General features: G+C 42.4%; 3 protein-coding genes, 1 long non-coding RNA gene and 2 pseudogenes across 4 annotated transcripts; 4 read left to right on the top strand and 2 right to left on the bottom strand.

Moving 5' to 3' along the window:
- The first annotated feature begins 5,303 nt into the window (after positions 1-5,303).
- On the top strand, positions 5,304-7,814 carry LOC139823996 (uncharacterized). The gene is made up of 2 exons (XM_071796483.1): positions 5,304-6,054; positions 6,157-7,814. Exons 1-2 carry the CDS (start codon positions 5,699-5,701, stop codon positions 6,926-6,928), a joined length of 1,128 nt encoding a protein of 375 aa, XP_071652584.1. The 5' UTR covers positions 5,304-5,698; the 3' UTR covers positions 6,929-7,814.
- A 22,447-nt stretch (positions 7,815-30,261) lies between these two features.
- Positions 30,262-31,040, top strand: LOC139823991 (uncharacterized). The gene is given in 2 exon segments (XM_071796481.1): positions 30,262-30,627; positions 30,730-31,040. Coding segments are annotated over 2 exon segments (567 nt in total). The 5' UTR covers positions 30,262-30,340; the 3' UTR covers positions 31,010-31,040.
- On the top strand, positions 31,037-31,784 carry LOC139824020 (uncharacterized; annotated as a pseudogene).
- An 8,064-nt stretch (positions 31,785-39,848) lies between these two features.
- LOC139823993 (uncharacterized) lies at positions 39,849-41,553 on the bottom strand. Its single transcript, XR_011734962.1, has 3 exons — positions 41,327-41,553; positions 40,694-40,829; positions 39,849-40,545 (listed from the first exon to the last, which is right to left on the bottom strand). It is a non-coding gene; the product is annotated as an uncharacterized lncRNA (long non-coding RNA).
- Positions 41,554-46,956: 5,403 nt separating this feature from the next.
- On the top strand, positions 46,957-47,896 carry LOC139824018 (uncharacterized; annotated as a pseudogene).
- Positions 47,897-48,593: 697 nt separating this feature from the next.
- On the bottom strand, positions 48,594-49,304 carry LOC139824017 (uncharacterized). Its single transcript, XM_071796509.1, has 2 exons — positions 49,237-49,304; positions 48,594-49,167 (listed from the first exon to the last, which is right to left on the bottom strand). The coding sequence occupies exons 1-2, from the start codon at positions 49,302-49,304 to the stop codon at positions 48,594-48,596; spliced, it is 642 nt and encodes a 213-aa protein (XP_071652610.1).
- Positions 49,305-72,089: the final 22,785 nt, after the last annotated feature.

Raw genomic sequence — 72,089 nt, 5'->3', positions numbered from 1 at the left:
AACTAAGTTTCCGGGTTTTTTTTATCAATAAAAAATGAAAAATTTCAAGAGAAATACAAAAAATGGCTTATTCAAAGTATCGTCCCTCGCTAACTATACATTTTCGCCATCTCTCTGGCAATACATGAATACCGCGACGATAAAACGACGCGTCTTTGGACCGAAACCATTTATCCAACCAATTTTGCACTTCTTCGAAATTGGTCAAGTGTAGCCCAGCCAAGCCATGCGCCATCGACCGGAACAAGTGATAATCGGAAGGCGCCAGGTCTGGCGAATACGGCGGGTGCGGTAGCAGATCCCATTTCAACGTTTTGATGGTGTCCTGGACGATGGAACTGCGATGGCACGGAGCGTTGTCGTGCTGCAATATCACTCGTTCGTGTCTCGTGTACCATTCTGGCCGTTTTTCGAGCAATGCATGGTTTAAATTGGTCAGTTGTTGTCGGTAGCGATGCGCATTGACAGTTTCGCCCGGTTTCAGCAGCTCATAGTACACGATTCCTTTCTGGTCCCACCAAACGCAGAGCATTGTCTTCTTTCCAAAACGATTTGGTCATGCCGTCGATGTTGATTTTTCACCAGGTGAAAGCCACGATTTTTTGCGTTTGGGATTCTCTAAATATATCCATTTCTCATCGCCAGTAACAATTCGATGAAGAAAACTCTTTCTTTCATGCCGCAAAAGCAAAATTTCGGAAGTGGCTCTTCGATTTTCCATCTGTCTCTCAGTCAACTCATGCGGCACCCATTTTCCTTCCTTTTGAATTTTTCCCATGGCATGTAAACGTTTGGAAATACCTTGGTGAGTCATGTTTAATGCCTCCGCAAGTTGATTTTGTGTTTGCGTATCATCTTCATCCAATAACGCTTGCAGATCGGCGTCCTCAATTGTTTTTGGTCTTCCGGAGCGCTCCTTGTCCTCAGTGTCGAAATCGCCACTTCTGAAGCGTTTAAACCAATCTTCACAGGTAGTTTTCGATGGTGCATGTTCGCCGTAGGCCTCCTCAAGCAAACGACGTGCTTCAGCTGCATTTTTTTTCAAGTTAAAACAGAAAAGCAAAGCTTCCCGCAAATGCTGTTTATTTGGCACAAAATTCGACATCTCCATTGTTAGAAAAAATATTTTTGCGTTGCGATATGTATTGGTATAACGACTGGTTATTGTTAACAGATGTCCAAGCTATAACTTCAGACAACTTCAAACATTTAAATTGAGTACATGTGTTATTGGTGCCATCTATGTGTGAAACCCGGAAACTTAGTTGCGCACCTAGTATATATATAAATGTTTTATTTCTTTTTCCTACATACTTTGTGGTATAATATAGATGTTTTAGCTGTTCAAGAGCTGTTTTTTTTAGTTGTTTAAAAGAAGTTTGATAGCGGTTCAATAGCGGTTATACAGATCGCAGTTATATTGATAGCTGTTTTAGTTGTTTGATAGCTGTTCAATAGCGGTTATACAGATCGCAGTTATACTGATAGCTGTTTTTAGTTGTTTGATAGCTGTTCAAGAGCTATTTGATAGCTGTTTTTTAGCTGTTTCATAGCGGTTCAATAGCTGTTTTAGTTGTTTGATAGCTGTTCAAGAGCTGTTTGATAGCTGTTTTTAGCTGTTTTTAGCTGTTTCATAGCGGTTCAATAGCTGTTTGATAGCTGTTTGATAGCTGTTTTTAGCTGTTTGATAGCTGTTCAATAGCTGTTTTTAGCTGTTTTTAGCTGTTTCATAGCGGTTCAAGAGCTGTTTGATAGCTGTTTTTAGCTGTTTTTAGCTGTTTCATGGCGGTTCAATAGCTGTTTGATAGCTGTTTCATAGCGGTTCAAGAGCTGTTTGATAGCTGTTTTTAGCTGTTTCATGGCGGTTCAATAGCTGTTTGATAGCTGTTTGATAGCTGTTTTTAGCTGTTTAATAGCTGTTCAATAGCAGTATTACAGATTAAACCATTGAAAGTTAATGGTGCGATATCGTTTTCGAGAATATGTCTCGCGGTGACTTCATTGCACACGTGCAAAACTGCACATCGCAGATTTTTCGGAAGGTGCAATTGTATGGATGCTGAGATCATGGTGAAATTAGATATGATAAACAAACGATGTGACAATAGTGAGATGTAGAAGGATGAATTTGATGGTACGCTCAGTAGTCGAGGACTAGAAGTAAGAGCAGTCGGTTGGCGTGCTTGATCGTGCGGCTTATACAGACAATTGGTTCGTCCTGGCCATCTTAATGCTACTGTATATCAAGGCCCACCGAATTTAACGTGATATGAGCGAGTATGCAGAACTTTGCAAACCAGTGTTCTATCCTGAAGGGAAACCGATCGTGAAAATCAACGATCCGTTCGTGAGGAATGGGGATCCGCAGACCGTCGATGTAACGAGATATCTGATCCGTCGGGAAATCGGAATCGCCGATCTCTGATCGCATCGGAAGTTTCTCAAATTATATGAATGTCGTGAAATACTAATGTGGCGGGATTTTGATGATCATGAAATGTTTAAAAGAGACATCGTATGAAGCGAAGAGAGAGGCCGCATATATGCGTTTGTAGATTTTTCCTGGAAAGCATCCGTCGCGAAATCGGAATCGCCAATCGCCAATCGAACTGGATGTTTCTCTATTACCAAATATATTGGGAAAGAATAGAGGACGGTCGAGAAGACGGTGGAGAATATAACGTCTAATTGATTTAGACGTGTTAGTGCAACACCGCGGTTTCATCATTAAAGTAAAAATGGATTTCGAAGAATTACAGTTTGAAGGACATGAAATGGAAGTTGAAGCAAACGTTGAAGAAATGGAAGTGAATGACGAGGAAGAAATGGAAGTTGATGATGAAGCATTATTGTCGGACGATTCGTGTTATGATAGTGAAATGTCTGATGAGGATATTTCGGACGAAATTTTCAGAGTGTTGAATCAAGCAGAAGTGAATATGTTACACCCTCTGACAAAGATGTGTTGCATATACTTTTATTTTACTCCAGGACATATGAAGTTTTGTGCGTCATGCATTGTCAGAATACACGGATTGTTCTCGATGTTATACGCTGTTCGCAGACATGCCACATGTCCGTATATCCTCATAGATGGTCTCTTTTGTTCATCTTGTGGAGACCCATTATATCTGATTTCACCGTGTAATCTGTGTCCTATGTGTGTTTTTGTGTAAATTTTAACTGTGTAAATAGCCTGCAGTATTTTAGTGTATACATATTATTGTGTAAATTAAGAGACAATGGCCTGAATTCTGAAGGTGATTGACTCAAGAGTTAGGGATTTCTGGTTCAAATCCTGCGGTGGTAAGCAAATTTTCTATGTATAATATAAATTTATTTAAACGCGATCGTGAGCGCGAACGGGGGGGGGGACGGGGGCGCGAGACACCGCGCGAACGAGAAGACGCGCGCGACCGGGGGACGGGGGAAACATCTACGAGGGAGAGATAACGCGAGCGTGCCGTGTGACGTCACGCGGACTCCGTGGCGCGGCGAAACGCGAACGCGGGTCCCCTCGCCCCGCGGCGCCCGAAAACGCGAACGCTCCGCGGCGCGGCGAAAACGCGGATCCCCCCTCGCCCCGCGGCGCGGCGGAAACGCGGTCGCCCCGCGGCGCCGGAAAACGCGGACCCCCTCACCCCGCGGCGCCGGAAAACGTGGACCTCCCTCGCCCCGCGGCGCCGGAAAACGCGGTCCCCCCTCCTCCTCCACCGCGGCGCCCAAAAAACGCGGTTCCCCTCCTCCCCCTCCCCCGCGACGCCGAAACACGCGGGTCCCCCCTCCCCCTCCCCCGCGGCGCCGAAACGCGCGGTTTCCCCCTCCCCCCGCACGCGGTTCCCCCTCCCCGCCCGCGCCCCCCCCGCCCGCGGTTCCCCCTCGCCCCTCACCCCCCCTCATTGCCCCATGGCTTAGAACCGGCCTAGCTTACCTACTGGCTGTGAACCCCGCTTAATACTAAAAGTGTGTTCTTGGAAAAGTTAATATAAAATGAAAAAATAAAACGTGTCCGTATGAAAATTCAAATAAAATAAGAATAAAATAGTCTTTATCGAAACAAGAACCACTTGTCTATAGTTGCTCAAACTCCATGACCTGCGACTCGGCCGAGTCAGGCTGCTGCCCCTTCTGCTCTTCCGCACGTCCGGGTGGTCCAGCGGGCTGTGAGCCCACCTCCAACAGTCTGCTCACTTCCTCGTCGGCTCGTTGGGTCAGTATTTCCGCTATTATTTGGCTGTCGGCCTCGCAAAGACCGCTGTCAAGCTCCCGGGTTACCTGGCTGCACTGCTCAGGTACGGGTGTAGCCGCTCTCGGCTCCTTCTGCTCCCTGACGGTGTTGTTCTTTGCCTGCGACATGTTCGAGGTCTCCAGGCTCGGTTCGCGACTGATCTGGGGAACGGACGTTTTAACGTACGGTTCCACGGACATCCACTTGTAATTAGCGCGAACTTAACCGGAAACGATAACCACGAGACTCTCACACGCGCGAGAGCAACCTCCCGAAACTACGGCACGGTTAAGCCAACGACGATTACGAAATTACACGCAACGAAATTACACGCAACGAAATCACACGCAACGAAATTACACGCAACGAAATTACACGCAACGAAATTACACGCACGCGGACTGTCGGCGACCGTACGTTCGCATCCCCGGGACGGGCACTCGCGACCACTTTTTCGTACGAGCCCTCCCGCGATATGGTACTCGGTATTATTCAAGTTACGGCGGATTTCATCGATTCTCGCGGCACAACGCGACTCCCGGGAGGGCCTTAGTATTACAACGATCTTACTTTAAGGAGGCTGAGCAGTGGCCTTACAATTAATCCCTCGTTCCGGCAGCTCGTCGTTCGGCTCGCAGGGCTGGATGGTACCTCGATGGCGGCCAGGGTGTGCAAACTCCTATGGTTTTATCGGCGACGGAAGTTGAGTTAGTTCAATCTTGTGTAGTGAAAGCGCAGGCGGCAGCACTATGTTTCCCCCACCATCATCCAGTCTATATTTCGCTTGATTTTTAACAACTTCCAACAACTGAACGACTTCATCGGATCGTAGATCGGACTTCAAAACGAGAACGATTGTGAACGATTGCTGCGATTGCTGACGATTGCATAGCATTGAGAAGTGTTGAGAAGTGAGTTATTGAAAGTGAGATAAAAGTGAGGCATTTAAGGAAGGTTAGCAAAAGAAATTTCTGATTACAGGCAGATACTAGACGAGAAGAAGAAAGGAAGAAGAAATTTGGAAACAGAGAAGATTCGCACACTTATAATACTTATTAAATATTTTTTAGTTTATTACATACTGTTACGCCCGTGCTGTCCTCGTGTCGCGCATATATGCGAGTCGCCCGTTATTTAATGTCGCGTCGCGAACCGTCCTTAGCGACGGATGCTGTTTACTAATATTGATTGCGAGATGCTCAATTAACTATTGATTTTCCTGTTATACCTGATGTTCAGATTTACTCTCGGACGCGTCTCGTTCGGACGTGTCGTCCCGAGCTCCTCTATTATATCGAGAGTCGTAATAAAGAGCTACTGATTTCTAAACGAGTCATCTTATTTGTGCGAGAGTGTCGTGACGCGCGCCGTGAGTGTGAAAGTGAGAAATTGTGTGGTGAACGCTCGTCGGCGTGTAACATTTTGGGGGCTCGTCCGGGATCAAACGCGACGAGCGAAATTTTCTGAAAGATGACGACCACGCACACCCCGCCGAGGACCCGTTCGCAGGCCGCGACATCGGCAGGAACGGAGGCGGGCGCGACCCATCCGCTGGATGCGGGGGTGACGCTAGCAGAGAGTCTTCAGACCGTCATTCAGGAGGTCCGGCTCCTGCGCGAGGAACAGGCGCAGAGGGAGAAGGAGTACGGCGAGACGTTCCGCCGGCAGGAGGAGGAGCTCCGTTTTCTCCGCGGGATTATCTCCAACACAGAGCTAAGTCATTCTAATAATAGAGCGTTTGGAGACTCGGGGACGCGAGTCGCGGGCGGCGCGGAAGCGCGAGACGCGCACGCGAGTGAGGGGGACGCGATCCCGAGCGGCGCGGGGACGCGAGACGCGTACGCGAGTGAAAGGGGCGCAATCTCGAGTGCCGCGGTAGCGCGAGTCGCGCGTGCGGGAGAAAGAGACACGATCTCGAGCGGCGTGGGAACGCGAATACACGCGAGTGATAGTGTCGCGGTCGCGAGTGCCGACCTGGGGTACAAATTGAAACCCGACACGTACGACGGAACAACCCCGTTACAAGAATATTTCTCGCAATTGAGTTTGATCGCGCGTGCGAACCATTGGGATGACGCGACGAAAACTGTTGTGTTAGCCTCGAGTCTGAGGGGAAAAGCGCGCTCCATTTTAGAGACCGTGCAAGATGTCGACTGTTTAGATTTTGCGGACCTGGAAGCGAAGCTCGAGCTACGTTTTGGGGAGGGTCATTTAACGCAGAATAGTTACTCCGCTCTCACCAATCGCAGACAGAGATTCGGGGAGGATCTAGCTACTCTCGGTTCCGATATTGAGCGTCTATCTCGTCTTGCGTACCCCGAGTGCCCCTATGAGATCCGTGATAAGATTGCTTGTTCGCAATTCGTTTCGGCTGTGTCCGATAATTTTGTTCGACGTACGTTGCAAATAGAGGGGATAACCTTATTAAGTCGGGCAGTCGAGCGAGCAAAAGCATTGAAAATTATTCAAGGAGAGGGTTTCGTCCGCGAGAAATTTAATCGAAATACTCCGAAAGAAGGACTGGAGGCGGACGCGAATCATGGGAAGGGAGAGGGCGATAAGGAGTGGAAAGAGAAGGGGGAGAAAGATCAAAAAGAAAATAGCCGTGGCAGCAAATTTAACGCCAGCCGCGGGGAATGCTGGACATGCGGGAAAACCGGACATTTCCGGTCCGAGTGCCCCGAGCAAAACGGGATTTAATCATTATAATGTGTATTTAATAAAAAGTTGTGGAGCAATGTGTAAAGTGTTGTAATTTTATTTTATTCAAGTGTTCTTGTATTCTTTGTTTCTGTGCGGTATGTTTATTTTCATAGTGGAACGGAGTTCGAGGAGTCAGCGGTTCACGTCAAAGCGTGGGATACCGTGGCAGAACATCGGCTGAAGACTTCTTCGGGGAGAGTTCTTTATTGAAAGAAGACTGCCTCTCCCTCGGTTTTCGACTGAGGTTTCCCGAGGGACTTGGGCGAATGCCGAGGCAGGGACCTGGGGAGCCTTGAGTGGCGCTGGGTCCTCAGGAAGTTTCCCCCCCCCTTGTCTGAAGATTTGGGACGGCGTCGCGGGAAGCCGACAGCGAGGGATACGCCGCGCCGGGGGAGCGGAGCAGAAGTCATCTTCGGACCGTGGAGGGGGAGCCTGGCCAGCTCGCCCCAAAAGAGGTTCGGGAGAAGACTGGCGTGCGGCTACCGGGGGCCAAGAGAAGCAGAGCCGGTAACTTGGAGCAGCAGCTCGAGGAGGGCAAGGACTGTTTCGGCGCCCTGGGGCGCACAAAAGAAGCTACCGCGAGTTGACTACCCTCCCGGATTGTCTGGGACGACAATCTTGAAAGAGGGGGGGTAGTGTTACGCCCGTGCTGTCCTCGTGTCGCGCATATATGCGAGTCGCCCGTTATTTAATGTCGCGTCGCGAACCGTCCTTAGCGACGGATGCTGTTTACTAATATTGATTGCGAGATGCTCAATTAACTATTGATTTTCCTGTTATACCTGATGTTCAGATTTACTCTCGGACGCGTCTCGTTCGGACGTGTCGTCCCGAGCTCCTCTATTATATCGAGAGTCGTAATAAAGAGCTACTGATTTCTAAACGAGTCATCTTATTTGTGCGAGAGTGTCGTGACGCGCGCCGTGAGTGTGAAAGTGAGAAATTGTGTGGTGAACGCTCGGCGGCGTGTAACAATACATTATCAATTAATTATTATTATTATTATAATTATTGCATGTAAATTTATTCTATTTCTTATTTATTACTTATATTAGAACATATAAGTAGAATGTTTCATTGATACATAATTCTAAGACATAGCAGATTTTATTCATTTCATATTTTATAAGAAAAATTTAGATTTACAGGAAAAATGGTTTGGAAGTGTTGCGTGCCAGGATGTACGACATCGTCTAAGCTTCCAGCACACGCATTACCGAAAAATGTGGACAGAGCGCATACATGGCTAAGAGCAATTCAACGGATTGATCTAATCGGCCGCGAGGCCTCACGCCACTCTGACACGCTTGGCTCTAGAACACCGTGACCGCCGGGGCACGAAGCCCTCGGGGCACGCGCTCCGCCTAACCGAGTAAGTAAGGAAACGATGAAAGTAGTGGTAATTCACCGGCGATGTTGCCATCTCCCACTTATGCTACACCTCTCATGTCTCCTTACAGTGCCAGACTAGAGTCAAGCTCAACAGAGTCTTCTTTCCCCGCTAATTAAGCCCGTTCCCTTGGTAAGTTGAAAACAAATTTTAATAATTGATGTACATAAGGCTATAAAATATAATACAAATAAAATCGAGAAAAGGCCAGCAACGGTCATACCGGATCTTATAGTATTAAAATAATATTTATTTGTAGTTTTATATTCATTTTTTTCAAATTGCTCTATTTTTGGCCTTGCAAATTTTAAATTTTTGTAAAATTAATTATAAAGTTAATTATTTAAATAATAAAATAAGTACTATAATTATTAAATACTATAATATAGAAAAGTATTTAAATATTGTGTTTTAGTGTTTTTTAATTTATTGTTTCACTCATTCGCGACGTTTCGAACCGTGAAGTTTGTTGTTACAATGCGATATTCCGGTCTGCAATTGCGCTGTAAGTAAATCTATTAGTCATCGGATTTTAACATAAATAATTTACGCCTCTACCACATTGCGACTCCGTTTGATGGTACAGGTAGGGCTTTCGAATCTTTCTTACCCACCTGGTCTTTCAACCTGGCGAGATTATTTCTAAGATGCGAGGGATGCGGAGCGAGCGTTTACCGGCGTATCTGGGATTTCGACAACGGTACATCCATAGGATTTCAATCCTTGTTTTTTTAAATTTTGACTGCGTCTTTTATGCTTTGTTCGTCTATTGACTACGCCTTGTACACGACTTCTTTTTTATTATCTTTGTTAATCTTCGTATATGGAACTTTTAACGCTGAAGAGGACACGAATAATGTGTCGAAACGTACGTTAATATATATATATTTATTTTTACAAATTGTTTGCGCTTTGATTACCGCGCTTGGCTCTAATTGCCTCTCCTATTCACATTATTAATCTAGAGAGCCTATATCTTTCTTTATTTAATTTATTGTGTTACAGATGCACCAAAGGAAGTATTATCAAAACTAAGAATTTGCTTTGACCATTTTTCTGATGATTCAATAATATCTTATGAAATTAAACGACGTCTTAAAGATAATGCAATACCTACATTAAATTTGCCATTAGAAGTAGAATTAGAAGTAGATAATTCGATAAATAATGTAATTGATAATAATAATGTTATTGATCAATTAGCACAAATTCCAGAAAATGATCAAAGCAATCCTAATGTTATGGTAATATCCGAACCACATGAAGAATGCAGCAGCGTACAAACAATTGAAGAGGAAAGATCAACACACTTTAATGGAAAGGACCAAAGAAAGAAAGTAATAAATATTAATACACCAAACGTATGTCGTCGATTACAAGAAAAGATAAGACGATACCAAAAGCTATTATATAAGAAAAAGCGAACAATACAAGTACTAAAAAAAAAAAAAACATGAAAATAAATGGGAGAAAATTATGAAAAATACATCTCAAATGCAGAGTACATTTATGGACATCATAAGAAAAAATTACAACTTCTTACCACAGGTATATTGTTAATAACAAATACTTATATATTTTTTTTCTTTCTAAATATAATTTGTAATGATAAATTTGCAATTTAAATATTACAATAAAATTTTATAAAAATTATCCAAAATTTTAGAAAAATTACTAAATCTTTCGTCTTTATTACTTTTTAATTATATATAAAATTCGTAATAATGTGTATGCGTGTATATATATGTATGAAATATATTTTTAAAACTTTAATATTTTAATATTTTAAACTTCAATGCATAAATTGCATAAATATTTTCAATTAAATTTTTCCTCGTCTTGTTTTTTGGATAATTTTTCTAAAATTTTGTTGTAATATTTAAATTACACATTTATCATTAGATAGATATATATTTATTTTCAAGTTTATAGCCAAGAAAAGGAACTTGGTTTACAATAAACCTTAAGCACTCATCCATCCACACCATATAAACTACAAAACCTCCGCTATTATCAGACTTCATTCGCTCGCGTTCGCTTATGTTCTAACCTGTCTCCGCTTCCTCTCCTTCTCTTTCCAAAGCCTTTTTAGTATCCTCCCTTTTTCTGTTCCTAATTCATCGTTACATAATGTATCTAGTCTTTCCCTATAGCTCTTATCCAAATTTACAAACCAATCGCTAATCACCGTGCATTCACCTACATAATGTTCCAGATTATCCCTACCCAGCTTACAAAATTCACAGCTTTTTACGTCCTCCCCCAACCAATATTTATTTGCTTCCTCCATATTACCGCACCTCAATCCTATCAACGCTCTAATACCATCACCCGACATTGTCTTGTCCATATTTACATTTAATAAATATCTTGGTTTATTACACGCTATACCCAGTTCCTTGTATCTTATATTGTACCGCGCATTTCTAATCTTACTGTCGATAGTTTGTTCTTGTAAATCTTGTTCTCTTTCTCTTATTACCCTGAGCATGTCGATACCTTCCCTTCTTGCAGTTCTTATCGCTTCAAGACCCCACCCCAAATTATTAAAATAACTTTCCCTTTCACTACTGAATAGATCTTTCTTCCCACTGCCCGAAATATTCTCCGTTTTATCTTTTTCTTCCCAACATGCCGCCATTAGCCTATTCGAACTACTTTCTCTGCTCCTCTTTTCATACTTCATATGGCTCTTAATCCCCAATCAATTTTTAATTTCTTTAGGCCCAACTCTCTCAAGATCATATACCGCGGCGTACAAAATTCTATTCTAAAAATCCATCTGATGTAGTCCAGCCAGACCTTTTCTAACTCACTTTTCTCCATCCACCCCCATACTTCCACCCCATATTCCATAACACTTTTGACCAGATAATTAAACAATGTCCGTCTCCTCTTAAAATCATCTTTACATATCCTTTCACCGAGGCCCCATACCTTATTTGTTGCTAATCTTCCTTTCCTGCCCATTTCTTTCATATGATCCGTGTAATTTCCTTTTCTATTAAACGTGAACCCCAAATACTTAAAAGTTTTCACCTCCTCTATTCTTTCCTTACCCCATTTCCAATTTCTACCTAACTTGCCACCACTATTAAAAATCATGACCTTTGTTTTTTCTGTACTTAGTTCTAGCTTCCTATCCTTCAAAAATCTTTTCAGTGTATCCATCATATCATCCAGTGCCTCTTTATTCTTGGCCAGTAGAACCATGTCGTCGGCGTAAGCTAACGATCATACCCTGTACATGCCCAATGCAATACCACCTATATTTTGCTTCTCCAACGCCTCGTCTAAATCCGCAATATAAAGACTGAACAGGTCTGGACTCAGAACACAACCCTGCCTCACACCAATCTTCGTGATGAAGTTTCTCGTAATCCCCTTGTTTGTCCTGACTGATCACATTTATCATTACAAATTATATTTATTTTTTTACATTAATGGTCTGTACTATATATAGCTTTTTTTAGATACTTTGAAATATTTTTATAATTTTATTTACATTTTAAAGTATCTAAAAAGCAATAAATTACAAAACGTATTCGCTCTTATTATTATTACATTATTATTACAAATAATACTGTAACAATGTTGTCTGCAGAATATTAAAAACTTTTTTTTATTTTTTTTTAATATTTTGTATATTTCAAAGCCATTATTAATATCTGTGGAAAAAATATTTAATGAGCAAAAAGGGAGCAACATTACATTGCAAGAAAAGAACCAAATTATGCAATTATTGTATGATATAAACGAACAGAATATACTGGAACAAGTAAGTACTAAGTGAGTGAGATGGTAATTTTTAACAGATATGCTACAGTTTTCTTTGTCAGCATGACATTTTCTTAAAAATATATAAAATATTAATGATGACTAGACAATTTTAACTATTTTCTCAAGAGGTTGATATTAAAGACAAAAATTTTACTTTTTTAAATGTATTGATTATGCATAATAACAATAATGCATATACTTGTTGGTGTAGGGTAGACCGGGGACAAAAGTAACAGGGTACAGTTGTAACATCGTGAATATTTCTTAAACTATAAAAGGTACGTGTGTATGACCGCGAGGCGAGATCCGCTAGATAGAGCGGCATTTGTTCCTTAGTTCATTGCCACCCCTCGCGGAACGTGCACGTGTGCAGGAGAAGAAGTTACTTTTTTCCTTCCTGAAGTAAGTTTTCTTACGTGCATAAAATCTGAAATATTTTTTTTCTTTATGCCGAAGGTATAAGGTTTTTGTTCGCGAGCGCGAGTGGATCGGATAGAGGAGCGCGAGATGGCAAGGTCGTTCAGCGAGATTTAGACAGCGGAAAGTTTTGGTATAAAGAAACACTATATATATTTACAATTATTTACAAAAATGTACAGTTTACTGGTTTCAGGTTCTCGGATGTGGTCCCGAGAAGCGGGTGAGCACACAAGCGGTTTCACTATCGAGTTCGTATTAACAACGATCGGGTAGAAATCTAGGCGGTGAAGCGAATACAGCGAGCGGTTTTACGGTCGAAAGACGAGTGTGTCCGGGGCTAGAGATTCGTTCGTCGCAACGGATTTTCCTTGTCGCGAGAAGGGAGGCCTCCTCTTCGCTAATTGCCAATGGCAAAGCCGAGCGCGAAAATTCAGGCAGCGCGATAGGCTTTCGGTAGTCTACGTCATCGTTTCTCCCGCGAGCGCGACGGTGACTTTGTCGATCGGCGTTTTGTTTGTCGGTCGACGTTTTGTTTCTATGCGAAAGTATTTATGACCTGAGTTGTCTTTCCCGAGCGCACGCGGTCGTCTCATGGCTTCAACGCGATATTGACAATTGTATTTGTCACGAGAAAGTTAAGGAACGTTCGAGAATATGTAATTTGCTCAACGACTCAGGCCATAACGATCGCTGAAGAATCGTGCGAAATTTATGCATGCTCTATTCACTCCCGGTCTCAAAACAGTTTTATTTTTATATGTTTTAGTGATTATTTATGTTGATGATTTGCATAATACGATTGACTTTTATCTAGATATTTATGTAAAAAATTTACTTCGAATCATAAAATATCATTAGGGGACAATTGTAACATCAATGCCTGGGAACAGTTGTAGCGTTACAATTGTCCCCGTTGCTCGGGGACAACTTCAACTTAACCTAACCCTTTAAATATATATGATTATAAATAATCTTTCAGTTGAGAAAACAGTATTATTTGTTTTTGTTTGCTATAATGTAAAAATACTGATATTGTCATGTAACAAATTATTTTATCATTAAAGTTGCATTTTTTATAGAAAATTCGTAAGATTGATTACATAAACCTACTAAATAACCATTATTTTGTTTATAGATGATGTGGTACAATCGTTCCCCTCTGCTGTTACAATTGTCCCGGGGGTTGGGACGGTTGTAACAGTATTCCTCATATTCTTTAAACAATAATAACTTTTTTCCTAGTTACATTACTGAATTCAGCACAAGAAAATTTTGTAGTCAAATAAATTCTACATCTAAAGGTACAGGTCTTTTTTACGTAGATATTATATTTGAACTGTTATAAAATCTTAAACTCAAAATGTTACTTTTGTCCCCGGTCTACCCTAATAATAATATTTGAATTGAATAAATGCTTGATTCTTTTGGTTTTGATTTATACTTTTAGGCATGTTATATGGTATGCAATATTGTTCTTTTTCACATTTTCCTTTAATATTTTTACAAATTGTAAACTTTATTGATGGATAATCTTAATTGATAATCTTATTTTTTCCAGTACATACATATGCCAGTATTTATATATATATATATATATATATATATATGTATATGTATATATATATATATATATATATATATATATATATATACACATATATATATATATATATATATATATATATATATGTAAAGAGAGTACACTCTCTTTAAATCTAGCGCGCTTAGTAGGCTCCACGCGCGTTTCTATGACACCCGCTGGATGTCCCGTCGAGCACTAAAGGAACAGCTGAGCAGAGAGAAGAAATATATAGTAAGAGAGAACACGTGTGAGAATAAAAAGGTTACATAAAGAGAATCAATTGCTATAAACGATAGAGGTGATTAAAGAAGAGTTGTGAAAGAGAGACGAATAATTAACCTTAATTGTCGTTTCTCTTATTTACAGGTAACTGGTAACTTGTGTATATATTGTAAATAGTAACATCGATTATAAGATAAAATCTCTTATTTACAGAGAAACAAATTTGGGTCATTTATTCGGATAACCTAAACCTCATAGATAGAAAGATATTATATATATATATATATATATATACATATACATATCTGTATATATATATGTGGGAATATATATATATATATATATATATATATATATATTGTGACAACAACGACGATGTCCTCACGGTCTCGCCGGCCGTGGAGGAGCGCGCCGTCGCTTTCTTCACTAAAAATCCTTCAATGATTCGCGATATTTCTCTCCGAAACCCCGATGGTAGCTCGACTGAGTATTTTTAAGATGTAATGTTGGGCGCCAGGTGCGATTCCACGCACCACGATACACGAGATCGCAGTATTCTCAGGCGTGGGCTTCTTTGATCAACCGCGGTTGGAATAGGAGAGGGAGCGTAGCGCAATCATCACACTCAAATAACAAAGAACATAAAATTATATTTCAGTTAAGGCAGATAACATGTGGAGGATAGCGTGTTCCACGGCGAACAAGCAGAATTCGAGTACGCGCCACGTGTCACCCCACGAGCGCGATACTCATTCCGTCGCTGAACTGCACGGCAATCCCGATCGAATTCGTACAAGAGTATTTCCCGACATAAGTTGCAGCGAATTCTACCCGGACGGTCAAACGCGAAATACTCGAAACGTCTACGTCTAACAATTAAACAATTAACGCAATTTCCTTACGGTCTACCGCGACAACGCTGGGGATCTTCTCGCCCCTCGAGACGCACGAATGGCCTCACCCGTAAACTCGACACAACCGTGGGCCATTAATCCCGATGAAACGCACGGATAGCTAATTACAAATGGCGCGAACTTAACCGGCAACGATAACTACGAGACTCTCTCACGCACGAGAGCCACTTCTCAAAACTACGACACGGTTAAGCCCACGGCGATCATGAAATTCCACGCGACGAAATTGCCCGCAACGAAAGTACACGCAACGAAAGTACGCGAAACGAAATCACCCGCAACGAAATTACACGAAACGAAATCACACGAAACGAAACCACAAGCACGCTGACTGTCGGCGGCCGTACGTTCTCATCCCCGAGACAGGCACTCGCGATCACTTTGTCGCACGGGCCCTCCCGCGGTATGGCACTCGATATTCTTCAATTACGGCGGATTTCATACATTACCGCGGCACAACGCGACTCCCGGGAGGGCCTAGGTATTACCGCGATCTTACTTCGAGGAGTGGCCTTACAAATTCTTCCTGTTCCGGCAGCTCGTCGCTCGGCTCGCAGGGCTGGATGTTGCCGGGATGGCGGCTCGCACGACAGTGGCGTTCCCTTGGTCCGGCGGGACCACGCTGGGCCCGCGCGCGCCGGTTTCCCTAGCCTGATCGGTGCTGCGCCCTGGCCTGCCAGCGATCCCTCTAGGCGATCGCCGCGCCGCACTAGGGCGCCCCTTGTCACTGCTCCCATTCGCCGGCGGTAGGTTTAATGTCCGCCTACGTGAGACCGGCTGTCCAGGCCGCGACTCATCGTCCGGTTCCTCGACGGCCAGGCTGGCCGGGCCATGGCTCGTCGACCGGGGGCGGTACACCGGAGGTGGCCCCGTTCCTTGACGGGAACCTTCGTCGGGGCGTCCCCCTCTTCGGGTCCTCCGTACTTGGGCTGCAGTGCTCTCGTGCCGCTGGTGACTTTTGACAGGCCAGCTGATTTTCCGGCTGTGGGCCCCAGCGTGACCCGCCCATCGACCGTCCGCCCTCGGAAGCTCCTGGTTGTCCAGCCGTAAGTCCCTCGATGCGGCATAGGCCGTTACAACGTCGTGACCCTGGTCATCTGCTCCGCACTCCCTCGACCTGTAACGCTCGCAAAAGATCTTAATCCTAACCTAAATGTTCGCTCTCCGCCCGTCCCGGGCGGAGGCACCATCCCTGACGCCTCCCTCGGCCGAGCTCCCATCTGGGGTAATGGACGTGACAAATGTCACGTCACAATATATATATATATTGTGACGTGACAAGTCGCGTCTCCTTCCCGGACGGGCTCGGCCAAGGGGAATTCGGGGGTGCCTCCTCGTTAGAGCGAGAGGAGGGCGGTCGCGTAATTAATTGGTCTAATTAGCTGTTAAGTTTTTAAGGGATTGCCGGTGGTGGCCGGAGTCAACTGTAACGGCCGGGAGCCGCAACGAGGAAGGACAAAGGATTAAGGAGACAGCCAGGGGACATGGCTGAAAGTCGGATCGCCCGGACCTCCCCGCAAGTGCATGAGCGTCGCCGGCCGGAGTTCACTCCGCACTCGGTCGTGACAGCGGCAGGATAACGATCTGGAAGACCCCGGGACACCCCCGAGCGAAACGCCAGTTAGACCAGGGGGCCGAGGAGCGGCCCAGGGAAAGGCACAGCCCTGGGGCCGTCGCCCCGAGGGGATGCCGGCGGACGGGGCCGAGGCCCGGCCAGCCTGTCTCCGAACGCCGACTCGATCATCGCGGCCCGGACAGCCGGTTGATTCGAAAAGCCCGCGCCGAATCGGAGGTAGTTGGAGCGGCGCCGCCGGAAGGGGAGGCGCGCGAGGAGCTGAGGCGCCGATGAGAGCGCCTTAGAATTGGAGTGGCGCCTCCGGAAGGAGCGGCGCACGTGCGGCCTAGGCGCAGGAAGCGCTAGGATCGGCAATCCGGTCGAGCGACACGCTACAGCGCAGGCGCGGGGAACCGGCGCGATCCCGGCAGGCTATCGTTTCCGACACTGTCGTGCCGGCTAAAGAACAGAAAGCATCTCCCGGATCCCGAGCTGCCCGGACTACCGAAGGGACTACGACGCATTGTAAGGTCACCACTCTGGCGTCCCCGCGTTAAGAGAGGAGGGTTCGCTCGAGGCATTGGCCCATGGCACACATCGGTTACCTGAGCGCCGCAGGGTTACCTGTGGACAGCGAGATCAGAGCGTGCGTTACCTTGCGCTCGCATTTAAAGTAGAGTCGGGTGGAAATCGTGCCCGGGCCTTGCCGAGAGCGAGCTCTCCAGTGCGTAGAGACCAATCGTGCCCTCCCCGCGAGCACCGCCACGGCCGACAGTCGCGTGGCGTTGGGATATGTGAGTCGGATTAATCGGGTCGAATTGTGTAGCGTCTCGTTGCGTTAATGTAAGTAATCGTGTCGCGTTTCATGGTGTTCATATTCGTAATCGTGTCGCGTTTCATTGTGTTAGAGTTTATGTTCGTAATCGTGTCGCGTCTTGGCCATATTATTGAGAGTGATGCCTTGCGTGGCGATAACGGGAGCGAGTTGCGCGGGTAACGGCGAGCCGCGAGTGGTCATGTAATTTGAAAGGCACTTGCCCTCGTATTTGAGTAACGTATCCGGGCCCTCGAGGACGGCGAATATTGTGTTTGGCGGGACGAAAAGATCGACGGGATCGGTGCGGGGCCGCGGAATCTCCGTGCTTGCGAGAGAATTCGGGATTCGCGTGGCAAGCTGCGGGATCGTCCGCGATACAAGTCCTTATTTCGTGTTCGGGGGCAATTGCCGGCCAGCGTGGTCGACTCGGCGAGATTGCCCATAATTTTTGCGTCGTGCGGAATCGAGGTGGCCCGGGTGCGCGTTGAAGGAGCAACCGAAGGTGCGGCGAGTCGGTTCGTCGACCTCGTGGCGTGAGTTCGGTGTGAGTTCGAAGCAAGGTACCGCGATACCTGAATCGTAATTGTTTCTTATGTTAAGCTTTCGTGTGTTCGTCTGCGTTTATATGTTGCGGGGATCTAACTTCGCGTGCGTTAATCTACAGTGTTTAATATTCGACATTACCACGTGCACTTATTGCGTTATTTATGCAGCATTCGTGCGTCAGCCTATCCGACATTTTTGCGGTAATACGAGAGGCTCAGACCGATTATACCTACACCTATTGATATTACCTGACTAAATATATCATATGTTATTATTATTTATTCTCTTTTGTGTGATTGATTGCGTGACGCCTCTCTCCGAATTCCCTGAAAGAGCCCTACGCCCTGAGGTATTGCCGGGAATATCGCGTTAGATATAATGGTGTACGGTGGTGCGATCCGTCGCACCTGGCGCCCAATCTTTTGGTGTCGGAATTAGTTGCGCGTGCTGCCAATCCACGATAGCCCTCCACCGGATTGCGAGACCGGGGGAAAAAGCGTCGCAATATATATATATATATATATTCCCACAACAAAGTAAATAAATTTTTCTTGTAAAAAAACTTGGCGCTGCTTTTTTACTCCTGTCGCATTTTTCCCTAAATTATGTTTATTGTTTTTTATTCAATCAAAAATCTTAGTACTAATGTTTAAATTTTAATGTTTAAATTTCAAAGACTAGCAGCGCCGTTTTTTTACAAAAAAAATTTATTTTGTTTTAATTAAATATTTTTATTTTGTACTGTTACTTTTTTAATTTTTTGTAATTAAAATGATTCTTTGTAATATTAAAAATTTGTTAAAGAGAATTAAAAAGCTATTATCACTTGGGTTTAGAATAGGAAGATTTTTGAATAGGAATACGAAGATACCACTTGAGTTTTATTTCTTTAAAGTAGTTGCATAACAATTATTTATTTTTCAAAGCAATATACATATTCTCTTTACAATTGGCGCAATTTAATTTAAAGATTTCACATCTTTTTTTAAAATACATGTCACTTGAGTTAAGTTAGGTAATATATGTACTACTTGTGTTTTAATTTTTTTTTAAATAAAGATACTACCCACCCACTTTTGGGTTTTTTCGAGGTACAAAGATATTATGTACCATTTGGGTTTTATTAATATTTTTTAATTTAAAATTAATCACTACTACCATTTGGTTTATTTTTCGAGGTAACAACTACGCGTGTACATGGCGTCTTTTTTTTACCTTCTTGAAAAAGGTAATTTTGTACTAATATCATGCATTTTGTAGTGTTACGCATCTTAAAAACAATATATCTTTATCTTACAAACAGTATGTACAGATCGTAAAGCTCTATATATATAAGCCGTATATATTTTGCGATACAAGACATAATCGCAATCTCTAGCTTGAATAATTTAAAATTAATGATACTAGCACTTAGTTTTTCCGAGGTAACCATGCGTGTACTTGGCGCCTTTTTTTACCTTTTTGAAAATACAGATATACATGTATAATGAACATTAATGTAAATATTACAATGCTGTGTTTGGGATAAATTAAAATAGTGGTTTGATTTTCATGAGGAAAAAGTGGACGTCGACATAAAAATCAAGCTGAAAATTGCATTTAAATATTACCACTGAATCAAAATATATATTTAAATTTTGATATAATAATTGTGTAGAGTACACATACATTAGTGATGTTTGCAAAAGCGCATCTTTTATGCGTTTTTTCTTTAAACGGCGAAACTTCCACTTTTCGCTTGGCGCGAATTTCTCTACCAACATTGGGTTGTCGTAATACATTGCTCTGTAAAGAATTTTGACTTCTGGTCGTTATTCCTTTCCTTAAAGTTGCAGTGCTGTTTTGTCGATTTTGTCCGAGTAGTACCTTTGGTGGTGCCATTTTTCAGATATGACGAAACTTTAGTTCCTTATCTAATTGCTATAATTCACAAACATACACATAATTAGTTTATATATATTATACATAATTTAATTTTGTGACGACGACGACGATGTCCTCACGGTCTCGCCGGCCGTGGAGGAGCGCGCCGTCGCTTTCTTCACTAGAGATCTCCTTATAATTCGCGATATTCCTCTCCGAAACCCAGATGGTAGCTCGACTGAGTATTTTTATGATGTAATGTTGGGCGCCAGGTGCGATTCCTCGCACCACGATACACGAGATCGCAGTATTCTCAGGCGTGGGCTTCTTTGATTAACCGCGGTTGGAATAGGAGAGGGAGCGTAGCGCAATCATCACACTCGAGTAACAAAAAACATAAAATTATATTTCAGTTTAATGCAGATAACAAGTGGAAGGTAAGCGTGTTCCACGGCAAACAAGCAGAATTCGAGTACGCGCCACGTGTCACCCCACGAGCGCGATACTCATTCCGTCGCTGAACTGCACGGCAACCCCGGTCGAATTCGTACAAGACTATTCCCCGACATAAATTGCAGCGGATTCTACCCGGACGGTCAAACGCGAAATACTCGAACGTCTACTTCTAACAATTAGCGCAATTTCCTTACGATCTACCGCGACAACGCTGGGGATCTTCACTCCCCCCGAGACGCACGAATGGCCTCACCCGTAAACGCGACACAACCGTGGGCCATTAATCCCGATGAAACGCACGGATATCCAATTACAAATGGCACGAACTTAACCGGCAATGATAACTACGAGACTCTCGCACGCGCAAGAGCCACCTCCCAAAACTACGGCACGGTTAAGCCAACGACGATTACGAAATTACACGCGACGAAATTGCACGCAACGAAATTACACGCAACGAAAGTACCCACAACGAAATTACACGCAACGAAATTACCCGAAACGAAATCACACAAACGAAATTACAATCACGCTGACTGTCGGCGGCCGTACGTTCGTATCCCCGAGACGGGCACTCGCGATCACTTTGTCGCACGGGCCCTCCCGCGGTATGGCACTCGGTATTATTCAATTACGGCTGATTTCATGTATTCCCGCGGCACAACGCGACTCCCGGGAGGGCCTTGGTACTACCGCGATCTTACTTTGGGGAGGCTGAGCAGTGGCCTTACAAATTCTCCTCGTCCCGGCAGCTCGTCGCTCGGCTCGCAGGGCTGGATGTTGACGGGATGGCGGCTCACACGACAGTGGCGTTCCTTCGGCCCGGCGGGACCACGCTGAGCCCCCGCGCGCGCGCGCGCCGGTGTCCCTAGCCCTATCAGGTGCTGCGCCCTGGCACGCTACCGATCCTCCTAGGCGACCGTCGCGCCTTACTAGGGCGCCCCTTGTCACTGCTCCCATCCGCCGGCGGTAGATTTAAAACCCGCCTACGTGAGACCGGCTGTCCAGGCCACGACTCATCGTCCGGTTTCTCGACGGCCAGGCCGGCCGGGCCCTGGCTCGTCGACCGGTGGCGGTACACCGGTGGTGGCCCCGTTCTTTGACGGGAACCTTCGTCGGGGCGTCCCCCTCTTCGGGTCCTCCGTATTCGGGCTGCCGTGCTCTCGTGCCGCTGGTGACGCCTTGACAGGCCAGCTGATTTTCCGGCTGTGGGCTCTAGCGTGACCCGCCCGTTGACCGTCCGCCCTCGGAAGCTTCCTGCTGTCCAGCCGTAAGTCCCTTGATGCGGCATATGCCGTTACAACGCCGTGACCCTGGCCATCTGCTCCGCACTCCCTCGACCTGTAACGCTCGCAACAGATCTTAATCCTAACCTAAATGTTCGCTTTTCGCCCGCCCCGGGCGGAGGCACCATCCCTGACGCCTCCCTCGGCCGAGCTCCCATCTGGGGTGAGGGACGTGACATTTGTCACGTTACAATTTATATAGTGCATAATATAATACGGAATGTTTCAGAAATAAATTGTCAAATTTGAGAAGCATATTCCACTAACAGTAAAAATAAAAAAGTTACAAAAAGTAACATCACAAAGGAAAGGGAAATGTAAAAAGAAGGAAGATAAGAGAGATAAGTGATTTCGAAGTACAACAGATAACAGTGAATAAAAGAGAGAAGGAGGACATGTAAAAAAATGTATATATGAAATGAAAAGAGAGCATTTTTATCTTTTTCTAACTCTTAAAACTGGAAAAGAATAGAAAATAAGTTGAACCGATAATAATAACTTACGATAATTTCTTCGCGCGTAAACGGGATTGATCTCCTCGGCATCAGCTCCCTGCCGTCAATATATATACCTCTACAAAATAAAAATGTATTGTATAATCAGAATAAGTAACATCAAAGGAAAGGGAGACGTAAAAAGAAGGAAGATAAGAGAGATAAGTGATTTCGAAGTACAACAGATAACAGTGAATAAAAGAGACAAGGAGGACATGTAAAAAAATGTATATATGAAATGAAAAGAGAGCATTTTTATCTTTTTCTAACTCTTAAAACTGGAAAAGAATAAAAAATAAGTTGAACCGATAATAATAACACGATAATTCCTTCGCGCGTAAACGGAATTGATCTCCTCGGCATCAGCTCCCTGCCGTCAATATATACCTGTGAACAGGCTCCTTGATCTCCTCGGTATCAGCTTTCTGCTGTCAATATATAACACCTCTACAAAGTAAAAATGTATTGTATAATCAGAATACTAGCAACGTGCACAACTTCATTTGAGGTTATAATTGGGTACAACATTCATCACACGATTCTGTTATAATTGCAAATCGGAAACGTACCTCGAGTCCAGCTCTTCTGCGATCAACGAAATCGGTATCGAATGTGTCAGTCGTCACTTTCTGCCAAGCGTAGAGAACTTTCTTTTCCGGCAGCGGTGGTAACACGATGTAGGGATACGAATGCTAAGACTCCATAGACGCGGAAACGCCGTGCGGTAGAGTGCGTTGACCAATCAGAAGGCTGCTGCAAGTCGCCTGCGGCAAAATCAAAATTTGTGATTGGTCAACGCACTGTGCCGCATGGCGTTTCCGCGTCTATGGAGTCTTAGCAGAAATCTCCAGATAAGCACGAAGGAATTCAATTCAGTATATCGCCGGCACGATTACGGTGTTACTGCCGTTTCGCGTACGCGCGTATGCGCGCGTTGTCGCACCTTATACCTCGCGACAGCGTGCGGCTCGTGCAAACGTTAACGGGCGGCCGCAATCGCGCGGCAGAAACGCCTCGTGTGAACAGGCTCCTTGATCTCAGTATCAGCTCCCTGCCATCAATCACGTAAACGTAGTAAACAGTAAATAAAATAAGTATAACAGTAATATATAGAAAGAATAAGATAATTATAGGATAATTACATAAAACGATTACCTTGAATTAATCGTTGCGTCGCGTAAAGAGTCACGGTTGGTCTCGCTCCGCGCGTACTACCGTGTCTCTCGAGAAGGAATAGGTTATAACTGATGAACTGACTGACTGCGCGCTAAACGAACGCACTGTCTGCACTGCACTGCACTGCGATACTAAAGGTTGAGTGTCAATACCGCGATTTTTGACGCTCAAGCCGCGCAATTGCTGCCGCGCGGCACTAATCGCGCGACAGCAGTCGCGCATACTGTTGTCAAAAGCGCGATGAGAGTCGCGCGATTTCACAGAGAAAAATAATTATTCTACAGCTAAGGAAAGGAATATTTTATTTCTTTTAAGTAAGTTTTCTTATAACGAAGAATAGTTTCTTACTAATAGTTTTCAAATATCTTGACACAAGTCTTTGAAAAGCCAGAATCTTGTTTTGAGTGAATGTAATACTTACAACGACTTTTTATGGTAGATTTCCGGATACATAACCTTATCAAATACTTGAAATACTTAATCTGCAAATCTACAATAAAGTCATTATAGAATGATTATTTTTCTGTGTACAGTCTTCGATGAAACATGAAGGAAAAAACTTTAATGATTCTGCTTGCTATTAAAGAAGAAGAAGAGGAAGAAATTATATTATTATTATTTTGTGAAAGCTATAGGAGTGCTCCAAATGATTTGCTTATTGCAAGAGACACAAATTTCAAAAAATTTTATAATTTTTATCTTGTGGGTCATATAACCATTTATAGTTGTTCACAATTCACATAGCATAAAATAATTCATGTTGTGGAACGTTAATTTAATTAAAAAGTAGAACTTGCCAAAATATTAGCGACTAAACTGCTCCAAATACAATTGAGTGAACTGAGCCGCGCGGCTAGACTGCTCCAGGAGCAGTTGAGTCGCGCGATTCTAAATCGCGTCGCCACAATCGCTAGAGTCGTACGACTAAAAACGCGGGATTGGCAATAGTTCCATTGTATTACATGCAAAGCAGACATTAATCAAAGACGCGCGGCTGCAATCGCGCGGCTTGAGCGTCAAAAATCGCGGTATTGACACTCGACCTTAACGCCGCTAGCCGCCAGTGTCGAAAAAGTAAAAGTGACATTTCTCTGTTCTTTGTTTGTTACATGTATGTTATAAAGACGTTAGCGTTAGGAGTATCTTAATTATAAAATTTTCACATTTGGACTTTGCGTCGCAATATCTCCGCTCGTAGGGCACGTAGCGGAATATTATAAGAGAAACCCCCCCCCCTAATAGGACCCCAAGCTATCGATCAAGCCTACTTAGAACTTGATCCGTTCACTCGTTATCGAGATCTCAACATCTCGTATACTCGCAACCCGTCGCGTCGCGTAAAAGAGTCACGGTGCGGTCTTGCTTCGTGTGTACTTGGCGCGAGACACTACCGTGTCTCTTGATAAGTAGAACAGCACAAGTATAACAGCACCATGTAAAAAATTACTCAATTTTAATTGTAAATAACATACAAAATCTTTACGAATCTCTTTATCAAGTAATAATTCGTTCAACTTATCAAAATCTTTTTTTTTGTTTTTAAAGGCCATTTAATATTATTTTCCTCAGTCCAGTGTGTACAAATATGCTGATTTCTGTTTGTTATATTTTGTTATATTTTTCTGTACTATGTACTGCTCAAATTGATTTTTCAATGTATTTAAGTCATTCTGAATCAATTCGTGGTCACATTTAAATCCTTGTATATCTTCTAATATTTGTTTCAAATTTAAGAATAATATAAAAATAAAATAAAATAAAAATTTTTAGAAAATAATCACATATTGTTAAATAATATAAAAATAATATAAATTGAAATATAGTTTCTTACATTTCATAACATTTGAAGATATATCATAAGGTACTGAATTTTGTATATTTTAAACAACTTTATCAGATGTTGAAAATGAAGAGTTTATTGAAAGTTTGGCTAAAAAAGGAAAATATATTTATGTTAATATTTTCCTTCAGTTTAAAAAAAATAATAATAAAATAGTAATAATTAATATAATGAGAACAATTATCTTTATAATTTTTGCAACTATTTTCTTTATTCTGAATGTCAGATGAATGTTGTCTTTTACGTTTCGGCATTGATTCACGAATTAAGGATTAATCTGCTTCATATTCATCTATTGATGTTTCTTCTTCTAAAAAGAAATAATATAAATATTAATGTAACAATATAAAATAATTTCTGTCTCATTGCACATACAAAAATAATTTTTCAATTATTAAAAATTGTATTTATATAAATAACAAAAAATAATAAAATAAAATAACATAAATTACTACTGGATGAAGAATTCATCTTTCGTTTTGATAATTTTCCGCTTAAGTCATATATTGCTGTATTATTATTTTTTGCTTTTTTTTGACTTTTTTTATTAATTAATGTGTTCATTCTCTTCTATATCTGTATTATAATCCGTGGTACATACGTAGTTTTCATGTTTCAATTTTTCTATTTTTGATACAGCTTCGACATAAGTATCTAAAAAATTCGAGTATATTAGTTTTTATAAAAGAGTTAAGAGCAAGATAAGAGAGATATGTGATATACTTTATGGCTTAAAAATGTTTCAATAATTAATATATAAATTATTTTTACATAAATATTTTAATATAAATATAGTATCAGCACTTCCAAGTATTTTAACAGGATAATTAGGCCATTTGCTTTTTGCATCTTCATTATTTTTTACTTGTGTATGCAATGTAGCACATCTTTTTGCTGTATAAGGTGGAAAAATAAATTTCGTCATTAATTGACGCATTTTTGTATCTGAATATATCCACTTAGATGGTACACAGTCAATGCATTTTTTTTTTATTGCTTATGTCGGATTCAACAAAATGAATGATAGAAAAAAGCCTTTTTTTCTTCAATACTGATGACATCTAAAGAAAAAAATCGAGAAATTATTGTACATACTATTAGCTTTAAAAAGTTATCGGTTTATTACACAAAAATAAGTAATTTTATTTACATAACATTTTCTTCCAAGTAGTAGTTTCCTTGGGCAGTTACACTTTTGCCAATGTTTATAAAGTTGTTGGAAGCATTCCTGGATATAATGGTATCATTTTCCAATATCTCTTTGGGTGTTCTCATCGTGTTTACAATGACTTCTTCAACGCTCGCGAATCATTGTCCTTTCATGCGTCGAAATTTTTTATTTCATACCCAATTTTTTTGTTTTCTTCTCACTGCATTTCTGAGGCAAACAGAGGATTTCGACGTATATGAAAGAACAATGATTTGCGAGCGTCGAGGAAGTCGAATTGCAAACGCGACGAGAGTACTGAAAGAGGTATCAAAAAATTTCAGAAATGCTTCTAACAGCTTTACGAACGTTGGCAAAAGTGTATACTGCCCAAGAAAACTATCTTTGAAAACAAATATTATGTAAATAAATGTAAGGTTACATATTTCTGTGTAATAAACTAATTCCTTTTGAACCAATTAATATAGTACTAAAACTTTAAAACTTATAGCGACGAATAAAGAGAAAACTAAAGAATATGTTAATATTTATAGATTATAAAATTATGTACCTTCAGTTCTAGATAGATAAACCCAACTGCCGTGTATGGTTTACACGGCCAATCACTCTTATCACTCGCACGATCGCGTAGATGTCGGTGTTCGAATTCTCGACGATGTTGGGAAGCTGGTGCACGTAGATCTCGGGCGCGATACAAGTACCTGCGTTGCGGAACAGAGCGCCGCGATTTTTCGCTAGGACTACCAGCTCGTGTATGGCACGTTCCGCGTACCTGAGCGGTCTTGTGAGCGTTATTACGCCGCTGACCGGATGAACGGCAAATTGATCGGTCTCCTCGGCAAAGCTATATTAAATCTCGCCGTTTCTGCCGAGATCGGCGTTCTCGGTGATTACCCTGAGTATGTTGCGATGCAAAGGCGTGTCCTCTGTCACGGTGGTCTCGTCGATCGAATAGAACAGCGGATTGAGATCGTTTGTGTCGAGAATCGTCACCACCACCGTGGCGTCCGCCTCGAACGCAATCACTCTGTTTCTACCGTCGCGTTTGCTCGAGGTGGCAGGCACTTAGATGGCTGGTTGTCCACGATGAGAGCTCGCGCTTAACGGTACCAATAACCTCTAAACTGTCTAAACGCGCGATAAACAAAAGACAAACGGCGACTGTGACGATACTAGAAAGTCCATAGATCATATAAACTAGGCTATTGACCATAAACTTCAGACAGTAGCTATATAGGTGCTATATATTGAAGACGTGATTGGACGGCTGTATTATACTGCTATACTTCAATTTTAGTAAGATGTACATGTTTCAACGTGTCTGGTGTTAAATAAATCTATAAGTCTATGGGCCTAAGCAGAATGGCTGTCTTATAACCTTAAGGCAGTGTTTTATGCCTTAAGTCTTTGTCTTATGTAACGCACAATACTGTGTTAATGTTTCCTGTCTTGTGTAGTATACGTCGCGTATGTAATCTATTAATACATTATATTCAGAAATAAAGTAAATTAATAAAAATATAATTTAGTAACAGACGGTACTTTGCTAAATTAAAAAATTGTGTAGTGATTAGCTCGTTACTAGATTAACTCGATTAATAGGTATACCTATCTAGTAACGAGTTAATCACTACACAATTTTAATTTGATAGATAATAAATAAGTTATATTATTCAAATTGCAATTCATTTGAAGCTACAAATTATGAAATGTTGATTAATTTGTCCTAATTGATTATTTAAACGCTTCAAATTATTAGTAGGGCTATCGCAATTTCCATCAAATTATTGGGGTATGGAAAAAAAATTTTAACAATGAAATTAATAAGTAAATAAATTTTTAATGCTAATTATTTAGTATGCTTTGTAAAATTTAATTGCATTTATAAAAAAATAATATAATTGCGTCAGTTATAACATATGTAGTTAATAAAAATATGTATGTACATCTGTTCGGATCTACGGTCCGAACGGCGCGCCTGCGAGCGCGGCAACCCGTTGTGCGCTACCTCGCCCGCCAAGCACAACAACATCCCGCGCCGCGAGCGCGGGTAATACATGTCGCCGCGGGGCGGCTGACTTTCGCGAGTTTAAGAATATCAACACAAGGGAATATAAGGGCAAGTCTGCCCACAAAGAAATATTCTCTCTCGCATTGAGTACTTCCCCGGACATTACACAAGCCGGGTGTCGAGGAAAAAGCGATCGAGACCAAATTTGTAACCCAGCTCCATCCTGGAGCATAGAAGACATCGTGACGGCTCTTCAGAGCGAAGGAAGAAAGTTGACCTCCGTCAACTTCTACACCCGGTAGATTCCGCCCTTTCCACCCGTCGAGCTTGCCGAGTGCGCCCCGTGGTGGTCCAGCCTAAGGGCGCATCTACAAAACGCCTCAGGAAAGGACGACCACGCCAACGAACAAGGAGACGAGCCAGGAGGCCCTCCATCACCAGAAGACCACAGGTGGCAAGGCAACCTGCGCCTCCACTTGAGCCGAAGTGGCAGCTCATTCCACTGAGCCTTCCCGAGTCACACCAAAGACTCACCCGTCCACCAGGGCTGAGCCTAGCTCCGGGTGACCCTCGGGCCCTGAGACCGTTGCCACAAGGAGCGTGGAAAACGATCGGCACGCAGACCGAGCCGAAGAAGAAGAAGAGGAGCAAAGACAAGAAGACCTCGCCGGCCCTGCCCTCCCCAGTTATCCCGGAGTTACCCCTTGATCGGGCCCCTACAACTCCGGGAAAAGTGGCTGATCCCAATAACAATCAGGAGGTCTTCTTCGACGAAGACCTTCCTGGTCGGCCACTCAACGCTAGACAAGCAGCTAAATTGAAGCTCTTGTTCTAAGCATTTTTTGAGAAGCCCTGTGCCTGCGTGCACAGGCATAATCAAGAACTAAAATTAACGCGACAATGCACCTGAAGATGCAATAAAGCTCTATTCACTTTCACATTAAATTGCACAAGATTCATGCTTTACTGAGCCTTCGACTTCCTTCCTTAAATTCCCTGCCTTTTCGAAACAACATCAATAAGTCAAATTGGTGTAGCAGATACAGTACGAGACTCATCATCCTGAGGTCCCAGGTTCAAAACCCACCAGCGGCAAAGTAAGTAAAAAAATAAATAAATAAATAAATTATAAAATAGGTTTGCTAATGAAAATTTGTCTTAAATTTAGAATGTACTCTTAATAAAAAATCAAGAGACGGTAGTGTCTCGTGCCAAGTACACGCGGAGCGAGACCGACCGTGACTCTTTTACGCGACGCGACGGGTTGCGAGTACCCGAGATGCTGAGATCTCGATAACGAGTGAACGGATCAAGTTCTAAGTAGGCTTGATCGATAGCTTGGGGTCCAATTAGGGGGGGGGTTTCTCTTATAATATTCCGCTACGTGCCCTACGAGCGGAGATATTGCGACGCAAAGTCCAAATGTGAAAATTTTATTTTAAGATACTTTCTACGTCAACCGCTCTTATCTCATTATAACATACATGTAACAAACAGAGAACAGAGAAATGTCACTTTCACTTTTTCGACACTGGCGGCGCAGGTATCGCCAGTTTCGATATCGCGCGCGTATTTTGAAATTAGGTCAACAGATTTATCGGTCAGGAGAAAGATTTCTATTTAAGTAAATTAAGTATATATATATACTCAACGGAACGCACCTTATTACTGCGCAATTCCAGTGCACTGTTTAACGCTCCTTTAGCCGTTTTGACGCTAGCGTCAAGGAGCGTTAAACAGTGCACTGGAATTGAGCAGTAATAAGGTGCGTTCCGATGAGTTTAGGTTAACTAATACTCATTGAAAAAATGTCATTCAATCAAAGATATTACGAATGGCAAAGAAAGTGTTTTAAAATAATAAGAAGAGAGAAGAATAAAAAACGTTTAATGGTTTGTGTGGCAATAATAAATGAGTTGGAAAAAATACAGAGAAAAAAATATACCAAAAAACGTTATTGGGTTGCACCATTATTTGAAAATAGAAAATTGCATGGTTTTTATCATGCAATATTTCCCAATATTATCTTGGAAGACAGCACGTTTAAAAATTATTTTCGAATGACTGCTACACAGTTCGAAGATTTGCTACAAATAGTAGGGCCTTCGTTGAGTAGACAGAACACTTCCTTTCGTGAGTCAATATCTGCTCCTGAACGACTGTGTTTGACATTAAGGTTTGTTTTTATTCTTTGTACTATTACTATATATATTACAACACATTGAATGTGTTAATCTGTTTAATATTACTTGCCTTTTAAACATATTACACTTTATAGATATTTAGCTGCTGGTGATTCTATGAGATGAATTTCATATTAGTATCTAATTGGAGTAACAACAGTTTGTAACATCATTACCGATACATGTAACGTTATTTGGTCTTGCATTCATGAGGAAGTCCTTCCAAGTACCTTGAATGAAGGAGATTGGTCGCGCATAGCGGAAGAATTTTATGAGAAATGGAATTTTCCGCATTACGTAGGTGCTATTGACGGAAAGCACATACGAATACAATTAAAATCAGTAAACACCTTACTTTTTAACATTTTTAATTGATGACATAATAATTATTTACGATGGTTCTTTCAGTGTCCTAATAATGCAGGTTCTTCATACTACAATTACAAGAATTCTCACAGCATAGTACTTCTGGCAATATGTGATGCAAATTACAAATTTACTTTTGTGGACATTGGAGCATATGGGACGTAGTGATGGTGGCATTTTTCGATCTTCTCTAATGGGACAAAAGTTTCATAATAAAGAAATGAATTTACCAGAACCACAACCTATCACAGCTGATGGAGTATCTCTACCATACGTGCTTGTAGGTGACGAAGCTTTTCCACTAACAGAATATTTACTTCGACCGTATCCTGGAGGAGGATGTTTAAGTAACGAACGAATTATGTACAACTATCGGCTGAGTAGAGCAAGAAGAATGATTGAAAGTTGCTTTGGAATTTTATGTAGCCAATGACGGATATTAAGGCGTCCCATTGATACTACAGTTGACACGTGTATGAAAATTGTTCAAGCCATTATCTGTTTACACAATTGGCTTCGAGTTGCAGATATTGGCCATGATGAATATATACCATCCAATCTAGTTGATACAGATAATTCACACGATTTCATACCTGGCACTTGGAGATCAGATGTAACTGATGAAGGTGCTTTGCGGGATATAAGTCAATGTGGTTCTAACTTAGGTTCACGTAAATCCATGATGATACGAGATCAATTTTGCCACTATTTTAATAGCGAAGGAGCAGTTCCCTGGCAATTTGAGCACTGTTAAGAAACAAGCCAACGCTAACGGTAGATATCCTTCACAGTGAAATTTCTTCAAATATATTAAAATTATGACGTCGGTTTATTACTACAAGCATGTACCCTAAAAATTTTATATTGGTTTAATGAGATTTTATATTCTTTGATAAATTGATATTCTTCAACAGATTTGGCAGTGCGGTGGTATGCTAGGTGGTACGCGTATATTATAATAAAGAAGGAAACGGGTAAAGATCAGTGCTGCCAGTAATTGGCCTTTGGTCGCATGGTCGCATAGGGAGGGGATGACGTACACAAGCGAGCGACCGTGTCCGTGTGCGCTCGGCACTTCGGCCAGCTTCGGCGGTAGAAGAGTGCAGACATACAATCTGCTGTCTCTTTCTTTCTCGCTATAGCTATAGCTAATGCCGCCAGCCGCGAGAATCGTACTCGCCGCTCGTATGTTTCTTTTCGTACCTGTAAATAAATCTGTAAATGGAAATATATTCTGTACATAAAAAGATGTAAAATAATTAAAGAAATAAAGAATAGAAGAAGCGTAAATAATAAATGAATAATAGAAATACGCACTCTTGGCCAACATGTCTACCTCTTTCCTCAAAGTTCCGTTCTGAATTAAGAAAAATAACTTGTAATTAATATAAGAAAAATTGAATTGAAAATTAAATTATTTGTCCCAAATAGAAAATTAGAAAATATTCTGTTAGTATATATATATCAGTATATTTAGAGTATATTTGTCTACTTTTTACTCTGATAATAGCAAATAAATATAGTAAAATTATAGAAAAAATATTATTTTTACAATAATAATTCTGTTTTTAATTTTCTAAATGAAATCTCTTCCGTTATGAAAAAAATTTAAACAATTTCTTATTTGACAATTCGACAATTAATAAAAAATTATAATTCAAAAATAACGTTTTACACAATTGTAAAGCATATTGCAATTATAGTGCATAGGAATATACACAAGTAGGTATTAATATTATTACAATATTAAACAAACAACTGTTTATATTTCCTAATAGTGTATACCCTAATACATTGAAAAGGGAAAGTTATGCGCAGTGTCATTATTACAAGTGGTCTTCCGCACTACCTATGAGGTGCCACTAAAGGCCATTGCACGTAACAAAGTTTTATTCATAATCGTAAGGCCGTAAGAAAATAGACCAATCACAGTCGATTATTCTCCTTGAGCTCGAAGAATAATCGAGTGTGATTGGTCTATTTTCTTACGGCCTTACAATCATGAATAAAATTTTGTTACGTGCAATGGCCTTAATAGTGCGTTAGGTTTTTAACGTCGACCTTCGCCTGTAGCCTTATTATATCACATTTTTTTATATATGTACATATATATAGATACGTATCTGTATCGCGCGTTTTTTTCGTCTTTCTCACTCAAAACATTTAAAAAACACTAGACGATACATACATATATATATATATATATATATATATATATACATATATATATATATACGCGGATCCTCAACTACTAGATCCTCGGTTGTTTACATCTTATTGTGTTTATGTTCGACCACGAAAGCGGACGCTATGCCGGCTGTGCAGAGCAATTCGTCTCGTAAGTAATACATCAAATTATTTTCCTTTTTTTACTAAGAAAGTTTAAAGAAGTTAAGGAGTCAAAATCGGTTGTCCGTGCTAACAAATATGTTTTGAAGATATGAATAAATTTATATAAACGTTTTTGGCTATTATTACACCTTTTTCAGTGTAAATAATATCGCAAATTCTACTCTAAAGTCATCATAATCACATTTATTTAAAACATATTCTGGACTTGTTAAGAGTATATCTTACATTATATTAACCTTCCTATACCCGCGCATTGGTCTGTCAGACCGACGATATACGTTTGCCTTGTTTTCCATTTAAAAAAAAACAAGGCAAACGTATATCGTCGGTCTGACAGATTAATGCGCGGGTATAGGAAAGTTAAGAAAATATTCTTTGCTGAAGAAAATTGTTACTTAAACAAAATAAAATAAGTGATTGCTTTTCACGTCTGTAGAATAATATTTTTCTGTGAGATCCATGTAAAAGTGTCCCGTAAAAGAGTAGATTTGGTAAATTTAAAACTTTTTTATTTGTTGAACTGCTACGAATATTACTGACTTCATTAATCAACAATTTGCAAATTTTCTAAATTCAATATTTTATTTAGTATCACGTTAATTTATAATAAAATATGCGACAATTTATACTAAAAAGGGTCTAATAACAGGCAGAAACGTTTATATACTTTTTTTATTTAGAACTTTTGAAGCATATTCATTATTGTGGACAACCGGCTTTGACTCTCTCTCTCTCTTTTTTTCTCTCTCTCTCTCTCTCTCTAGCCTCTTTAAATCTTAACTAATATTTATCATTAGAGTTTTATTGTTATCCAATTTTATTTATTTTTTTTTGTTATTTTAATAGAAACTCCGCGAAATCGGCCGACTGCAAAGCAGAAGCTGGATTTCTTGTATCAGCAGCATCAGCAGCAACAGCAACAGCAACAGCAGCAGCAACAACAGCCGCTGCCCCAGCAGCAGCAACAACAGCCGCTGCCCCAGCAGCAGCAGCAGCAGCAGCAGCAGCAGCAACAACAGCCGCTGCCCCAGCAGCAGCAACAACCGTTGCAAAATCGAAGTACATTATTAATTATGTATATTAGTTGCTTTCCATTTACACTCAAGTGATCTGAGTCACTCAGTTATGTGAGTATTTTATACTCAGGTAAGATATGTCATTTTGTATTTACCTGCTTATTTTGGTGACAAAGCTATCGCATAATAATACAGGTTCACAGCCTCACTTTTAATGTGAGTCTATTAGATTCATTAAAGCACATGGTCTCGATTGTGGATAAAGACTCAGTTGAATCTCACTTGCCAGCATGCAAGTGAGAATTATCTGAGTTTTGATGTAAATGGAAAGCAGCTATTAATGAATATGTATATTAATGAAACTAATTATGTATATATATATATATATATATTTATTTATTTATTTTTTAAGAATGAAAAAAAGGGGAGCGGGCAGAGCTCGAGCCCGCTGGTACCGCCAGCGAAGCAGCCAAGGTGGCGGTCAGGGCGGCCGAGGCGGCGGTCGGGGTGACCGAGGCGGCGGTTGGGGCGGCCAAGGCGGCCGAGGCGGCGGTTGGGGCGGCCGAGGCGGCGGTTGGGGTGGCCGAGGCGGCGGTCGGGGCGGCCAAAGCGGTCGGGGTGACCAGGCCCCGAAATATAAAAATTTAAATTTATATTTTTAATATACTAAAATGTAAAAAATATTTTAAACTTTTCATTTATTTGAAATACTGTAAGTTTTCCTTTCAATTAGCAAATTTGGATGATCGCACTAGTATACGCACTCAGTATAACTAAGCACAATAGCATGATAAAATAAATTAAAAATTTCGGTTTTTAACATATGTTTCTATATTTACGTTAAGAGGTTATACCTATATGTACATATATAAAAAAAATGTGGTATAATAGGGCTACAGGCGAAGGTCCACGTTAAAAACCTAACGCACTATTAGTGGCACCTCATAGGTAGTGCGGAAGTAAAGCGTTCATATTTCTTTTTTGAACAATGTTTATTATATTAAGAAATACAAACAAATACATAATTTACATTTATATAATATGCATTTTTGATATCGGTAGAGATTACATGATTATTGTTATGTGCTATGTCGATAATTTTGCAATCTTACCGGTAACGCATTCACGTTTCTCGCGATGCGATTTTGTTTATCCTAGCCTCTCCTCTTGCCGTCTTGCAAATCGCCGTGTCACAGAGGTACAGAGATATCTCGGTATTCCTAGCAATTTTCAAGGTGAAAGAATATATTTTATTCTCTTTTTTGCATTCTTTTCGCAACCATTTATCATTACTTACTCTACGCACACATACACGTAAATAGAGAGGGTTTGGAGTCAGTAATTACTGTGGGAGTGACGAACCACGGGGTCCTGATCTCTATTTGCAACACACACTACACACATACAGTTCTTTTTACTTCCTTCATTTTCATTTTTTCTTTATTCAATTCTTTCGCTTTTCATTTTTATTGCTTTGTTTCCGATATGGAAAGGTGTGATGCATTGCCCAAAAAACCTAAGCGAAGTTTTGTGGAAGCTTGGCTTAGTGATAAACGTTATAAAGATTGGATACGTAAAGTATCATCTGATGAAAGTTATTATTTTTGTACTGTTTGCAATAACAGTTTTTCCTGCAATGCAGCACACGTTAACAGACATGCAGGTTCTGCGTGCCACCGAAAAAATTTAAAAGAAAATGTGTCATTATCTATTGATGATGACGTAGCTGTACATGTACAACATAAAACACCGAAAACGTCAGTGTTTAAAATTGAATAGTTAAACATTGATGATTTTAAGTTATGGTTACGTGAGGTTCCTCATGATAACAAAATATGTTTTTGTACAATTTGCGATAAATATTTTGCTGCTCATTTATCGAAAATTCGTCGGCACGCAAAATCTGAAAGTCATTTAAGCTTACGTAAAAAAAAGATATCGAAGCGAACAAATCAAATAATGATTATAATACGCAAGCTAAGGAATCTCCTTTGTCGTTAGATGAGCGTACAAAATCGGCGGAAATAAAATACGCCGCTCTTGTTGCACAGAAAAATATTCCTCATCAGACGGCACCAGAAATTCTTCAGTTTTTTCAAGACATAGGACAAGATCCTGAAGTGTTGCAAAACATGAAGATGGGTCGAACGAAATGTAAAAACATAATTTCTAACGTTTTGTATCCGGTTGAGAATGAACGTGTCGTTCACAATCTTCAGAGAACACAATTCTCCGTTTTTGTCGATGAGACATCTGATATTTGCAACGAAAAATGGATGACATTTTTTGCTCGGTATATTGATCCTGAGACATTAGATGTTCGCTCGCAATTAGTGAAATTAATCAATATTGATGCGAGAGATTCGAGTGCTGAAAAATTATTTAATGCATTTAAGAGTGAAATGTATAAGTTACAAATTCCCTTCTTAAATATTGTTGCCCTGTCATGCGACAATGCATCGGTAATGACAGGAAAACATTTATCGTTTAAAACGAAAGTACAACAGATGTGCAAACATCTATTAACATTTCCATGCCCATGCCACTCAGCCGCGTTAGCTGCGCACGCTGCATGTGCAAAAATACCTTCATTTTGTGATGAATTTATAAAAAAAATAGCTTCTTACATTAATAGTAGCCCGAAACGTACGGCAATTTTTCACGAGTTTTGCGATTGTTTTCAAGATAAATATTGAAAAATTCTAAAATTGAGTGAAACGCGCTGGCTGTCTCGCCACGCATGTGTCGAGAGACTTTTGGAATCATGGGATACGATCCATTATTTTTTACAGGAAATGGTTGTGAGCGAGAAGTCTGGAGAACATCTTTGTCTATGATGGACAATTTAGAAATGAAGGCTTATCTTCTATTTCTTAAATATATATTAAATTTCTTTAATGCATTTAATGCATTTTTCCAATTGGAACAAACGAGAATTCATTTATTACAGTTAAAATCTGCAAACTTTCTCTCCCAAGTCTGCGAAAACTTTGTTAAAAACGAATTTCTAAAAGACGTAGCCATAAATATTAATTTTTCACAGAAAGAAATTCAGAAAGATATAAATGAAATTTTTCTTGGAACAGATTGTGAAGAGTATCTTAATAATCTAATGATAGAAGATCATGTAGATACAGTTACAATCGTGCGACAAAATTGTTTACAATTTTACCTTACTGCTGCGGAAGAAATACGTAAAAGATTGCCTATTACAAATGATTTTTTGACAAAATTACAAGTTTTTGAACCATCTACAGCTTTATTCTGTAGTAATAGGGAATCTTCATTCCAGCATGTTTCTTCCGTTGCCATTTGTCTCGGTGGTTTCGATGAAGACTCCTTAAGAGAAGAGTGGCTTGCATTACCAGCAGATTTTACTGTTGAAGAAAAAGAGAATTTGTCCACATTAAATTTTGATGAGATATGGAAAGAAATTTTACAACGCCGCTCGTTGAATAATACTTACAAGTATCTCAATTTGAGGAATCTTCTGAGCGCTGTTCGATGTCTTCCCAATTCAAATGCAGATCCAGAGAGAACGTTTTCAGTTTTAACTGATTTAAAATAAAAAAAACGCAATTCACTTTCTTCAACCACTGTTAATGCCACTTGCGTATTAAAATCAGCATTGAAGGCGAGAGGCGAAACAGCTATAAACATGGCAGTAACTGAACAGCATTTGTCTCGTATGTCAACCGGCAAATTATATGCAGCTGATTCTAAACGAGAAAAAAGTAATCTAACTTTATATGGTGCTGATGAAATAGCTAGTTCGTCTACAACATAATAATGTCCAAAAAAATGTATTACAAAGTTGTCGAACACTGTGTTGTTGGACATCACATCTATTAATAATAATAGATGTGTTAAAACATTGTCGGACACTCTGTGTTGGACATCAATATAAAAATTGTCGGACACTCTATGTGTTGGACATCAATATAAAAATTGTCGGACACTTTATGTGTTGGACATCAATATAAAAATTGTCGGACACTCTATGTGTTGGACATCAATATAAAAATTGTCGGACACTTTATGTGTTGGACATCAATATAAAAATTGTCGGACACTCTATGTGTTGGACATCAATATATAAATTGTCGGACACTATGTGTTGGACATCACATTTATTAATAAATAATAGATGTGTTAAAACATTGTCGGACACTCTATGTGTTGGACATCAATATGAAAATTGTCGGACACTCTATGTGTTGGACATCACATCTATTAATGTTAAAAAATTGTCAAACACTCTGTGTTGGACATCACATCTATGAAAAATAGATGTAGAAAATACAGAAATTATATCTATATACATGTACATATATAAAAAAATGTGGTATAATAGGGCTACAGGCGAAGGTCCACGTTAAAAACCTAACGCACTATTAGTGGCACCTCATAGGTAGTGCGGAAGACCACTTGTAATAATGACACTGCGCATAACTTTCCCTTTTCAATGTATTAGGGTATACACTATTAGGAAATATAAACCGTTGTTTGTTTAATATTGTGATAATATTAATACCTACTTGTGTATATTCCTATGCACTATAATTGCAATATGCTTTACAATTGTGTAAAACGTTATTTTTGAATTATAATTTTTTATTAATTGTCAAATTGTCAAATAAGAAATTGTTTAAATTTTTTTCATAACGGAAGAGATTTCATTTAGAAAATTAAAAACAGAATTATTATTGTAAAAATATTTTTTCTATAATTTTACTATATTTATTTGCTATTATCAGAGTAAAAAGTAGACAAATATACTCTAAATATACTGATATATATACTAACAGAATATTTTCTAATTTTCTATTTGGGACAAATAATTTAATTTTTAATTCAATTTTTTTTATATTAATTACAAGTTATTTTTCTTAATTCAGAACGGAACTTTGAGGAAAGAGGTAGACATGTTGGCCAAGAGTGCGTATTTCTATTATTCATTTATCATTTACGCTTCTTCTATTCTTTATTTCTTTAATTATTTTACATCTTTTTATGTGCAGAATATATTTCCATTTACAGATTTATTTACAGGTACGAAAAGAAACATACGAGCGGCGAGTACGATTCTCGCGGCTGGCGGCATTAGCTATAGCTATAGCGAGAAAGAAAGAGACAGCAGATTGTATGTCTGCACTCTTCTACCGCCGAAGCTGGCCGAAGTGCCGAGCGCACACGGACACGGTCGCTCGCTTGTGTACGTCATCCCCTCCCTATGCGACCATGCGACCAAAGGCCGATTACTGGCAGCACTGGTAAAGATTGCTATTCAAGAATTAGTTGATGCCCAATAGAAATCTTTAAGAAAATAATTTTGTTAATTGATAAGATTTGTTGGAATGTAAATAAGAATAACTTGAAATTACATTTTGTCGGGATAATATTTGCATAAATGATATCATAATTTTGTTGTAGAATTGTTCGTATATGCATTTTAGCATGTATTTTAGCTTTTTTATATAAAATTATTTCTTTCACATAAAACAAATTCATTGAAACAAAGAAGATGTATAATCTGGTTGTATATACTATATAGAATCAAAGGCATGTTTCTATGTTAAGTAACCGAGCACTATTTTACATTTGTATTGTACAGCAGTCTTTCTCTATTTATTAAAACTTAATATATTTAAGGTAGCCGAAATATGTTTTCAATTTTTTTTTCCTTGTAGAATATTCGATTTTGTTGGGAGGTTCCTTTTTAAATGTTGATTCTCTGCAAAAAATAATTATATATTTATTACATCATATTCTGTAACGAATGTATTTGCATTCTTAAGCGGGGAACACAGACTTTTGCATAACGCATAATACGTAAGCACAAGAAAACTGATTGGTCTATTTCTTTATGCACATGTGTATGGACCAATCAATTTTCTTATGCTTATGCATTATGCGTTGTGCAGAAATGTGTGCTCCCCGCTCTAGGTGGGACGCGATTGACCACGTTGCGATTCACCACAGCCAAAACTCACAGAGCTGATTCAGTGGAAAAACTCTAGATACCGAGGGCTGTGAGTGGCTGTGGTAAATTGCAACGTGGTCAAACAAAACATTCTTTGTATTTTTTTTTGCCAGGCAAATTTTCCTTATTAATGGGATTCAGTGTTAACTCGTCGTTTCCAGTCATGTTTTTCGTAATGATATTTTGCTCGTCATCTGTAATAAAGTATTATACATAGGCATTATATACAGTTCGTATAATTCTTAGGCATTTTATAAAATGTCTGTTTAGTGTTTTCACTCTTGTCATGCTACCTTACGTCTGGAATATAATTATCAGAGTTATACTGTGTGTTGTACATACCTGTCATTGGATAAAAATATAATGTGGCATCATCAACATAATATTTGGTATAGCCTTTCAAACAGGCATGATTGACTATGTCATTCCTGGAAATTATCATCTCACAGAGTCCACATGTCTGGACCATATCTAATTCCTATAAAATATTAAAATAACGTATATATATGTTATTTTATACACTTTTATTATATAAATCACAATATACATGTTGTGTGCACGTGTATGTGCACGTGTATGTATGTGCACGTGATGTGCACGTGTATGTATGTATGTGCACGTGTATGTGTACGTTGCGTAATGTGAACAATTAAATTAATAAATTAATTTTTCTACATAATTTACACGACTAGATTAAGTTAAACATCTTCACAAAAATATCTGTGGCTTAAATTAAACCATTATAAATAATTATTATTATTTAATTTTTATGATTCACATAAAAGTACTTCACATCAGAGACAATTACATATTTCTTACATGAAAAACAGTAAAAAATAAGGATGCATTTTCCGTTGCTGTTTACTCATTTTCGTTAACATGGTTATGTCGAGAAGCCACAGATACTTTCATGCAAGTTTAATTATTATTATTAAAGTACAACTGTGTAATTATTATAATAACAATATTACTTACTTCCCTGTCTTCGTCAAACATTTTTTCCTTTCCAATGTTTCAGTATGTCGCTCGATTCCTTCGCGCCCACGGATGACGACAACCAACGACAACGAACTCTTGACGTGCCTTAAAGCATTGAAGCTGAACAAATCCAGCTTTCTTTTCTTGACGCTAGCGTCGAAAAAGAGGTCACGTGACTGACTAGACGCTAGCGTCAGATTAATAGTGAAATTGCAGCCTTAAGGTGAAAGCACATAAAATTGCAGGAGCCTTGAGCAGAATGCAGAAGCCATATGCGCATGCGCTATGGTATCTGTAGAGCTCTACAGATACCATAGCGCATGCGCATATGGCTTCTGCCTTCTGCTCAAGGCTCCCGCAATTTTATGTGCTTCCACCTTTATACGCTTGGCAGAAAGTGCCGCTAGGGAATTTTTAAGTCGATTCTTATGAATCAAGCTTGAATTCGATGTCTAGGGTATTCCAGGTTGCCGATGACGAGGTCCAGGTAGTGCGCTTCATAGTTTTCGGTGTCCAGGTGTAATAATACGTTGAATTCGATGTCTACGTGTCCCAGGTTGCCGATGACAAGGTCCCCGTAGTGCGCTCCGTAGTTTTCGGTGTTTACGTGTATTAATACCTTGAATTCGATGTCCACGTGTCGCAGGTTGCCGATGACGGGATCCAGATAGTGCGCTTCATAGTTTTCGGTGTCCAGGTGTAATCGTACGTTGAATTCGATGTCTAGGTGTCCCAGGTTGCTGATGACGAGGTCCACATAGTGCACTCCGTAGTTTTCGGTGTCTACGTGTATTAATACCTTGAATTCGATGTCCACGTGTCCCAGATTGCCGATGACGGGATCCAGATAGTGCGCTTCATAGTTTTCGGTGTCCAGGTGTAATCGTACGTTGAATTTGATGTCTAGGTGTCCCAGGTTGCCGATGACGAGGTCTACATAATGCGCTCCGTAGTTTTCGGTATCTACGTGTATTAATACCTTGAATTCGATGTCCACGTGTCGCAGGTTGCCGATGACGGGATCCAGATAGTGCGCTTTATAGTTTCCGGTGTCCAGGTGTAATAATACGTTGAATTCGATGTCTACGTGTCCCAGGTTGCCGATGACGAGGTCCACATAGTGCGCTCCGTAGTTTTCGGTGTCTACGTGTATTAATACCTTGAATTCGATGTCCACGTGTCCCAGATTGCCGATGACGGGATCCAGATAGTGCGCTTCATAGTTTTCGGTGTCCAGATGTAATCGTACGTTGAATTCGATGTCTAGGTGTCCCAGGTTGCCGATGACGAGGTTTACATAATGCGCTCCGTAGTTTTCGGTGTCTACGTGTATTAATACCTTGAATTCGATGTCCACGTGTCGCAGGTTGCCGATGACGGGATCCAGATAGTTTGTTTTATAGTTTCCGGTGTCCAGGTGTAATAATACGTTGAATTCGATGTCTACGTGTTCCAGGTTGCCGATGACGAGGTCCACATAGTGCGCTCCGTAGTTTTTGGTGTTTACGTGTATTAATACCTTGAAATTGATGTCTAAATGTCCCAGATTGCTGATGACGAGGTCCAGATAGTGCGCTCCGTAGTTTTCGGTGTCTAGGTGTAATAATACCTCGAATTCGATGTCTACGTGTCCCAGGTTACCGATGACGAAGTTCACATAGTGCGCTTCGTAGTTTTTGGTGTCTAGGTGTATTAATAACTTTAAATCTGAATGTATGACACGTAGATATCAAATTCGAGGTATTAATACACGTAGACACCAAAAACTACGGAGCGCACTATGTGGACCTCGTCATCGACAACGTGGAACACCTAGACATCGAACTCAACGTATTATTACACTTGGACACCGAAAACTATGGAGCGCATTATCTGGAACCCGTCATCGGCAACCTGGAACACGTAAACATCGAATTCAAGGTATTAATACACCTGGACACCGAAAACTATGGAGCGCACTATGTGGACCTCGTTATCGGCAACCTGGGACACCTAGACATCGAATTCAAGCTTGATTTATAAGAATTAATTTAAAAATTCCCTAGCAGCAGAATTAAAATTATGTCATGACATAATAAAAATTCGCTGAATTAAAATTATGTCTAGACATAATAAAAATTGGACGAATAATAGTAACCTTTTGAAAGTAGAGGTTTTAAGCTTAAAATTTAAATTTTATTCATTTTTAACAAAGTTACAGCCAAGGTCGGTAAATGGACGACGGCGCAAAGGAAGGTCTTCTCACGGGCGCCATTTTGGGTCCTCGAAGTATGAGTGTGTGTCGTACGAGAACGGCAGTCTGTATTGGTCTGTCAGGTCTGTATTCTATACATATGCAATTGAGCACTATTATCGAACATTATTATCGAGCATTATTAATTGCAGTCACGGTGACACTACGACAAAAGCGACTGTGTAAAATTTGTTGAAGGAAGGAAATATTTAGTTTGAAATGGAAATACATTTAATAATGCCAGCTTGTTGTGCAAAGAATTGTCGTAATCGTGCGGAACAAGGGTTTCGTCTATTTAGATTTCCTCGCGATAAACAGCGTAAAGAAATTTAGAGCAAGCAATGTAATACATATCCGAAAGAGAATTCGAGGTTTGTACAAACTAAATCAGGATTAACCAAAGATGTGAGGTATTGATAATATTATTTGATGTAGTAAATAATAATTTTATACTATGGTGTTCAATTGTAAAACCTAGTACAGGACAATTTGCAAATCAAAAATTATTAAATTTTATTTAACTAAGGCATAATAGGTATCGAGACTTAGCAAGTGTGTTATTAATATACTAGTGTTACGTCCTGCGGACTCCACGATATCCCTTTTTCGCGGGAATTCTTATGCACCTAAGATAGCCCTAAGATTAGGATAAACAAGCCGAGTACGGACGGTTATCGATCGGGGTGATGTTAGATCTCGCATTCCTTTTTTTTATACAACTATAATAGCTATTTGCCTAGGCGACGAAGCGACATTCCAGAGTAAAATATTGACAGACGGGGCATACGTAATCGGATTTTGTCTATCAACCTTGTCTGGCCCATAACTATAAACCCGGCGACACGACGCGCCAGAAGAGGCCTGAATCCCAGACAGAGTTGATGAAGATCTTTATTGCATCGAGCGAGCTTTCTAAAATTGCTCGTGCGATGTTTCCGACAAACAGAGACAAAGCCTAGGACGTGATTGTAAATACACGTGGCGGAAGTTCTGTTTGCCTTGTACCTACTATTAAGATTGAGAAGTATGCATCGTCTGTCGATATAAAAACAGGGTCGCGAGATAAGTAAGGAACCTCAATAAAAGAGAAATCGGCGATAGCCGAAAAACAAATGCGTCACTGGAAAGAACCGATGGGTTACACCCCCAATAAGACAGTGGGGGCCTTAAGAGGGGGCTCACCAATGGAAAACCGCAAAAATCGATAACCGTCTCTAGCTTTCCAGGATAGGCGAAAACTTAAGAATCTACCTCTTGGGTGAGGAACATCTCAAAAGGAACCAATAAGAAATCCGTTAAACAAAAATTAGAAACATCCCGCCAACCCGAAATCCTTTAAACGAAAACCAGACACACCCCACATGAAATTCACCCCTTCCATTCCCTACATTTTCCTATATAAACCCCGAGATTGCGGCACTCGCCCTCAAAACTTCTCAGTCTCTTCAAGCCTCTGAAGATTTAGTCTGCATTTCGGCATTATAATCGTGATCTCTTCCGTTTTCGAGTCACGATTTCGCATTTAGAGTTTGTGCAAAAGATCCAGCAGCACATCAATCGCTCCGACTCATCCACCAGCGACACCGAGAAGAAACCCACTCGTTTTGAACTCATCAAGTAGTAAGTCCCGTAATTCTTTTAATCCTTTCTTTTTCCGCGTTATCGCCCCCCTTCTTAAACGGTTTATCGATTGTCGGATCCCCGGAAGCTTATTATTTTGGGGTCGGTCAGTGTAGGCATCAGGTTCCCAGCGGTCGTTGGTGTTGTCGTGGGTCTGACTTGCCTCCCGGCGTCTTCATCGCTGTCGTGGACTCGGCTGGTCCACTGATCCCCTGAGCTTATGCTCGTGGGTCGGTCGGTGTAGGCATCGAGTTCCCAGCGCGCGGTTGTAGGCGTTGTGGTAGGCCTGACTTGGCTCCCGGCGTCTCGTCGCTGTCGCGGACCCAGCTTGTCCACTGACCTCTTCCCCCCCTTTGAGCTCGACGATTTCCTTTTGTTCGCTTCCGACCGGGTCCGAGAGAGATCGACTAAACAAATAAATAATTTTAGTGGACCCGAAAGTCCTATCCCCTCGAGGACAGAATCTCCGCACGATCAGGCGACAGAGAAATCGCCAGAACAAGCGGGCGCGACGGGAGGTCGAACTCCCCCGGGAGCAGCTCAACGCCGGTCCTCCGCGACTCGCCATCCCACCGCCCCTACCAGCTTTTTCGGAGGAACCCGGTTGTTCGCATCAGAATCGTCCCGCTATCATCTTATCTTATCGCCCAGTTGTCCTACTCTCTCGCCCAATTGCCGAACATCGCCCTATTTGCCGCGTGGCTCCGTTTCGTGTGGTCCCGCCTCGCGTGGTCCCCGTTAACCCCAATCCAGCCTGCTTCCTAGAACCTCCCGATTCCCCCTCCTCTTCCCGAAGTCCGTCCCCAACCTCCTCGACCGCCTCGACTCTCGATCTTGAGGAAGTAGGCGATCCTGAGATCGTAACCTTAGATTGATAGCTATAAAATTAAGTTTTACTTATTTCAATTTTCATATACTGTACTTCATCGATTAACACACACATACACACACACACAGTAAATTCATGTAACTTCAATCCTGAAACTAATTGTAATAATAGCGGGCAGGATGTGCATTTTCAAGTAGGTATCCCCTTAGAAATCTTGCCCGATCACCCCCGCACTTATGTAACACCCGCGAGAGGTACACACATATACCTTAAACATACACTTCCATTGTAAAATGCTTTCAATCTCCCGTTTAATTTGCCTAGTTCTTACCTATTGTAATATCGACAGATTACTTAACTTAAATTTATAATAAATGTTTTATTTACGTTAAATATAAATTTCCATTTATTTATAATCTAAGACCTCACCCACCATTCTTCCACCTCTCGAAATTGCACGAGGTCCGATCCTGAGTTAAAGGGATTAAATTCTCTGACTCGAAAAAGGACCGACGATCGCACCGCTCACGAAAGGCGTCCTAACGTCTTTACGGACGTTGACCCTTTCTGAGTCATAAAAGTGCGTTCGGCTCGCGCCACGCGTCTCAGAGCGCGTACCTGCGAGCGACATTTGTAAGTATCTAGCTGCGTCCTCCCTTCCCCCCGAACCCTCTGGCTAGCCTTTCCCTTGCTTCCCAGATTTTCATATCCTAATCCCGGGGTTGGACGTAACACTAGGTATAGTGTGTTATTAATATACTAGAAATATACTAGGTTTTAAAATTGTATAGTTAAACATTTACTGCAATTCTTAACAAATATAATAAATAAGCAATTAATATTTGTTGTCATTGCAGTTTCATTTTGAAGATTCACAATTTGAAGGTGGGCGGCAGGATGGATGGCGCAAATTAAAACCCAATGCTATTCCTACTATTTTTGTAAATGAGGAAATTATTACTGAAGGTTTACGAGATGAAACTGAATCTTCTGCAACTATTTTTTCTGAAGAAGGTTCACGAGATAAAACTGAACCAATTGCAACTATTTTATCTGAAGAAAATGTTATTAATGGTAAGTGGTAAATATTATGTTACGTCATTTCAAACATTTTAATCATAATCTTATCTTTTTTTGTAGATATAAATGTTCAGCATGATGATTGTCAGCCTGTGTTCGTTTCCGCAGATACTGGCACTCAAACTGAGAAAAATAGTAATGTTACAACGTTCCAAACTGCATACTATTCTAATAATAATGGAACAATCAGACAAGCCAATTTAATTAAATATTTTAAGAAAGAATTAGTTCATACACAACACAAAAATAATACACTTAAATCAAAACTTGGAAAAGAAAGGTAGTTGAGATTAAAAGCTGAGAAGCACACAAATGCACACATAAAAACATACAAAAACTTGAAGAAAAAATATGCAACACTATCGAAAAGATTGGAAGAAATGCCAATTCTTATACAATTTGCATCAGGGTTAATTGGTTCACAAACAAAATGGTCTCCGGAATGTTTAAAATTGGCTACGCAAATAAGATATGCTGGTAAGTGGAATAGTTTATGAGTACTTGTTTATTCATGAATGATAATGAAATAAAACAATGATATATGTCCTTTGGCTTACAGTAGGATGGAAAGCATATTTGTATTTAAAGAAAGATATGGGATTACCTCTTCCATCTTATTCCACATTATGTAAACATATAAATAAATTAGATTTTAGCCCTGGCGTGCTAAAAGACGTGATTTCCTTAATGGAAAAAAAAAGAAAAAATCACAAATCTTCAATCGGATTGTGTACTTTTAATGGATGAAATGGATATTCAAAAAACGTTGGAGTATGATGTCAGCACAGGTGATACAAAGCATTAAAATGGAAATAGATTTTTTAAATTAAATAATTAAATAATTAAATAGTTAAATTAATATAAAAATAGCCACAGCAGTAGGTAAGCTAGGCCGGTTATAGGCCGGGGATCTGAGGGGGTGAGGGGCAGGGGAAACCGCGGGCGGGGGGTATACCGCAAGGGGGGGAGTACCGCGGGGGAGAGGGAGGGGGGAACCGCGTTTTCGGGTGTCGTAGGGGAGGGGGAGGGGGGAACCGCGTTTTCGGGCGTCGCGGGAAAGGGGAAGGGGGAACTGCGTTTTCGGGCGTCGCGGGGGAAGGGGAGGGGGGAACCGCGTTTTCGGGCGCCGCAAGGGAAGGTGGAACCGCGTTTTCCGGCGCCGCGGGGGAGAGGAAAACCGCGTTTTCAAGCGCCGCGGGGGAGGGGGCCCGCGTTTTCGCCGCGCCGCGGAGTCCGCGTGACGTCACACGGCACGCTCCCGCTCGCGTTATCTCTCCCTCGCGCGCGATCTCTTGTTCCCAGCCGCCGGCCCCCGTTCGCGCGCGTCTTCTCGTTCGCGCGGTCTCTCTCCCTCGTTCGCGCGCGTTCTCGCTCCCGGCTCACGTTCTCGCTCACGATCGCGTATCTTTTCTTAAACGAAGACAGCTTAATGACAGGAAATGGGATGAACGGTAAATGACGAGAAAAAATAATTAAAACTTTTTTAATCATATTATATGCATTTATTTATCATGTAGCGCATTATACACAATAGTATCTAAAGCGTAGGCTAATAATTCGCAATCAATAATCAAATTTTTATCATAAACTTTACACAAGATTGTAACTGCGTTACATTTATCGGTGATACAATTTTGGTGTAAAATTGTTACAAACTGTTTGAATTTTTCATTTACGCCGTGAACATTTTGACATAGTTGAAAATACACATTCTCGACGCAATGTTCTAGTTCGAACAAGAAGAGTACAGTTGACGGTTTCATGTACAAGCTGGTGCCGCACGACGTCAATTTTACAATATCTGCGTCACGTATTTTAACAAGCTGCAGATCTCGAAACGTTAGCGATGATAGTGCCGATGACTGCACGAGTCGCTGTATATCTGCACGTTTTTCGATGAATGTCACCAACGTTGCATGTGGCAGAATTATCCGATTGCCTCGGTTATCGCCAATAAGTATATCCACAGAGGACATAGGTCCCGCGTTGATTCCAACATCCAAAAATTTATATGCTGTTAATGTCAAGGCAAATCTCCTTCCCAAAATACGTGGCGTGTAGCGGGGTTTACCAAAACTGAAAAAATACAATTATGTTTATAAAAGTTTTTTTACACAAGTATATACGAAAATTAGCAGTACTTACTCATTGTACTGTTTCTTGCACGTTTCGTCCTGAATTGGAACGTAGTAGTTCGCACCGTGAGTGTTCATCGTATCTGGAGGCTGTTTGCGACGTACTCGAACCGTATCGAACTTTCAACTGCGCGCTAGAATCCTCGTAGATATTTTTTTCTGCGATCTTAAAAATGCAAGTTTGCATTTCAGCCAAGCGTCGCTGCTGCATGGTGACCACCACCACAATCCACATATATGTTAAATGTGATATCTTTGTCAAGAACATATGTGTCTCGCGATGATTTCATCGAACATGTGCAAAACTGCAAATTTTGCACTTTCACATAAGTCAATGAAGCGTTATTGTTTTCAAGAACATGTCGCGACGTGTTGCGCGATGATTTTATCGAACACGTGCAAAACTGCAAATTTGCAATTTCGCATAAGTCAATGACGCGTTATTGTTTTTAAGAACATGTCGTGACGTGTCTTGCGATGATTTCATCGAACACGTGCAAAACTGCAAATTTTGCAAATAGCGCCGATGTACGGCTGCTGCATTGATACAGATCAAACTACCGAAAGTCAATGGCGCGATATCATTTTCAAGTACATACGTGTCTCGCGATGATTTCATCGAACACGTGCAAAACTGCAAATTTTGTAAATAGCGTCGATGTACGGCTGCTGAGAACACGATGAAATTAGATATGATAGAAAAGCAAACGAGATGCATCATTAGTAGATTATAAAATGACGAATCTGGGGATACGCTCAGTAGTCGAGAATTGGAAGTCGTGAGTGTAACAAATGGTGTCAGAAAGAGGATCGTGCAATAACATGGAGCAAGAGTTGTTGGAGCAATCCACCCTTTTAAATTCGAGGGAAGATTTTGCCGCGTGGGAGCAACGATGTGACGAGTTTATTGAATCGTTGGAAGAACAAAGCCGAATTAAACGGTCACGATTATCAATTGATCAGTCATCGATCGGTCTCAAACAGTCGTTGGTCGCTTGTATCGCGCGACTCGAAGGTCTGAAAGATTCGGTACGTCAACGTTTCGTGCATGTGGGTGCGGGATACAGTGCGAGTGAGACAGGACTCAGATGGCGCGAGATAGATCCGGCTTTTGAAAGTCGTATACTGACCGGTGCAGTAATAAATTCCAAGCACATCGACCCTCGTCAATTTCTCAAAAAAATGCGGGAGAAATTGTACTCAGTCATGTGCGGAACGTCATGCAACGACATGACAATGTAAAAATTAACACAGTGTTTAATGGTGAATTTGTTGCGGGTGACAAACGCGCGAATAACAGTATCGCAACGAGAAACTATGAAGCCTTTCGTGAGTCTGATCTGTGTGAGTGGTACAAGCGACACGTTATCGAGTCTACCTTAGCAAAGCTGGAGGAATTCCAGGAACGTGATAGCGGATGGGCGTTGTCGCGTATACTCAATTTAATGGTAAATGTGAACAAATACAATCCATTGCACGCGGGGTGTTTTGTGGAAATACCGCAAGAAATTAAAAAGAAAAAAGCGGTGATAAACGTGCGATCAATGGACAATGCATGTTTCGCATGGTCAGTGACGGCTGCTTTGTATCCAGTTGAGGAACACATATCGGGAATCGTCGTACCCTCATTACACGTCGGTGCTAAATCTTACGGACATTGAGTTTCCAATGACGTTGGATCAAATTTAAAAATTTGAAAATCACAACATCTTTATCAACGTGTACGGCATCGAGAAAAAAAACAAGAAACTTGCAATCCTACCATTACGGGTTACTGACCGAAAGATGGGCAGACACGTAAATCTGCTGTACGTGCATGACGACAACGTGGGACATTTTGCGTGGATCAAGAACCTATCCCGCCTCGTGAGCTCGCAAATCAGTAAAAAAGAGCACAGGAAATACTTTTGCGATCGGTAAATACCTATAGTTCTTTTAATAATATATAGAATATTTTGTGTATAAAAAAATTTATAATATTTGCGTTTATTTTTGCAGATGTTTGCACTACTTCAGCTCCAACGAGAAATTGAAAGCCCACACCGTCAACTGTCAGGAGATGAATGACTGCGCGATCAAGTTACCGAGCGATAACGACAAGTGGTTGGCCTTTAAAAATCACAGCAGGAAGGAACGAGTTCCGTTTGTCGTATACGCCGACCTGGAATGTACCCTGGAGAAGATGGAAGCGGATCCGGAAACGTCCAGGTACACATATCAACATCATCGCGTGTTTAGCATAGGGTACTACGTGCGTTGCTCGTACGATGAGTCGTTATCAATGTATCGGTTTCGTCGCGATAAGGATTGCGTCGCGTGGTTCGCCGAGGAGCTAAGACGTTTAGCTCACGACGTAAAAACTATATTGTCTACTAATATACCCATGGCAGATTTCACGCGAGACGAGTGGGAAAAGTTTAACAGCGCAACGCACTGTCACGTGTGCGAAGAACCGTTCGAGCCAGACGACGTGCGAGTACGCGACCATTGTCACCTGACCGGCCGATACAGAGGTCCCGCGCATTCTAATTGTAACTTAAATTATAAAGATTCGCATTGCATTCCCATTCCCATAGTGTTTCATAATTTATCGGGATACGATGCACATTTTATTATAACGGAAATAGCAACAGCGTACGAAGGACATATAGATTTACTCCCAATCACAAAAGAAAAATATAATTCGTTTACAAAAAATGTTCAAAGCACCGAAGATAAAGATAAGAAAACTTGCGTCAAATTGCGATTTATCGATTCGTACAAGTTTCTCACCGCTAGTCTCGACAATTTGGCATCTTATCTCAGCAAGGATAAACTACGAATATTGCAACGCGAATTTTGTAAAATATTTGCAGAAAATTTTGATTTGCTGACACGAAAAGGCGTATTTCCATATGAATACATTGACTGCGTCGAAAAGTTGGAGGACTTGTGTTTACCACCGCGCGACTCGTTTTACAGTTCATTGACAGGTGACACCGTATCCGAGAGCGATTACGCGCACGCCGTCAACGTCTGGCAACGGTTCTCCATTTGAACGCTCGGTGACTACAGCGATTTATATCTCAAAACCGATGTCTTGCTGTTGGCCGATATCTTTGAAAATTTTCGCGATAGTTGCGTCGCGAGTTATGGACTCGATCCCGCGTATTATTATACTCTACCGGGTTTTACGTAGGATGCTATGTTGAAGCATACGCGTATCAATTTCGAATTGCTCACCGACATTAACATGGTCATGTTTATCGAACGCGGTATACGCGGCGGTTTGAGTCAATAGATACGCGCTGGCCAACAACAAGTACATGCAGTCGTACGATCCATCGAAATCGTCGTCGTACCTGATGTATTTTGATGTAAATAACTTATACGGCTGGGCAATGAGTCAACCATTGCCATATGCAGATTTTCAATGGGTCGACGACGTAACCGATTTTAATGTTATGGATGTCGCGTTGGATTCCTCGATAGACTACATTCTCAAAGTTGACTTGGAGTATCCGCAACATATTCACGACGCGCACACTGACCTACCGTTCTGTCCGACGCGCGATAAACCACCTGGCAAGCGGCAGGACAAGTTCCTCGCAACATTATACGATAAGAAACGTTATGTAATACATTATCGCAACCTGCAGCAGTGTACTCGTCACGGTCTCCGTATATCAAAGATTCACCGCATATTAAAATTCGTGATTATATAGACCTCAATACGAAATTTAGAACATTGGCCAAAAATGATTTCGAGAAAAATTTATACAAATTGATGAACAATGCAGTGTTTGGCAAAACTATGGAGAATGTGCGCAATCACGTTGACGTACGACTCGTGACTCATTGGGAGGGTAGATACGGCGCGGAGGCAATGATTGCGAAACCAAATTTTTATAGCCGAAGCGTCTTTTCGGAGAATTTAGTAGCAATAGAAATGCGAAAACTTGAGGTGAAGTTCGACAAACCAATCTACGTGGGTATGTGCATCCTCGATATATCCAAGACATGTTTGTACGAATTTTATCACGAGTACATGTTACCGTTGTATCGCGATAAGTGTAAAGTCACGTACACCAATACGGACAGTCTCATTTATCACATCGAGTGCGACGACGTGTATGATATTGTTGCGCTCGCCGAGTCGTTCGTTCACTCACACACGCTCACACTCCCGACGCTCGCGGAAATAAGTAAACACTGCGGTGATTAAGGAGAACAAACTTAAGGTTTATTAAAGGCTCGCGATACAGAGGAGCGTGGACCACGTCCGCACGGTCCAGCAGCTCGAGAACAAATCTGTCAGCTGTTACATTAAATCAATAAAATCAATAACTGGCTCGTTACTAAGGACAGGCTACATTCGACTTTCCGTTGCACGCTTCAGCTCGGTGTCGGAAAGGTATACCGGGCGGCATGCACGCAACACTGCCCCCCTTCTTCAGATTGTCGTCCCGACAATCAGGGAGGCAGCTTGCTAACTAGGGAAGCCGCTGACTGGACGGTTTCCTGATCTCCTCGTGCTGCTGCACCGAGTTACTGAGCTCCGTCCATCCCAGCCTCCACAACAGGTCCTCTCCATCGTGCGATTCCAGGATACCGGAACGGCTTCCTGCCCTACCCTGGGTTGTTGCCACAGGTTACCGGGCGCCGTCCTCTTCTTGGTCCCAACCGCACTCCGGAGCTTCTTCTTCTCATAGAGCTGGCCAGACTCTACGACGAAGATCCTGCTTGACCCCTGACTCCTGCCGCCGGTGCTCCTCTTCCCTCTTGAGCTTTGCGCGCTTGGGTCTTCTTTCTTCGGGATCAGAGGGGAAAAACTTCCGTGGACCCATCGCTCTAAGAGCTCTCTGTCCCCTGCCCCGGCATTCGCCCTCAGTCTCACGGGAAAACCACGGTCAAAAACCGTGAGAGAGGCAGTCCAGAAAGGTTTCCCAGGAGAAGACTGAAATTCCCCTGCCGTTATGCCTTATCCGTATGCTGTTAATATCTGTAACAAAACATTTAAAAACGCAGCAAAATCGAACAAAAACTAATTAGCAATTTCTTAAAAATATTTAAGTACGGGCTCAGACTCAGGTCGAATCGAATTAACACTTCCCCTAATGCGAAATCGGAAAATTATTCCTTTTCCTGAAAAGGAGCCAAACGATCTGCATGAACAATTTTATTTTTACGACGAGGAGACTCTTGGATACAATACACAACATCACTAAGTCTTTTAATTATCACCCATGGTCCTACCCACGGACTCTGCAACTTCGGGGCCTTTCCCGCAATTCGTTGAGGATTATAGAACCAGACTTTTTGTCCCGGTTCGAAAAGTACTCGTCTAGAACGTCGATCATACCAGGACTTAACGTTTTTGGACCTAATTTGTAGATGATGTTTAGCAAACTGATGGATGAGATCCAATCTATTCCTTAAATTGGATATATATTCTACCTCTCCGTTTTCCTCCCTTATTAACGAAGGAGGACTTCCTCTAAGAAGATCTAAAGGTAAACGTAAATCCTGTCCTAGATACATCTCCGCCGGAGTTACTCCAGTGGTTTCGTGTTTTGAAGAACGAAAAGCTAGTAGAAACAAAGGAATCCATCGATCCCAATCTTTTTGACTTTCACAAATAAACTTTGCCAAATAATCTAAAATAGTACGATGCTGACGCTCGACCTGCCCATCTGATTGTGGATGGAGAGGGGTCGTACGAGTTTTTCTAATCCCCATCAGAGAGGTCATTTCTTGGAAAAGCCGGGACTCAAAGTTTCTCCCTTGGTCCGTATGCAACTCCAAAGGAACTCCGTGTCGAGAAAATACCTGATCTACTAAAGATCTTGCCACTGTATTGGCTCTTTTATTTTTAAGAAGCATAGCTTTTGGCCATCTAGTAAAGCTATCGACTACCACCAGCAGATATCTATTTCCGTTTGTAGAAGTAGGCAAGGGACCTAAAATATCCACTTGTATCCTTTCAAAAGGAGCTCCTACATTGTAGATTTGCAAAGATGATTTTCCCTTATCGATGGGACCTTTCCTAGCAATGCAAATCTTGCAGGTAGCACACCATCTTTCTACATCCTTTTTACAAGTGGCCCAATAAAAACATTTCCGAATCTTCTGTAACGTTTTATTAATGCCAAAATGTCCCCCAGAAGGTGAATTATGGGCCTCGTTCAGAATTTCTTGAATCCTTTGTTTAGGCGCGATAATCTGAAGAATGTTCTTCTGTAAATTTGGGAAGAGCCATTTCTTATATAAAACACCATCAATTATTGTCAACATCTCCCAATGAGTCTAATAAATTTTTAAAGAAGGCTCTCCAGGAGAAATTTCCTGCCAATCAAATCGTCTACCAGCCTCTTTGGCTTGAATTATTTTTGAAACAACCGGATCCTGAAGTTGAGCGGAACGCCATTCCTGAGGATTCTCCTCAGCGAAGACTATACGTCCACAAGTCTCTTCTTTCGATCCTTCGTTGAGCTCTATCTTTGTACAGTAACGACAAGACGTCTCCAAACACGGACGTCTAGACAAACCATCCGCATTACCATGAGCCTTTCCGCTCCGATAACAGACGTCAAAATCGTACTGCTGCAAACGCTCCAACCATCTGGCCAATTGCCCTTCCAGATTCCGGAAAGACATCAACCATCGTAAAGAAACATGATCCGTTCTCACTAGAAACTTCCTTCCATATAAATAGTGATGAAACGATTTCACCGAGTCTATCACTGCCAATAACTCACGTCGGGTGACGCAATAATTTCGTTCGGATTTGTTTAACACTCGGCTAAAATAAGCGATCACCTTTTCTTCTTTTCCCTGAAACTGAGAAAGCACCGCCCCGATACCATGATTTGAGGCATCGGTGTTGTTCGAGATCCGTCGAACTTTTCTACGCGAAACATCGGCGCGAAAACATTATTATATTTGACATCGAGAAATACCGATGTTTATGTTGTTCAAGCTCGGTCGAACTTGTGCGAAATATACGTTCCCCGCGATCCCCGCGCCCTCGAAGCCCATCGATCGCGATCACGCGTTACGAGAGTGCTCCCTTATTTGTCGGAGCACGGAAACAGCTGTTTTGACGCGTGATGTGACCATACGGACGAATAGCGATTCAGCTCTCATCGCGCGTTCGTTCCGGAAAAAACAACCCTCTTGAGTAAACGGCGAATTCGCTCGCCGGACAGTCAGTCGTGGCTGAGGATTCCTAGCCTCAAGTCTTGAGCTAGAACTCATAGCAAAAGTCGTCGCGTATCAATCCTCGTCTAAAGACATCACGGCTCTCTTTCGCTGAAATCACAGCTTGAATCGCTACTCGCTCGTTCGTCTGAAAGTGCGGATCAACGTTACTTATAATTTAAGTGTGCTACTTAGCGAGGGGTCCGAAAACTTCCGGTCGTGCTCCGTTCGCGATCGTTCGTCTGCCGCGCGCTCAAGATTTCCGCTCGACGCGTACAAGATCTCCGCTACGCGAGAGGCTTCAATGCGAGAAGCTGAGACAAGATTTCCGTTCGCGATATCTGGCAGAAAAGTACGAACGACTCAGAAGATTTCCGAATCCGCGGCGCACGATCCGTTGTTCCCCCTCGCGTCCTTCCCGTTCTTGAAATAAAGACTATATATATCTTTGTGCAATCTGTGTTACGAGTGCTTTAATCCTCTTCCTCCCGCGAATTTACAACTCGCGTTATCCACGCTTCTCGCTCAACTCTGAGCGGAATCCAGATTCAGGGCGACCGTCGTAAAGCGACGCCCGAACATTTTGGTCCTTCGAGCCGGATAGAAGCGTGTGGAGGGTCGAGTGTGTGACAAGTGTGCATATTCGTCACCATGTCCGAGCATCTCGGGAAACAGTTGCAGCTTCAACGTTCGATCGAACGTTATCTCGACAATTTCAAGAAGATCGGGAAGGGGAACTTAGTCCCAGCGAAGGTGCGTTCCCGCATTCAATCTCTAAAGGAGCTCTGGGCTCCGTTCTTCGACGGCCACGCAGATCTCCTGCATCGGATTCCTGAATCGAGCCGAGCAACCCTGAGCTACTTCCAGGACAACGCCTTCGATACGACTCTCGCAGCCTATCAACACGCCCTCGACTACATGACGGAGTGCCTGGAGGAATTGGAGCCGGTCGTGAGTCCGAACCCTATTTTCTCGAGTTCGCGATCGAACTTAACGGTACCGGCGTTCTCTCTCTCACATTTGCCTCCGATTAAATTGCCTCCGTTCGACGGCGACCACGACGACTGGGAGACGTTTCGCGATAGATTCACCGCGTTAATTAAGAATAACAAAGATCTCGATGATTTCGCGCGCATGCATTTTCTCGCTTCATGTTTGAAGGGTCGCGCTGCCGAGTGCATCGCCAATATCTCGATTACCGCGGATAATTTCGCCATTGCATGGCAAGCTCTCATCGCGCGGTACGAGAACAAACGAAGGTCTCTTAACTTGCATCTTTCTACTCTAATTGAGTTACCGAAAATCACGCGCGAGTCTGCTTCGGATTTACAGACATTACGATAAAGTCAGTACCGCGGTAGCGTCTCTTAAAAATCTAAAGCGCCGACCTGATGATTTGTGGAACGATGTTCTCGTTCACCTAATCGTACATAAGTTAGATCCGATAACGCGTAAAGCGTGGAATGTAAAATCGAGCGATACCGATGATCTTCAATCATACGAAGACCTTTGTCGGTTTCTCAAATCTCGTACCCGCGCGCTCGAAGACTGTGCGATCGGTTCCTCAAGTAAAACCGCGTCGAAATCTGCGAACTCTTCGCGAGTGCACGCCGCGAACGCCTCCGCCAACGACTCGACTCCGTGTCCTTTATGTAAAGCGTCACACTTCATAAATCTGTGTCCATCGTTTATAAGCAAGAATGCGAGTCAGCGTCGAGAGATCATTAAACAACACAAAAGGTGTTTTAATTGCTTAAGTACCAAACACTCCATGCAGGATTGCAAAAGTAAATATTCTTGTCGCGTATGTCATAAAAGGCATCACTCTCTACTGCATTCTGACTCGGACTCTTGCTTCAGTGCCACAGGCGCTGTCTCTAGCGACAGTTCGTCCTCAAAGGACAATGCGGCGATTAACTGCTCGTCGCCTAAAGCCTCTGACTCGAAATCGGAGGTCAATTCTTTTCGCGGCTGCGAAAAATCGTTCGCCGATTCTATTGGCGACAGCGTGGATTACGGTCCGCGGTTCGTCCGGCCGTACCGCCGTCGGTCAGAGCGTTACTCGACCAGGGCTCCGAGATGACGTTCATCTCGGAGAACTTGGCGCAAACCTTGCGAGTCAAACGGATTCGCATGCCGATCTCGATTTCCGCCGTCGGCGGAATTAACGCCGGGACATTTCAAAACGCGACACGCATATTCATTTCGCCGCGCGCGTCTCTCGTCCCGTCCCTCTCGACCACGGCGCTCATTCTCCCGTCCGTAACCTCCTACATTCCGAAACGCAATGCAGATATTTCGGCCATCTCATATCTCTCCGACTTACCGCTAGCTGACACGGATCCGACGAGTCGCGATCCAATCAGTCTCATTATTGGAGCAGACCTCTATAATGAGATTATTCTCGACGGCGTGCGTAAAGGGGGGATCGGGCAACCTATCGCGCAAAATTCTATATTCGGATGGGTCATCTCCGGACCCGTCAGTTCAGCCGCGTTTCCTGAACAGTCCTCAGCGAAAGTTCCTCGAATCTCAACGCATCATATTTGCTCTCTCTCGCTGGAGAAAGAACTTCGCCGGTTCTGGGAAATCGAGGAGCTTCCGCAGAGATCCGCTCTTACACAAGAAGAGAAGGATTGCGAAGAGCATTTCCGCTCGACTCATTTTCGAAATTCGGAGGGACGATACGTCGTGCGTCTCCCATTTAAGAAAGGTCCTCCTATCGAAATCGGGGAATCTCGGGCTCAAGCCGAGAAAATGTTAAATTCGCTAACTCGTCGACTTCGTGACAAACCGGAAGTTATGAAAGACTATCATAATTTTCTCGACGAGTACGAACGTCTCGGACACATGAGACCGTTATCTCCCGCGCAAGACAACGAACAAAGCGTCTATCTCCCCACCACGGGGTGATTCGGGAAGATAGCGTTACCACGCGTCTCCGCGTCGTGTTCAACGCGTCAAGCGTCACCTCTAACGGTACCTCTCTCAACGACCACTTGCACATCGGTCCGAAAAAGCAAACCGATATTTCCGCCATAATTGCGCGGTGGCGCAGATACAAATACGTTTATTCGGCAGATATCGCGAAATGTATCGCCAAATTCTCGTCGATCCTCGCGATATAAATTACCAAAGAATTTTTGGAAACGGTCTCCTCACGACGCGATAATTATTCTCCTGTTGCTAACCGTGACTTATGGCCAAGCCTGCGCGCCCTTTCTTGCCCTTGCCGTTCTCGAGCAATTAATTATCGACGAGGGTAAACACTTTCCCCTCGCCATTCCGATTCTCAGAGAACATATTTACATCGACGATGCCGTATTCGGAGCTGACGACAAGTCTCATATTCGACAAATTCGAGATCAGTTAGTTGCCTTATTAAAACGCGGCGGGTTCGAGTTAAAGAAGTGGGCAAGTAACTCCCCCTCTCTTCTAGACGATATTGACGTCGCGGATCATGGGCTAGCCGGTAAAAAGCCCTTCGCGCAAGACGAACAGCTCAAAATTCTCGGTATCGGGTGGAACCCTTCTAAAGATGTTTTCGAATATCGCGTCGCGCTTTCGGATAAAGTTCCCGATACCAAACGTGCCATATTGTCCGCTGTCGCGAAACTGTACGATCCGTTGGGCTGGGCAACGCCAGTCACGATCGCCGCGAAAATCCTCATGCAAAGGCTCTGGCAACTTAATGTCCAGTGGGATGAGCTTCTTTCCGAGTCGGTTTTCGCCAGATGGAACGATATATATTCGCGTTTATCAGCTCTCGGTCGCGTGCAAATTCCTCGTTGGAACGGCCTCGAGCCTGATGCCGAACGTTCCGAAATACACGGTTTCGCGGACGCTTCGAATCATGCTTACGCCGCTGTTGTCTATATAAAGGTAGTGTCTTCGTGGGCAAAGTCACGATATCGCTGCTTATTGGTAAATCTAAGGTCGCTCCTTTGAAAACAATAAGCATACCTCGACTCGAATTATGTGCGGCCTTACTTCTGGCGCGACTTATTGATTTTGCTCGAGCGTTAAACGGTTATCAAAATCTTCCGTATTATTGTTGGACGGATTCCAACATCGTGCTTGCTTGGATCGCTCAAGATCCTTCGCGATGGAAGACGTTCGTCGCCAATCGCGTTACTCAAATTCAAGCTCTCGTTCCACGTGCCTCATGGCGCCACGTCTCAACTAACGATAATCCTGCGGATTGCGCGTCGCGCGGCATTTTTGGCGATGAAATTCTAAATCATGAACTATGGTGGCAAGGCCCTTCCTGGCTCACTTTCAATTCCGACGAATGGCCGATCGGCGACACGCGTCTTCCCGAAAGCGCTCCCCTCGAGGAGAAAACTATCGTTTTGCAATGTCACGCCCCCGGTCAATGGGATCTCGCCACGAAATACTCCTCATGGCCTCGGTTGATTCGCGTCACCGCGTATATAATTAAGTTTACCCGTTTCTGTCGTCGCGATCGACCTTCCGACTCGCTCAACCTCGCGCTGACCGCCTCTCCTCCCTCGAAAAGTATCTCGCTCTCCGCACTCGAATGTAATCAAGCTAAAACCTTTTGGTTTAAACAAATTCAAGCCGATCTGTTTTCAAGCGAAATCAAAACGTTGTCACGAAATCAAAACCTATCGACTAAAAGCTCGATTCTCTCTCTTCGACCGTTTTTAGATCAAGACGGAGTTCTGCGCGTGGGTGGGCGCCTCGGCAACGCTCCCTTACCATTTCCCGTACGTCATCCTATTTTATTAGCTTCGCATCCCCTTGTCAAGCTCCTCGTAAATCAAGCTCACTTACGAGCCCTGCACGCGGGACCTCAGCTCACCTTGAATATACTCCGTCGCGACTTCTGGATCATTCGCGCGCGCAACATAGTCAAAGCGGTTATACATAATTGCGTTACATGCACGCGCGAGCGAGCGGCAATCCCTACTCAAATCATGGGTAATCTGCCCGAGCCACGCGTAACCTCGACAATTCGCAGTTTTCTGCACTGCGGTGTGGATTATGCGGGACCAGTTCTTATTCGAGCTTCCTCCGGTCGCGGTATTACCTCCCGCAAAGCGTACATAGCCTTATTTGTGTGTCTCGCGACGAAGGCCATCCACCTAGAATTGGTTGGAGATTACTCCACTCCCGCGTTTCTAAACGCTTATTCCCGGTTCTGCGCTCGTCGCGGTCTTCCGCAATGTATGTATTCCGATAACGGAACTACCTTCGTCGGGGCAGACCGAGAAATGCAGCGAGCGTACAAATCCGCCGTTCAAGACCCAAATTTTCTAAATTTAACCGCGTCAGATAACATTACGTGGAATTTCCTCCCTCCTTCAGCCCCGCATTTCGGCGGGCTATGGGAGGCGGGCGTGCGGAGTGTCAAAACTCATTTGCGTCGCGTCTTAGGGACTCACACTTTAACCTTCGAAGAATTTTCGACCTTATTGTGTAGAATCGAAGCGTGTTTGAACTCTCGACCGATCGCTCCTCTCGCCGACACCCTCGATGACTACGAGTGTCTCACCCCCGGTCATTTTTTGGTCGGATCCGCTCTCACGGTCAACCCGGAACCATCTTTGCTCGATCTAAACGAGAATCGTTTGTCGCGATGGCAATTAGTCCGACACATTACCGAAAAATTCTGGAAAATGTGGAGTAACGACTACGTGAACACTCTACAACAACGAGCAAAATGGCGAACGGTCAAACCGCCGATCGGTCTCGGACAACTCGTCCTCTTGCGCAATCCCACGTTGCCCCCGTGCAAATGGGAGCTCGGCCGCATAACGCAATGCCATCCCGGGCCCGACGGTTTCACGCGCGTAGTGACCGTGAAAACGGCCACTTCCGAATACCAAAGGCCCATCGTAAAATTATGCGTTTTACCGGTCAACAGCGAGGCGACGAGCAATTAATCATACCTCTTGCGTCAATGCGAGACGCGCGTTAGATCTAAGTATTATATTCTAAGCTAGTTTAAGCAATTCGTCTATGTTATTCCACGGCGGGCGGCGTTGCCCCATTAATTTTCTGTATGTCTCTGTAAACTTCTCGCGCTGATGTTTTATGTTTTTCTATTATCACGCATTATTTCGAAACTATCGTTCCGAGGCGGGCGGTATGTTCGAGATCCGTCGAACTTTTCTACGCGAAACATCGGCGCGAAAACATTATTATATTTGACATCGAGAAATACCGATGTTTATGTTGTTCGAGCTCGGTCGAACTTGTGCGAAATATACGTTCCCCGCGATCCCCGCGCCCTCGAAGCCCATCGATCGCGATCACGCGTTACGAGAGTGCTCCCTTATTTGTCGGAGCACGGAAACGGCTGTTTTGACGCGTGATGTGACCATACGGACGAATAGCGATTCAGCTCTCATCGCGCGTTCGTTCCTGAAAAACAACCCTCTTGAGTAAACGGCGAATTCGCTCGCCTCGACAGTCAGTCGTGGCTGAGGATTCCTAGCCTCAAGTCTTGAGCTAGAACTCATAGCAAAAGTCGTCGCGTATCAATCCTCGTCTAAAGACATCACGGCTCTCGTTCGCTGAAATCACAGCTTGAATCGCTACTCGCTCGTTCGTCTGAAAGTGCGGATCAACGTTACTTATAATTTAAGTGTGCTACTTAGCGAGGGGTCCGAAAACTTCCGGTCGTGCTCCGTTCGCGATCGTTCGTCTGCCGCGCGCTCAAGATTTCCGCTCGACGCGTACAAGATCTCCGCTACGCGAGAGGCTTCAATGCGAGAAGCTGAGACAAGATTTCCGTTCGCGATATCTGGCAGAAAAGTACGAACGACTCAGAAGATTTCCGAATCCGCGGCGCACGATCCGTTGTTCCCCCTCGCGTCTTTTCCGTTCTTGAAATAAAGACTATATATTTCTTTGTGCAATCTGTGTTACGAGTGCTTTAATCCTCCTTCCTCCCGCGAATTTACAACTCGCGTTATCCACGCTTCTCGCTCAACTCTGAGCGGAATCCAGATTCAGGGCGACCGTCGTAAAGCGACGCCCGAACAGGTGTCTAAAATAAACTGTCCTTCACCTGAAGGAAAAGCTAAAATAGGAGGAGAAGTCAAAACACATTTTAAATTCTCAAATGCCTCTTGGCATTCGGAAGCCCAGACAAATTTATTATTTTCTTCCGTCAATTTGTACAAAGGTTTAGCCAAAATAGAAAAACCTTTGACAAATCTCCTATAATACGAGCAAAAACCAAGAAAACTTCGCACATGCTTCCGTGTTTTCGGAAGCGGCCAATGTTTAACAGAAGAAATCTTATCTGGATTAGTTGCAACACCCTTTGCAGATATTACATGTCCAAGGTACTTTACTTCTCTTTTTAGAAATACACACTTCTTAGGATTGACTTTTAAATTAGCGTTTTGTAAGCGAAGAAAAACTTCTTTTAAATTACGCATTATTTCTTCAAAATTCTTTCCAAAAACAATGACATCATCTAGATACAAAAAACAAATCTTAGAAATTAATCCTTTTAAAACTTTCTCCATAAGTCGCTCAAAAGTAGCAGGGGCGTTGCAAAGACCGAAAGGCATAACCGTGAATTGCCACAAACCGTTTCCGCAAGAAAAAGCGGTCTTTTCTCGATCCTTAGGATCTAATCTTACCTGCCAATATCCACTCTTTAAATCAAGAGTACAAAACCACGAATTCCCCGTTAAACAATCCAAAATATTGTCAATCCTTGGAAGAGGGAAGGAATCTTTCTTTGTTACGGCATTTACTTTTCGATAATCCACACAAAACCGAATAGAGCCATCCTTCTTTTTTACTAGAACAACCGGAGAAACCCAAGGGCTGCTTGATTCCTCAATTACTTTTTGGTCTTTCATCTCTTCCAAAATTTTATTTACTTCCGTTTGTAGATGAAGGGGAATTCGGCGAGGTACCTGCTTAATAGGGCGAGAATCATACAATTCTATGGTATGACATAATACATCACAATTCCCGGCAATAATATTTTCGGAAAAGACATGATAAAATTCTTTCAAGAAATCAGCAAAGACAAGTTTCTGTAAAGGATTTAAATGTGAGAATCCTTGCTCAAATATCGGAAGAAGAGCAGGACAGTCCTCAATTCGAGAACAAATTAGTCCGTGCTCAACTTCCACACTCTTCGTCAAACCGAGAGTGTTCTCTAAAAATTTATCCAAAACTTCCGCTTTCTCAAGAAAATCTGTCCCGAGAATACATTCGTCACTAATGTCTGCCACATAAAAAGAGTGAGTCTCGATTGCGCACATTACAAATCGGACACAGCAATATTTCCCGATCGGACACGGTGTCGATTGCACACGGTGCCAATCGGACACGGTGTCGATTGCACACGGTGCCGATCGGACACGGTGTCGATTGCACACGGTGCCGATCGGACACGGTGTTGATTGCACACGGTGCCGATCGGACACGGTGTCGATTGCACACGGTGCCGATCGGACACGGTGTCGATTGCACACGGTGCCGATCGGACACGGTGTCGATTGCACACGGTGCCGATCGGACACGGTGTCGATTGCACACGGTGTCGATCGGACACGGTGTCGATTGCACACGGTGCCGATTGCACACGGTGCCGATCGGACACGGTGTCGATTGCACACGGTGCCGATCGGACACGGTGCCCTAGGGGTGTAGGCGGGGGGGCTCCGCCCCCCCCTGCACCCCCCTGTGCACCTGGTGGTGTGGGTTGGGTTGATGCGTGGAGCGGGGGGGGGCTTCGCCCCCCCCCGCACCCCCCCATGGACACGCCTTCGGCGTGCCCGGTAGGCAATGTATTAAGTACATGCGTGGGCGGGGGGGGCTTCGCCCCCCCCTGCACCCCCCCCATTGTGTAAGTAAACCCTGTGTGCAATCGACATCGTGTGCAATCGGCACCGTGTCCGATCGGCACCGTGTGCAATCGGCACCGTGTGCAATCGCCGCACCGTGTGCAATCGACACCGTGTCCGATCGGCACCGTGTGCAATCGACACCGTGTCCGATCGGCACCGTGTGCAATCGACACCGTGTCCGATCGGCACCGTATGCAATCGACACCGTGTCCGATCGGCACCGTGTGCAATCGACACCGTGTCCGATCGGCACCGTGTGCAATCGACACCGTGTCCGATCGGCACCGTGTGCAATCGACACCGTGTCCGATCGGGAAATATTGTCGTGTCCGATTTGTAATGTGCGCAATCGGGACAATCCCCATAAAAAGGCATCTCAAAATTAAATTTGCCCAAAGAAATCGTGGCTAATACGCGAGAAGTTACCGGCACCCTCTCACCGGTAGGATATCTAAGATTACAAAAATCAAGAGGAACTTGCTTCAAATTATTCGCCAATTTTAAATTTAAAACCGACACATCTGAGCCCGTATCTATTCTAAAAATACAAGATTTATTGTCTAAAAATCCATTAACACAACAACGTTTGCGTGAGTCCGCGCCCACGCCTCCGAGACGGCGCACAATATTAGCTCTGCCGCGCGCGTAAACCGGAGCTCGGGCTTCGCCTGTCGAGCCAGCCCCGATCAACTCGACAGAAGCTAGTTTTCCTGTTTCTGCGCGGGATATTCTGAACGGAAATGCCCGGTTGCCCCACATCCCCAACACTCCTTTGTTTTTCGGCGCTCATTTCCCTTTTGTCCCTTCGAAAATTTCTTTGTTTCCGGAACTTCTTTTTGGACGGAATGAGAATCTCCCGGCGTAGCGTCTCTTTTTCCCGAAAAACAATTTTGATTGATAAATCTGAGCGTCTTCGAAGCGACGTTACTCCCTCGACTTGAAGGGTACGCTTCACAAAACCGTCGGTCAACGCGGCGACAAATTGAGAGCTCGCAATTTTATCGCGAACCTCGTGAGAGCATTCTGGATACGCTTTCTGTGAAAGCCTCTCCAGATCCGCGCCCAACGCTGCGAAATCCTCGCCCGGGCGCTGTTTCCGATTTGTGAACTGAAGATAGTAGTTTTGTGCGAGTTCACTTTCTCCGAAACGTAATTCCAATTTCGCCTTTAACTCTGCGTAAGAGAGAGATTCGATCCCGTCGGCGTATGCATCAAGTAATGAACGCGCCTTTCCCCGTAAACACGACGCTAAGACAACCGCTTTTTCCGCCTCACTCCATCCATTCGCAACGGCAATTAGCGAGAATTGTGAAAGAAACTCGCGTAACGGCGCCGTCCCGTCGTACGTATCGGGCTTTAGTTTAACGCCGCGAGGAATTATATCTCCGGACGCGTCTACACCCGCGCCCGTCACTCGCACCGCGCCGCTCGCGTTTTCACCCAAAAGAAAATTATTGGAGGGACTTAGCTCTGAAATCCTCTCCTGCATTCGATGAAGCTCGTCATCGCGCTGCTGTATCATCGTCGCGAACTCGGTTTCCCTCTGCATGCGCGCGCATCTCACGAATCTCCTGCATTACCGCCTGCAGCGTAATCACTTCCGCCGTCTCCGGAGCGTTCGATTGTGGAGTCGCTGATCGGAGCCGTTTTCTCGTGGGAGCGGTCGAAGCCATTTCGTCTTGATTAGCGCAGCTCGTCTTTTTTTATCCCGGATGAGCCCCCAAAATGTTGCGCTCGCCGAGTCGTTCGTTCACTCACACACACTCACACTCCCGACGCTCGCGGAAATAAGTAAACACTGCGGTGATTAAGGAGAACAAACTTAAGGTTTATTAAAGGCTCGCGATACAGAGGAGCGTGGACCACGTCCGCACGGTCCAGCAGCTCGAGAACAAATCTGTCAGCTGTTACATTAAATCAATAAAATCAATAACTGGCTCGTTACTAAGGACAGGCTACATTCGACTTTCCGTTGCACGCTTCAGCTCGGTGTCAAAAAGGTATACCGGGCGGCATGCACGCAACAATATCATGAAGCGCCACATTAATAAATTTGACACTAGCGATTATGCGATCGATAATACGTACGGTATCCCACTCGCCAATAAAAAAGTACCGGACTTAATGAAAGACGAAAATAACGGTGCGATAATGACCGAATCCGTCGGGCTTAGAGCAAAGATGTACGCCTTGCGAGTAGACGGTAAGAAAGATACGAAAAAGGCTAAAGGTGTTAAGAATAACGTCGTAGCCAGGTCGATAACGTTCGACGATTACACGCGATGTCCGATGTATACACCATGTCCGAAACGAAAATAGCTCTAAGTCCGTACGATGATAAGCGATACATTATACCCGGTTCTACCGAGACGCTGCCATGGGGGCATTATAAAATACCATTGTAAATATATTGTAAATACCATTGTAAATATATTGTAAATATATTGTAAATACCACTGTAAATATATTGTAAATACATTTATGAAAATAAATGACTCATATGTATATATATGTATGTTTTTATATTGTAATAAATTTTTACAATACATTATTCTTGTGTATCCATGAATTGTGTGAATTATTAAATTCTAACTACTTTACATAAATTTCATCCCCTCTTTTGCGCAAAACTTTTTCAATGAGATACACGTCGGGATTAGCAACGCGATGTAACTCCGTATTCGTAGAAGCCGCCGGTGACGTGTTTTCCGCAGGAATCTTCCAACAGATACGTCACGGGATTAGTTTTCTGCACTTTGGCGACTCTAAACACCTCCGTGGTCCAATTTGGCGTGTATCCTTTCTCGAAGATTTTGTCTTGAATTTACTCACGCGTACCGAATCGCCCACTTTGAATCGCGCGGGAGCAGCAATCTTTACGTGGCTGTACACCGTTGTTAGGAGCTTGTCGGCGATCGCGGGGGTAACATCGATGGGTCGCATTCCGATAGTTCGATGCTTTCGCGCGTTGTAATCCGATACGAGACCCGGCAGCGAGTCGATCCATTTGTAATTTCCATTGCGCGTAAACATTTTCCACATGTCGTTCTTGAGCTTGCGAGTGAATCGTTCGACGACCGATGCCTTCATTACGGAATATGTCGAATAGTGATTGATATTATGTTTTTTCACGTTTCTACACAAAAGTTTCTGCACGTTGGCGTTGTAAAATTATTTCCCCTTGTCAGTCTACAGATTTTTCGGGCATCTTCCGTCGTCTTGAATTATTTTCGTTATCGCCGCAGTAACCTCGGTTCCGCTCTTGGCCTTGAGCGGTACGGCCCATGCGTGCTTGCTCAGCACGTCGATAACGGTGAGTATGTAGTGGTAGCCTCTGTTGAATCGCGTGTATGGACGCATCTCAACCACATCTGTCTGCCACAGGTCATCGTATCCGCGCACTATGACGCGTCTTCGAGAAAAATTTCTTCTCGCAGGAGCGTGTAATTCTTCCACCAGCCTTCGTTTCTCAGTTGATTGCTTCTTACCAGCCATGACGATGACGCGCAACTGACGCAGATATCAGATGTACGTTCTTATCTATTCGCGATGATTCGCAATTACATCTTGAATCATCTTTTGAAGTTCGTTTAGAGTAATTTGTACGTTATTCTGGAATGCGGCCATCTTTCTCTCGATTTCATCCTGTCGATTTTTCAAAATTTGCACGCTCTGCTGCACGTAACGTTTATTGACTGCATCGCCATCATCTACGGGCGGCGCTATCCGTCGAATCTTGCGCGATTTCGCGTCAAAGTCGGTGGCGATCATGCAAAGAGCGTTATCGCGCACGTAATTTCTGATTAATCCTCTCCATTGATAGTACGGTTCCGCACCGCCTCTTCCGAGCGATATACCAAACTTGTTGATCGGCATTTCGATGTTGATTGAATGACTCGCTGTCGCGCCACTTAATTTATAATAAGTCCAGCCTCGCGAAGTTCCTCGATAATCGAGAGGATCTCGTTATCGTGACCGGTGTGACCCGCTAGGCGCGAAGCTTCGAGCAATCGGAGACGATCTACAAGCTCGTTGGGATCGTCCCAATGAACATAATCGATCTTGTTGTCGTTTAATGTCATGACACGTGGTATACCTTTTCTAGCTTTTTTACCCGAAATCGACGATGCAATTATATTGTCGATGGACCCAATTGATCTCGCAACGTTTCTTGACCTTTAGATGTTTGCAACTGCTGTCGAACGGACGTCACGAGTGGGTCATTCGTGGTTTCGAAAACATCTTCGTTTGCGAGCACTGTGGGTTGTACGGAAGGCGCAGGGGAAAGAAGACCCTGTTGAGCTTGATTCTAGTCTGGCACTGTAGATGGCACATTTATCGATCGTTTCAACGTAACCGGAGTTGAAGCCATTACAGAGTCGTTAAACGAGGCGTTTGGTCGTAGTCGTTTGAGCTTCGGCTCTTCGTCTTTCCACGCCGTTTCATTCTCAATCTTTGACACGTCAGATTCTTTGCCAGCAACGGTGTTTTCGGCAATCTGCCTTAGAGGCTCGATGATGGGCTTGTAAAGAAGAAATCCTTTCAGTTACTACGGCTTATAGAAAAGGGCTCCACTACCATACCGACTGCTACACCGCTAGACTTTTGGCGGAGCAGACCGGTATTTGTTAGACAGATAGAGCGAAACGTGGGAAAAGGAGCATCGCTTTCGATTCTTGTTTATAGGTTAGGAAACTATTGTTTTGCTTTATTTTGTTTTGTTTGTCAATTTGTTTATGATTTTATTGTTTAAAATAAAATCCACCTGTTTATAGGCATCAACGGCTCTTCCTTTAACCCCGACTCTCGCATTGATAATAAAAACTCTTACAAATCGAAAGCCTAACCTCTACACGATGACCGCTCAATTTCGCTTCTATGCGATCGTGGAGGAAGCATCAGATAAGAAAACGAGCGTGTATAAGCTGAAATGGATTCAACCGGTTGGTAGTGAACTATATTATAAATTTCCAGTGGAACTACAAAACATTAGTAAACATCCGGAGATTTATGCAATAGGTAAGGTAAAAACTGTCTTATCCGCAATAAAAACTAGAGGAACGCACCGTACATTCACGCTCACACTACCACCAGAGATAGCGGCATTATATAGCGATGCCGAAGGAGATATAGTATACAAAGAAATTTACTTACAAGCAACAATAACCCCTGAGTATGATATAAAAGCGACGAAGAAAGAAAAGGAAGAGAACATAGCTACGTTGTTACAACAAATAGTCCTTGCTGCAAGAAGAGAAGAAGTGCCAGAAGCAACGCCAAGAAAGAATCTAAGGAAAATACGTGAGGACTTTATACTAGATAGCTTCGATGGGAAAAACTTCCCAATAACAAATTGGCTCCAAACGTTTGAAAGAGTATGCGAACGGTGCAAAGTTATAACAGACGAGGATAAAATTTTGATATTACGCCTATTTCTAGATGGGACGGCCAAGGATTGGTTTTCTTCAAAAGTAATTACAATCGGCCTAGATGTAAATTTTGACACATGGAAAAAAGCATTCCTGGATAGTTTTCGGGAAACAGGTTGGTACAAAGACAGAGAGGCATATTCTTTTCGTTACATTGGGGGCAGCTGGATAGACTATCCTTTACGGAAAGAGAATTTATTAGTCAACATACGAGAAAACTTCCCAACGGATATACTAATTGGCTTGATTGTGACCGACTTACCAATAACAATACAAGATAAGATAGAAAAAACAAAGATTACATCAATGGAGGATTTGTTAACAGAATTACGTAAATTGGAGAGCTCAGTACAAAAAAGAAAAACAAATACAAAAACAAATCCAGGAACCCAAAATCTCAGTCAAAAAAACCACACACAGTTATTCAATACGGAAAGGAAACCGTACTCATTTTGCGACAGAAAAGGTTTCCCGGGAAGATTTCACCCGGAAGCATTATGTAGATTGAAACAGAAAGAACAAAGTGAACAACCGAAGAATATCAAGACAGTAAATAATGTAACGGTCCAAGACACACTGAACGAAACTATAACTGATCAAAAAAACTAGTTTTGCCGCCACTGATAACATTAGAGGAATTTCTTAATAACGATAGGATACAAGGGATTTACGATCCAGGTGCGAATGTAACTCTTCTAAATTCGAAGATTACAAAAAAATGGGTCTGAGTACACAAGAAGATAGAATTACCTTCAGAACCGTCGGTGGCAGGATAAACTTCACAGGGAGATTATCGACTAAAATGAAAATTCATAAAATAGAAAAAACAGTAGAAGTCTTCGTTGTTGATGATGAAAACTTCGAGTATGATATTCTACTGGGTCTCGACACAATAAAGAACTTCTGTCTGAAACAGGACTACGACCTAAAAATTTACCAGAAAATAAATTTGGAAAATAAAGAAGATGAAATTAAATATTCTAACACCAACACAGAAACTCAAGAATATTTAGTTAATTTTAATGAAGGCATTCCTATCGAGCAATTCAAAGCAAAACTAAATCATCTACCTGAAGAAAAAAAGGAGAGGATTCAAAATCTGATAGACAAATACGAAACGATCTTTGCAAGAAACAAATTTGATGTAGGTAAAGTTAAAGATCACGAAGCACATATAAAACTCATGGAACATAAATTTATAGCAAAAAAGCCATACCGATGTCCCATAGTGAATCAAAAAGAGATAGAATTCCAAATAAAAGAACTACTAAAAACAGGACTGATTGAAGAATCATGCTCTCCTTTTGCAGCTCCAGTTACTCTAGCGTACAAACGAGAAGAAGGGACCAAAACAAGAATGTGTATCGATTTTCGAGAGCTAAACAAATTACTTATGTCAGAACCTCAAC

The sequence above is a fragment of the Temnothorax longispinosus genome, unplaced genomic scaffold, assembly GCF_030848805.1.
Source record: "Temnothorax longispinosus isolate EJ_2023e unplaced genomic scaffold, Tlon_JGU_v1 HiC_scaffold_24, whole genome shotgun sequence".
In the NCBI taxonomy this organism is placed as follows: Eukaryota; Metazoa; Arthropoda; class Insecta; order Hymenoptera; family Formicidae; genus Temnothorax; species Temnothorax longispinosus.
This window is presented reverse-complemented; position numbering and strand designations above follow the sequence as displayed.

What these genes read in the sequence shown, in the direction of transcription:
- LOC139823996 (XM_071796483.1), top strand. Translation starts at nt 5,699, where the DNA reads ATGACGACCACGCACACCCCGCCGAGGACCCGTTCGCAGGCCGCGACA. An exon ending in GCGATCCCGAGCGGCGCGGG is followed by an intron (nt 6,055 to 6,156) that starts GACGCGAGACGC and finishes GAGCGGCGTGGG; the next exon opens with AACGCGAATACACGCGAGTG.
- LOC139824017 (XM_071796509.1), bottom strand. Translation starts at nt 49,304, where the DNA reads ATGAACACTCACGGTGCGAACTACTACGTTCCAATTCAGGACGAAACG. An exon ending in TGCAAGAAACAGTACAATGA is followed by an intron (nt 49,168 to 49,236) that starts GTAAGTACTGCT and finishes GTATTTTTTCAG; the next exon opens with TTTTGGTAAACCCCGCTACA.